Source organism: Schistocerca serialis, chromosome 9, assembly GCF_023864345.2.
Source record: "Schistocerca serialis cubense isolate TAMUIC-IGC-003099 chromosome 9, iqSchSeri2.2, whole genome shotgun sequence".
Taxonomy (NCBI): domain Eukaryota; kingdom Metazoa; phylum Arthropoda; class Insecta; order Orthoptera; family Acrididae; genus Schistocerca; species Schistocerca serialis.
In genome coordinates this window covers 310594671-310666759 of record NC_064646.1, presented here as the reverse complement: position 1 = coordinate 310666759, position 72089 = coordinate 310594671, and positions in this window count along the sequence as shown.

Genomic DNA, 72089 nt, shown 5'->3' with positions numbered 1-72089 from the left:
CCGTTTCTTTCTTTCTGGTAAGCACGTAAAAGTATACAGTGATCATCGTGCATTACAATTTCTTATGTCTTCAAAATTAAATCATGACAGGTTATAACGTTGGGCATTGTTTCTGCAAGAATTCCACTTCACAATGGTCTACATTCCCGGCAAGGAAAACATTGTTGCAGACGCACTGTCACGCGCACCGGCTGGGCTTGAGAAAAGTAACACAGAAGGCAACCTCGAGAAAAATTTCAGTATTCTTTACATTCAGAAAGTCGCCTTTGAAAACTTCATCACCACATCTTTAAAGGACATTGCTCATGAACAAGATAAAGATCCGATTTGGAAAGTCATCAAGAGCAAATGGCATGAAAAGACACACACACAGATTTGGCATTATTATCTGGTTAGAAACAACATACTGTCCAAACGCTGCACTGTTGATGACAAGCTATGGGTACTTTGCATTCCTGACGATTTTGTTAATAAGCTCATTTGGTACATTCATTTCAGCTATGCACATTTTGGCCCACGAAAATGTTATTATATTCTTCGAACGACTTGTTATTTTAACAATATGGAAAAGAGAATTCGAAGAGTCTTGTCTATTTGTAAACTTTGTCAAAAGGCGAAACCATCTACTATCTCCCATCGTGCTCCGCTGTTTCCTATCATTCCTTCTAAATTAAAAGAATTTGCTGCTGTTGATCTCTTGGGACCGCTTGTCAGAACATTTAATGGATTTTCGTATGTTCTAGTCGCTGTTGAACTTACTTCAAAATTTGTTTCTTTCACACCGTTACGTAAAGGCACTGGACGGTCTGTATCCAACACCTTTGTTAAATATTTCTTACGTGAAGTTGGACACGTTAGCAAAGTCATTTCAGATAACGGACCGCAATTCAGATCTGCTGTGCAATGTCATTTCAGATAACGGACCGCAATTCAGATCTGCTGTTTGGTCACGCATGCTTCGGAATCATAAAATCAGACCTGTTTTTATTTCATTGTACTCACCACATTGTAACCCCTCGGAACGGATTATGAAGACTTTGCAGACTTTACAGACTTTGTCACAGAAAGCATCAGCATTGGGACAGATATTTACACTTATTTCAAAACGTGCTGAATGAAATGCATCATGACTCCACTGCTTTACCACCTACTCTTGTACTGAAGAATGAAGAACCACCGAACAGAATCAGAGAGCTTGTACTTTTCCCGAATACACGTAAACTCCGACACAAAGACATAATTGATTTGGCTATTATAAATATAAAGTCTCCAGCAGACAAAAGAAGAAAACTACACGGTAAAGCAAATGCAAAGAAATTATATATTGTTCAGAAAGTTCTCATTAAAGCTCATTCATTGTCACATAAGAAGAAACACTTGAGTCACAAATTCTTTCTAGTTTACAATGGACCTTACAGAATCCGACGTATACCACATGATAATTGCGTTGAAGTTGAAACTCTGCGTACTAGGAAGAGTAAAGGTTTACACCACATTTCACATGTAAAACCGTTTATTGAAAGATAATCTGCTTTTTAACTTTGTCATTGCCATATAACTTTTCACTTTACATTGCTAGTATGCTTTGTCAGACTTAGAATGTGTTAACATGCAACAATGCCTGAAGTTAAATATCCAGTCAAGAACCAAGAGAACTTATTTAAACAGAAATTACGAATGCATTGTTATTGTGAACAGGCGACACAGTGTTATTGTGTGTGTACATTCTTGCTTGTTAGTTGCACGATTACGCAACGACTATAAGGCTCACATACTTGAACATTTACCAGTACTGCTAATGAGATTTTAGTGCAACATTTTGGTTTACTTGAAAATACATTCTGGATTTAAAGTACTTTCTGTGAGATACCAGATGACACAGTGGTTAGTTTATGTGACAGCTACACGATTTTATCACGATGCTACTAATGAGTGACAATTTGCAATGTTGCTTTTGCGGTGTATCTGTTTTATATCTGCACAGTTTTTCTGAATTCTTCTGTAAGGTAAAACATATTTTAGTAGTAACTTTTGTGGTATAGCTACAAGGAGACAGCCTTTTCCGTAGGACAACAATACGTTACAGCACTGTATTTTCTTCATCACGGCAATAAGCGTAATAACTAAGATATCTATACGCAAAGCATTTCACTTTTGTGTATCATGAGGTAAGTACATTGACTTCTGCAGAACTTAGCTTTTGGAGGACGATAACTACGACACTTCCACAGAGATTATCTTACAACAAGACACACAGTTTAGCGCTACAGTACACGTATTTGAGTGATTAATTTTGAACTTAAAACATTTATTTTTAAAGATATTTGAAGTACAACGATACAAAGGTTTTCCGTGATACATTTCATTCCATTGCTGTAATATGTAGCACCTGACGGTATAATTACATTAATCCTCAGGGTGGTACACACTTACTTTGTGTACCATGTGTTTGGCAAGTACAAGGAGCCCTAGCTAATATGGTATTTGCTTATACAATTTTACACATCGGTACCATATTTCTCTAACACACAAATTACACAGCTATCTGATCATTTAACTGGGAGATAAATATTTTTTTTACTACATCAGTGACACATGTTTACGCAATTACACAGTTGGGTAAGTTCACACTTATGGACTTGTATTTTGTCTGTACTTTGTGACTGTTCATATTTATTCGGAACCATTGTGATACTATGAGAGCTTTGAATGATGTCTTTGGTAAGGGAGCATGATTTTAGAGTACGTTTGAGGTAGATGACACTATTGAAATGAGCAGAGTATTTTTTTTTTAGGTTTTGACCTTATTGCAGAAAGCTACGACGTTTTTGAGAGTTGACTGAGGTGTTTTGATGTTATTTTTACGACGACGATGTGTATTATGCTGTTGAGGTACGTTTATGATCAATAAGCTGATGTTATACGAAGAATTTGATTATGCTATGTATTTGTTAAGATGAAATATTGAAGAAGTGTCGACGAATATGTATATGTGTAATAAGGTAAGGAGTAATGAATAGTGGTTAGGGACTCTGACTTGTGAAAAAGGATGTTGGAAACCAAGAATCGTACTTTAAGAGTTATGAAATGTGTGTATATGCGTGAATGTATCACAATGCCGGTGAAAATTTTTTGGACACTGTTATATTCATAAGATTTTGTTTCTACACATTTGCAACGCAAATTCTCGACCCGTGAAATTTTGTATATGAGACTGCCACTGTAGTGCAAACTGGTGTTGTAAATATTTCGGTAAGAAAGTTAAGTGACCTTCACGTAATGCATCATGGGCACGACGCATTATGTGGGCAGCTGCTCGACAGTCGCCTGGAAAAAAGCCGTTATTGTGTGCCTTTCAGAGGCACAGGTGGAGAAAAAAGGAGGCCATTATCCTCGCTATTGACATTCCATTGTAGAAAGCATCGCAAATACGACACGCTCATTATTTGGAAACATATCGTACTTTGTGCTACTTACTGAAATGCTTATGAATTGATGGGAAATATTCGTACATCTGCAAACCTGATTATGACAAGTGTCTTTCTATGAGAGTTGCGAGCTACTGACTTACGAAATGCCACATAGCTATTAAATGATGTTTTTATGCTTGGGTTTGCGTAGTTGCTTATTTCATTTGATATCTGGTTTCCAGCTGTCTTGCAGCATTTGTTTCATAAAATAAAATTAAATACATTTGCTAATGTGAACACTTTCTGTCAACAGATCTATTAAATAATTATTTTCTGATCCACATTCTTCGAAAAAGGAGCGCCTGGAATGGAAAGAACAATAAGAAGGGACTAATAACAGTAACTGCATATATAATTTTCTTTTCAAGTACTTGGTAATTTTTTGTAGAATTAGTTTTTGTGGTGCACCACTTTAATTACATAGACATTAAGATGTGAATATAAATTTCCCTTATCTGAATTGTTGTCTTTAGTGTACTATTTTTTCTGCTTGAGCTTTGTCATGTTTAGATATTAGTTATTGCATTTGCTGTTGCTATTTGCCAGGCATAGTGCTACTAAATTTCACTTTACAGTACTCTGTTAAGCCAGTTTTACTACTGATTTATTTTTCTTGTTGCTGCACATTGGCTCATATTAGTGGTAATTTTGTATTTTATCTGTTAATTTAGATTTACTGCTGCTTGCTTTGCAATTTGCATTTTTTATCATTGCTGTTTGTGTTAATTGTTTTTGCATTGCTGCATTACCTCGTCTCTTAGTTTAGCATCTGAGCTCAGTAGATTTAAGTTAGCGTAAAATGGGGTAGGCTATATAAGAGAACGAGTTGTGATGAATGGAAAGAAATGCATTGAGAAGCTATAAGACAATGGTTGGGCAAAAAAGTATTTAAAAGAGGATATGAACAAAAAATTAGGGTGTAGGGACAAAAGGTTTAGATAGGATTTTCTTGGAAATAAATGATGAGGTAAGATAATGGAAAATAAATAATGAGGTAAGAAATATATGAACATATAAATACAGAAAGCATGCTTGGATAGGATTTTTTGGTGGAAACAAATGTTGAAATAAGACGAAAGATCTATGGAATGAAGTTTTGGGTTGGACTGCAGTACCAAATGTTACCCTGAAAACGAACCCTGTCTTTCCTTTCGTATTATTCCGCTATGTGTTTATGTATCCTTGTGTATTTGTCTTTTTCCTGTCTTTATGTGTTTAGGTAATAAGATTTATGTTGTAGAATTTTTCAAATACTATGTTAATTTCTTTGTAAAGATGTTTAGACATTATTTATTCTGTTCTGTTTTAATGCTCATGTGTGAAATTAATGTTTCGAAAACTATTCTCATTATTTTATATATTCACTTATATCACAATTCCTGTAACACTGATGTATATGTTATTTCGATTCTTTTGTAAAGCCTGTACTACAAATGTTATCTGTATTGTTATGTCCTTTAATTATGTATTTTGTACCTTTGTAATTGTATTCTTATGTTATAAAATTGTAATTGACACCAGTTCATCATATTATTAACTTGTAAGTTCTATTTCACTGCACACGTTTCTGTTGGTCATAGTGTATGGACAATATGTGAGAAGTAGGGACTGTTAGTGTTTGCACGTGTGTTAATCATTCAGCAAGGGACTGGACAACAGCATTGCTGGTTCTAAGGACAATTCCAAAAACTTTGTGAGTGCACAAGTGGTGGTTATGGACTTGCTATATTATCCGCAAGACTCGTCAATGGTGATTGTGCACCTGCACAGTCACAACAGATGGCTGCTGGTCATCTCTACAAGGACTACAGTGGGTCTGCATCTTTTAAGACCCAACAATACCATTATTTCTACAAGGACTACAGTGGGTCTACACCTTTGCTGACTCACCAGTACCATTATTTCTACATGGACTACAGTGGGTCTGCACCTCTGGTGGCCCACCAATACCACAATCTCTACCAGGACTGCAGTGGGTCTGCACCTCTGATGGCCCACCAATACTGTAATCTCTACCAGGACTACAGTAGGTCTACTCTGTGATGACCTACCTACCAATATTCTTCAAACCTTCGAATGACTCTGCTGTGGGTTTGCTCTGTTGTGGACCATTACCTGTCTGCAGGTCAAGAGTCAGCACTGTCTTTCCGTTGGAAGGACAACACAACTTCTTCAAGACTGCATGGAAATCCACTACTTCCGACTGCATTTTCTTTTACTGCACAGACTTTGAGAAAAACACTGCAATTTTACTGTGATGAATGATCAGGACTGTCTTTATGGACTGTGAAAAAATTTTAGCTTTTGACCAACATTGTATCAATAAGTGTGTGCATTTGATATCTTTGTTATTGTAATTATGAAAATTTTTATCAAATCATTATTGGCCACTGCCCAAAACAATTTGTAAAATTTTTTGTGGGGAGCATGGGGGCTATGTAAGTAGGCTGTTTATGTTTTCTTATTGGCAACGTTATGTAGCGCTCTGTATCAAAATCACTGGCTGTGCTGTGTGCAGTCTGTGGCTAGTTTGCATTTTTGTCTGCCATTGTAGTGTTGGGCAGCTGGATGTGAACAGCGCGTAGCGTTACGCAGTTGGAGGTGAGCCGCCAGCAGTGGTGGATGTAGGGAGAGAGATGGCGGAGTTTTGAAATTTGTAAGACTGGATGTCATGAACTGCTATATATATTATGACTATTAAGGTAAATACATTGTTTGTTCTCTATTAAAATCTTTCATTTGCTAACTATGCCTATCAGTAGTTAGTGCCTTCAGTAGTTTGAATCTTTTATTTAGCTGGCAGTAGTGGCGCTCGCTGTATTGCACTAATTCGAGTAACGAAGATTTTTGTGAGGTAAGTGATTTGTGAAACGTATAGGTTAATGTTAGTCAGGTCCATTCTTTTGTAGGGATTTTTGAAAGTCAGATTGTGTTGCGCTAAAAATATTGTGTGTCAGGATAAGCACAGTCTTGTATAAGTTTTTCAAAAGGGGACGTTTCAAAATGTAGATGCATTTGGCAACGTACAATGCATGATACAACGATGTCTCAAAGAGCAAATATTGTTGCAGACACCCCAGTGTTTTACGACGAGTGCACACGATTTTTGTTTAAAGATGTTGCATTCTTTGCGTTCTCCATTGGCAGGCATGTACCATCAACGTATTCCACGGTCGTTGCTTCTACCAAATCGTTAGCTAAGTGCAATGTACTAAAATTCGAAAAACGGCAGCGTGGTTAATCCGATTTTACCACGCAAGTCGTTTGGATAGTGAAGGGATGGCGCATGAATATACTGTGTTATCACTCTAAATGTGTGGTCATAGAGAGAGCATTGTTTTTATCAAAGATCGTGAGAAAATTTCGTGGATTCAAGAAATTTATAAATGTGTGTCTATCCATAATCTGGAAACATAAGGATGTTCTGCTCTTAAGCATTTCCAGGAGAGGGATGGTTAACATGGGTTCATGAACGGTTCAGAAAACGTACAACCATCCTAAGTTGGCTTACTAATAAAATTAATTTAACTCTTTTGAAGAGATTGTTTTGTATTTATTTATTCACTTTGAGTTTTCTACCTTCTCACTTACGTGTTTCGGATGAGTATCTAACTTATGCCTTCTGCTGTACACCTCATGAAGAAGAAGAAGAATATAAAGAACCAGGGATCCTTGTGAGCAGGCGTATCATTAACCAGGGGACGCCGTGCACCAAGGCACTGGCAGGCAGAAATAGCAACGGGCAAGTGCTGTACCATGTACACTCGTGTAGTACCATTGCAGGTACAGTGGTTTACGGGTGCCACAAATGTGTGCATAGTACCGGTTGGCAGTGTTGAATTTAACTTAGGTATGTGTGGGAACTACAGCTAACTCCCACTTTCATGAAAAGGCCGAATGTAATGGTAGGAGCAGACATATGCTACACATGTTGTGAAAAGCACGAATGTCAGCACTGTGATAGACTCACACGAACACCGAGTTCTTCCTCTCCTAGTACATACGTACCCACATCAAAATGCGCGTGGCGCCTGTATATATATAATCAGTGCTTAATGGTTCCTTCTCATTACACTCTGATCAACCGCGAAGCGTTCTGCACACGCTGATGACAAATACTATGGTAAGTGTGCTCGTTCGCCAGGCACTGACAACTTGGTTCCAAGCATAACGTCACCACTTTTTGATGATGAGGCAATGGCATTTCTTTCGAATCACTTACGTGAAGGCGAACATAGGAATTTTGTTTTCTATATATATGTAATTAGTTTTTCACATTTGCTTGTGATACTTAGGTGTTTCTCTGTTTTTGCTGTAGGTGAATAGATCGATATCGACATATCACAACAAGCGTCTACCGCGTCGTATTCACACAGAGCTCATGGGATTTCAGTCCAGTTGTTTATTTTACGATCAGATAAATGCTGTCGACATGGAGTTAATGTATTTTCCACTCAGAGCTCACGGGTTTTCGATCAAGTTGTGGATGAGCTACTACAAGTAACGACGCAATTTTTTTCTAGTCCGAACTCATGGGGAATGACGCCAGTCTCTTAGAGGCAGATACGTGAGTACAAGTAGTAGTGCTTCTTCCGTCTATAGTAATAATAATTTTTTATGCCTGCATGCAGGTTGTTCTGTTTTTCTAGACGTACTTGACGATGATTTTGGAAGGGAAGTGTACATCGAGCAAAAGTGAAAAATATTAGAATATACTTCACCTAATAATAAGGGCGAAAATGAGTTGCTAAAACTACTTTACGTTGTTGAACCTCGACATAACAACCAGAAATTAATTATTGTAGGTGGGTATACATGTCTGTTACTGGTGTGTCTGTGCCATAGTAATCAATATCACTTCTTATTTCGTTGCAGAAGGAGTATTGGAAGCTCCTGGAGACAGGCTCACAACTTGCAGCAGAATTATGACTTATACTAGCAGGTAGTTGTATGTCATATTTGTGAAGTGCCTTTGGACAGTAAACCGGAAACTTCACATAGAGACCACTGCCGTCTAACGGAGAAGTTTTGGCGTATAGTACACAACACATACAACATTAAGCACGAACTCCCATGACATACCCATCTTCTTACATAATTGGAGCGGGTATGATGCTCACTTTCTTTTTGAGTATTTGGCTCCTTCCTAGTTGAAGAATGATTGTCATACCTGACAATACAGAAAAACACATCTCATCCTCCAAGAATATCGCTCCATTTCCTGGGTTCACTGTGATTTTTGAGGGCACCTTTTCATAAGCTTACAGATATGATATGTCGAGAGGATGTGCATATAACTCAAGCTGTATTTTCCGACGATACGAAGTTCCAGCTTGTAACGAAGAAGAGATTCTTTCCATACAAATACCGCGATTCGATAAGGAGACTCGATGAAACCACGTTGCTCGATATAACCTCATTCAGCAGCAAGCTCATAGGCATTGCCGCAAAGAATGCGGAATATAAGCGTGTGGTGAATGTTTGGCAGGAGTTCAGAATCTCTGTTTTACAGGCTTATACCTGGGCACACACACTCTGGATTCTTCCTTTTATTACACCATACTGGACCTTCCCTGGGACACAATATTAAAAAAGACTTGTATCAACCATGAACTGTTGGCTAATGTTGATATATTCCTTTTTTTTTCGAAAGAAGGATTCACGGTGGACTTAGCCACTGTGTCTACATGTACACCAAGGCAAATAACCCTTGAGTGAATGAGGACGAGTATGGGCGATCTGACAATTTCAGTTATAACCTTTACTTGGATGTATGCAATCTCTACAAACAAGCCAAGAAACAAACACTGTCAATTGGAGGTTTCTGATAGCTGATAGTTGATAGACAAATCGCTACACTGAAATCTTGATGTGGGTGCCGATGCTGGAATGTATACTGAAGGCATGTGGGGAATATCTCACTGATTTTTATGATGAGGACAGTGACTTTCGATTATTTTCGAAGCACTTAGTTGCGAGGAATGATTCTGTCACCAAGCTGATGATAGAACTGGGGAATAAACAGAGACAAGTTCTACATTATAAGAACTTCCAGCAGTGTCTCAGGTTGGGGATGCGACTTCTTAAAATCGTCTGCAGTGTCTCCTTAGATCATCGTCTTTGATTGAAGGAGTATTTTGATTTAAACACCAAATGGAGGGCTTTTGTGGTGGGTGATTTTGAAAAAAAAACACTGATAAATTAATGCGTAATGGTGAATGGGAGAAGCCGTAGTGATATTCATTTACTTTACCGTTATAATGGGTGATATTGTGCAAGACATTACGTCACCAAGCAAAATTTTATTCCAGCCTTAATCTCCACTGGAGAAATAGTCTCAGCGAAGATGGCTAAGGTTTGAGTGGAGTTCACAAAGCCTGTCTATATTCGTATGTGTGTTCTAGACCACTCCACATGTAGTGGTACCATTTGAAATGTGAAAAGCGAAATTCCTTATATGGGTGGAAACAGTTTCATCTACTGGGTGAAAGGCTGTGAACCATATGAAGCTATTAGGTGTAATTCCAAGAAATTAGACATATCTAGATATGTGGGTTATAATTCTTAAGGCATATCACCTCGCAACAAAAAAGTTGTCGACCTGATGAAAGACGAGGTGAACAGCTCACATACTGTTGAGTTTGTAAGGCTCAGATCGGAGATGTTAGCATATCATGTAGATGCAGGTGCACCGACAGATGGTCAGAGGATGAGCATCGTGTGGCACTACCAATAGAAGAGTATGAGGTGTGTCGGTTTTCTGATGGTTAGTCCATATGTGCAGATTGTATTGGAACACTACTCGCTTGAGTCGTGTGTGTGTGTGTGTGTGTGTGTGTGTGTGTGTGTGTGTGTGTGTGTGTGTGTGTGTGTGTGTGTGTGTACATATGTGGTTCTTTTCCCTGGTGCTGCTAGCCCTTTTAAACTGTAAATATTGTAAATAAATAAAATCATTCTCTTCCTCTGTTTGTATAACATATCTCTGCTGCAGTAAATATTATAAACTCATGAGTTGCTGTTCATTAAATAAAATCGCTATGCAATCTGTTTTTGGAAACAAAAATATTTTGTTACTTGTATAATGCATCTCGGCTGCTGTAAAGTAGTGTATACTTGATTGGTAGTTGTTATGCTGTTTTGTAAATAATATAATCCTCCATTTATGCCATCTTTTCTTGAGAAAAAATTTATTGTTTCTGATAATGAAGAATGAGTTAATTTGTTGTATCTGCTATACTATTATTTGATCCTGTCACAATATAAGTTATCTAAGAGGGGAAGGAAATAAGAACAATGACATACCACTCATTTATATACACATACAATCATTCAGTTTTACAGAAGTATCCAAATAATTGTTTTTTTTATATCCTTTGAATTCAGCATGAATCGTTTTCAAGCCGACAGCTGCAATTACATTCATGGGCATTCCTTCAGTACATTCAGCCACCATAGATTTTATAGTTACAGGCTGAACACCTACACACTCTGGTGCAGCGAGGAGTACACATATTTATGCATTTCTCCATTTGATTTATATTTACACTGTCATTGCACAAATACTCAACAAATTCAGAGTATGTCCCTCTCACACTTGGACATCAGCAGCTGAGTCTGTCTGCAGCAGTGAATAAAGCATTGTACCGATCACTTAAATTTACCACACTAGAATGTGTATGGTATATGCTTATATCTTCAGATTTTTAACTCAAAAACTGGCTTCGATAAATGATGCCTCACCCTTTAGCATACTAATTTCAATAGGAATATACGATGGAAAGTATTCAGTTGTCATCTTTCTCTCTATGAGTTCTATCATACTACACAGACTGTCCAATTCGTGTTATGAATGCGGCACCTTGGTACCAAGACACTGAATGTTCTCTACTTAAATCACAACATCAAAGTCATTGTAACGTGCTACGCTGACAGTTTCATGTTCAAACCCACTGTCAGTTATATTTTATGTATTGGTGAACAGCAGTAGCTCCAAGACTCAGGTTCTGGCTGCTGCAGCTGCTGCTGTGACAACACAATGACAGAGTGAAACAACACTAGAAAAGGTCCCTAGTTCGAGTCTCGGTCCGGTACACAGTTTTAATGTGCCAGGAAGTTTCATATCAGTCCACACTTTCCTGCAGAGTGAAAATTTCATTCCGGAAACGACACTAGGTCCAACAAGTTGGTAAAGTTATCTCGTCTGCTGCGGCTGCTGTGGTGCTGCAGGAAATGGCTGAATGCCCTCATCCAGCACTGAATCATAGTCTGTAACAACAATAGTAAAAAGAATATAATGAGGAATTCATAATTAATAATAACAAAAACCATAATTAGAGATGGATTGACATAATACATACTTACCATCTTCTTCTTCCCAGTTGATCACTACTGTTGCATCTGCTTGCAGCGCGCCGTTCTGGTCAGCAAATGATGTGGCACACACAAAAGCGTTATTATAAAAAGAAAATGCTCAAGGAGTGGGAGCTGAACTACAATGCCATTGGCTGAAATTGGTGGCTACTGGGGTATGAGGTTCTTCATACAAATAGCAGAAGTGCAGGGAGGGGGATGGCGCCCAGACACTCCCATCCCCTTCTTAACCTACGATCGTGGTTCCTGATATGGCCTAGGAGGCGAGGAAGTGTTGATGCTGCTGTCAACAAAATATAACATGCACAGTTGTCTCAGCTGTAATATGACTCCATAGTCAAGAAAGCGCTGACCTGATGTCAGCACATTCTTTGCCAGAACCCACAGCGCCCTACTACTAGTGTATTATTTAAATTTCAAATATCTTCATCATCTGCTGTTCCAAATACTGTCTTCCAACGTTTTCCATCAGTGTTTATTCATCCTCTCTTTCTCAGAATCAATGTTCTTGACAACAGGTCGATTACTCTTCCCTCAATTTCTTATAAGAGAGCTAAAACCCAATGTATTCCTCCTAAATTTTTCGCTAAAATTCCATTTTTCGCTGGTTCTTTGAGTAATTTCCAAAGGCACCTTCTAGCATGCACACCTTACTTCTCATCTTCCATACATTCAGAGTTAAACCAAGCATCCACTGATGACTAGTTAACACTGTGACAGGTTGTCTTCAGAATACAACTCCAGATTCAAAAGGATTATTCTGTAATTAACCCTCCATCCCTCCACTGCATATGGCTGCCCATGGTAGAACACCATGTGAGATAAAGCAATTTCAAATTTCTCGTCATTTCCACCCCCCCCCCCTTCCAGACGTTTTTGTGCACAAAAAAAAACCAACTGAATACTGCACAATACAAACTCTTGAATCTACCTGGCATAAACAAGAAGAAAACCTCCTAAACAAAGTAACACTGACCGCAATGGTTGAAACAAAAAAGTACACAATTAACATAAGGAAACTGAACATGTGATTTTAATGCATATGGCATACTATGTGAATCCTGAACTGGCTTCTTCGTCCTCCTATAGTTTTTTCCGTATCACCTGTGGTGCTGGATCTATGGCAAAGTGTCAGCAGCTCCGCTATCCTATTGCAAGTTCCAAATATCCATGAGTACCTAAATCAAGCATTTCAAATTTTTTTCACTTCTGGTATCTTTGTAGTGACTCAGATCTACTCTCTGCACACATAGCACACAGTGTTTCTCATACTGATCTACATCTTACTTTCTGGTTTTCCAACAGAACTGTTCTGCTGCGCATCTGTCTCTCATCCTATCTCCTCCATGACCTACTAATAAGTGATCAGGGCCCTGTTGCAACACTTTGTTTCCAAACAACAAAGGAACTACCACATGTGCCCACACTTTGTACTTCTGCACAGTAGACTGTCATGTGTCACAAAATGTGACCGAAAAGCTTCGACAGTCTTTGTCCATTGCTTATGCTTTCTGTCATTCTGACAAGCTTTTGTGTAGTGCTTGTATAGCTCCAGTTTTTCTACTTAGCCCTTCTGTCATAGTGTGCACTTCCCCAGGTTTATGCACTGCCTCATAATTAAACTCACTCACATGCCCACCATGTTAACCTACTGGAAGCCCTATATTCACATAAGGGAAGATGATCACTCACTACCTTAAATGATTCAATTTCTTGAACATGACTTGACTCTCTATTGACCACTCGAATTTTACAACTTTCCTTAATAGACAATTCAAATGGTCATAAATTTTCATGAAATCACTTATAAATTTCCTGTAATAATTGCAAAAGCATACAAACGATTGTGTGGTGGTACAAAATCACAAGCTGCTGATCTTCAATGTGGACAGGTCTTTAATCCTTCCTGGCTAAATACATATCCTAAATAACCTACTTCTATTTCAGTAAAATGGTGTTTATCAGCTCTGAATCTTAAGTGTGCTGCCTGTGGTCCTTTTAAGGCACCTTCCAATTATTTCATGTTTTCTTCCATATCCACTGAGAATACTATTATGTCATCAAGATACACCACTCATTTCTTAGGTTTCAATCTGTGAAGCACTCCATCTAAGAGTCTCTGAAACGTAGCCAGTGCATTTTTTAGCCCAAATGGCGTTATACAAAACTGAAAATGTCCCCATGGTGTGGAAAGAACTGTCTTTGGCTTGTCTTCCAGAACCACTTCAGGTTGGTGGTAGCCATTCTTCAAATCCATAGTCAAAAAGCATTTACATTAACCATATTGCTAAATATCTCTGTGATGCTCAGGTGGGGATATGCATCAGTGATACATTTTGCATTTAGGAAGCGATAACCACAACAGAATCTATATTTTCTTCATACCATCTGATGAAGTTTTGTGCATAATGACAATATTTGCACTCCAGGCTGTTCACTGTCCTGAGTGATTCCATTAGTAAACTGCTCGCCAATGAATTACTTCATTAGTGATTGTAACTACCCTGTATGGTTCCTTATATACGAGAGCATTGCTTCCTATTGGTGTAAACAGTGTCACTCGTAATGGACCCACTGGATTCAACAAATCTATCTTCCCCTTGCATGTGTTTAACTTTGTCACATAGTGGAGAATTGTTCACGGTAAGCTTACGGTTATGGTCGTAATCCGATATGCTAGTATCGCTTTCTCCCAAGACACTCAAACTGGCTACAATTAGGATGTTGGGTAGACTTGGCTCATGTATGCCAAAACTGTCTAAATTCAGGAGAACTATAAATTCTCCATCTATAATAAAAACTGCACTCCTGCAAACCATACAATGTGACTTATCTAACTCTTCGTTGCATGACAATGGTTCTACCATGCACAGCTATTCCTTTGGGAATTCCATATTACATTAACCAAGATTAATTTTCCTGTATCTCCTGATGCTTTGTGCCATGAATGAAGTTTTAGTATACGTGTACTCAGTTGAGCTGGAACTAACTTCATGCCATGTGCATCTTGCTTTATTGTTTCACAGATAGCTTTCTCATCTAATACAAATAAATTACCAGCAAGTTCAATTGTACAGCACGAAAGATCAATTATGTGCGATGTTTATTCGGAAAACTGACTCTGAGATTTGTACAGTACCCCTCACCAATTTGTGGCTACAGCTGCATATCCTCCTCCTCAGTCCCGATGCTAAAAGTGAGCAGTGTTGTCCCCAATGATTCTACCACATTGTTAGCTACACCACATAAGCTTTATCATGTAGACTGAAGTCTCTTCCTAAGTAAGAGGCCCAGACTAACACTTGATACATGTGCACCTATGTCTGCCAAGAGTTTATGCTTCTTATTCTCTACAACTCCAATCAAGAAACAATCCGTCTCTGCACTCGTCCTTGCTGTTTACTTTTTTGCATTAGTGAATGCTTCTTCTTTTGTACTTCTCCTGTTTACTGTTTCTGCGTTCATTAACCTTATGTCCAGCCTTACCACATTCAAAGCACTGTTTCTGCTAAGACTGCCTCTACACGTGACCCGTTTGTCCACATGTGCAGCATTACACATCAAAGAAGAGAACACCTCAGTCACTCTGTTTCCGAGTCACAAAATCTATATCCTCTGTATGACAGTTCTGATAAAAGAGGAAAAATCACTAGCATTCTCCTTTTTTATCCTGTATAAGATATCAGCTGAAATACCCTTCACAAATATATCCAAGTCCCTATTCCGTGCTGCCCTCAAGGAGACTCTATCGGCCTTAGGCATTAATTCATAGATCTGTCAGTTCACCTTACGAATCCTGTAGAAGAATGAGTCAGCTGATTCATCATATTTATAACTCTTTCAGCTTTTCTCTGAAACAACATAATACTATTTCGCTTACGATAGTCTTCAGTTAGTCCTTCAGCCAGCTGCTCAAACTTTTGTGACTCACGAAGGGTTTCATGGTATGTGACATACGTTTTAGTATCACCATCAACCATAACTTAGCCATTGAAGGACATACTGTATCTGATCAACTCCCTGACAGGGCTGCTTCCTTGCAATCATCCAGAAAAGCTGACTTAGCCTTAGATGCCTAGTGGCCCTAGGAGCAACAGATGGAACAGTTACACTAATTTCTACCTTTGTATCCCGTCTTTGAGATTGCATCTGCCCAGTTGCTGCATGTAATGCCTCTAGTTCCGTTTACCTTCCTGCACCAGCTCTACTCCATTCTATTTCCTCAAGTAATCCAGCAACCGCATTTTTCAGAACTTCAAATATTTCACTAAAAATTTTTGGTCGTTGTTTAACCTCTACTCTGATCTGCACTTCAGAACATGTGGGATCACGTTATACCGCCACAATATCAACAAGCAAAAATAAAAATACTGATGTAAAAAAATGGTTCAAATGGCTCTGATCACTATGGGACTTAACATCTGAGGTCATCAGTTCCCTAGAACTTAGAACTACTTAAACCTAACTAACCTAAGGACATCACAGACATCCATGCCCGAGGCAGGATTCGAACCTGCGACCGTAACGTTCGTGCAGTTCCAGACTGAAGCGCGTAGAACCGCTCGGCCACTCTGGACGGCAATACTAATCTTTTCTCCGTAACATAGCCTAGCAAGACTCACTGCACTGCCATGCTTCATGACCATATCGTCTACAGGTATCGCACTCTAATAGCACTGCCTTAGAACATGGCAACTTGTGCCCTGATGAACTACAGGATGGGCATTTCGTTGGGCATAAATATTTTTTCCTACAGTTACTTCTGAGCTGTGATAGGTGTGCAGGCTCTTGTGGCTTATACAGGGTGTTTGGAGAGGTAAGATCAATATTTCAAACAGTGATATTATAAGTAATTCTGAACGAAAAATGTTATACGAAGATAGGTCCGCAAATGCTTCGTTAGGGAGTATGGGTATTGAAAGGAACTATAGTTCTGCAAAATTGATGTGCACTACGTGAACTTATACGCAATACAACTGGGCTGTAACGTGGTGTTCTTGCAAACAATGCACTGGTACATGCCTAGTTTACGCTATGCTATCTACCACGTACTATGGTCATGTGACGTAAGTAGTACGTAATACAATCACCCGTTGTTTGCGCAGTTGCGCCGTGTAAGCCGCATAGTCCAGCGTACCGGCGACGGATCGTTTAGCTGTGTAGTGTATGGTGTTAAATCAATTCGTACAAGCGCTGCTAACAATGCCACACGTCTACAGTAATGAGGAATACGCAGATATGATGTATGTTCATGACTTCTGCAACGGTAGTGCTACCGCTGCAAGAGAAGAATACCACAGGCGCTTTCCGACTCGACGATTGACTGATCGCAGAGTGCTTACCAACGTCTTTATCGATTTGCGTGAAACACGCTCTCTTGCAAGTAGACATTTTTCGTCCGAGGGTGCACGTCAACAATCTTTGCGTGAACGGGAAGAAATTATCGCAAGTGTTGAGTCCCGGCAATGGCATACGAAGAATGTCTCTGCGTATGAATGTCCAACAGACACGTGCATGGGAAACATTAAATGTGGAAAACCTGTATCAGTTTCACATACAGCGTGTCCAAAATCTCCACGTTGGCGACAATCCCCAATGACTTCAATTCTGTCACTGGGTAATTGAGAATAGTCATGTGCTTCCGTACATACTATCCACTAACGAAGCCCAGTTTTCACGACATGGAACAAACAACACACGCAATAATCAACGATGGTCACGGGAAAATACGCACGCCACTGAAACATGCCACTGAAACATGCAAAGCAAAGCACTAAAGGAAACATACTAAATAGAGAAACTTTCTGAAGCACATCTAATTTCAAGGACAATTCCAAGTTCGTTTTGCCATAAATGTTTGGTGCGGCATGATCGGTAAACTTTTGATAGGCCTATTTATTATCAGTCATCGACTGACGGGAGACAGGTACCTACATTTTTTGGAAAATTCATTTGTGGAACTATTGGAAGACGTTCCTTTAGACAAGTCAACTGGAATGTACGTTCAACATAGTGGTGCTCCTCCACATGTCACCTTACGTGTGAGGGACTGCACCCACCCTAATCGCTGGATTGACCTTGGCGGTACTCTTAACTGGCCTCCAAGATCACCTGACCTTACACCTTTAGATTTATGTTTATGGGGATGGATGAAATCAGAGGTGCACAAAGCGAAGGTAAATACACGAGATGAAATGCTTCGTCGCATCAGGGATGCTGCTGACTTGGTTAGGAACGAACGACAGGCAATTGAACAAGCAAGAAAACATGTTAACGCTGGAGCGCAAAAGTGCATTGACGTTCATGGCGGGATATTCGAACCTGTTCTGTGAACTTCACAGCATCTGTACGAAAAGTGTTAAGGCCGTTTCTAAAAGACGTGGCACGTCTTATTCGAGTGAATACATGTAACACGCATGTTGTGCCGGCCGGTGTGGCCGTGCGGTTCTAGGCGCTTCAGTCTGGAACCGCGTGACCACTACGGTCGCAGGTTCGAATCCTGCCTCGGGCATGGATGTGTGTGATGTCCTTAGGTTAGATAGGTTTAAGTAGTTCTAAGTTCTAGGGGACTGATGACCTCAGCTGTTAAGTCCCATAGTGCTCAGAGCCATTTGAACCATTTGAACGCATGTTGTAATGCATTATGTACTAAACGCAAAGTAAATAAACATTATGTAAAAATGCGTAACATAACTGTATTTCTCTGTAACATTGTTTTCAAGAAAATCACTTTACGGTCCAGTTGTGTTGCGTATACGTCCACTTTGTGCACATCAGTTTTGCAGAATTAACGTTCCTTCCAATACCCATACCTCCCTAACGAAGCATTTGCGGATCTATGTTCATATAACATTTTTTTGTTCAGAATTACATATACTATCTCTGTGTAAAACATTGACCTTTCCTCCCCGAACACCCTGAATGACGTCACTTTCAAGTTACTGTGCAGGTTCTTCCGACAAAACACGGCCTCCCAAACTACAGAAAAAGGAAAAAGGCTAACAAAAATTTGTCACTCACTGCAGTGCGCGATGACAGATGCCGATGGCTACTGATGAACATGTGTCTTGCTACATAGCGGCTGCATGATCTATTTTCTCGGACGTTCAGCAAGAACAGATACCACACGTATAATTAAGACGAGGATAGCCAGCGATCACTTCAGCGCGGAGGCTTACCACATTTGAAATCTTACGGGAATCAACTAAATGCAACGAGTAATAATGGTAATGGGCAAGGGCACTACATCACTAAGGTAAGTTGACAATTTCAGTCTGATGGGAGGTGTCCTTGGATAGTCTGCGCAGTTCCGATGACCACTGTGCCCTGGTCAGCACATCTACCTAGTAAGCAGGCGATCTGATTTGACATCGCGGTCTGGCACAAAATTCTCAACTTTCCCCATTGATTTAAATTAATGCCTACTGTCAGTTAAAGTCATTAATCCTTTGTGCCTTGATACATAGTTGCTACACGATCAAAATGGTATCTGTTCTTTCAGGTGATGATCTCAGGGAAGCAACTTAGATGTCGCCATTACAAATGAGTCTCTCGATAATTCATTGAGGCTAAGCCATGGCACCTTTTCAGTTGACAAAATACCTGTTGAATCTAACACCAACCAGAATAGCATTGGAGAACACAATGAATAAAACACATTCGAGTCTCTAATGAATGGGATGCTAAATACTAACAAAAACCAGTAATAACGGAATCTGCTCTGCAATCGGAACGACTAACAGAAGTATTTGCCAGCTGGGATATGAACTAAAAAATAGGGTTAATAAACTAAAAGATGAAATTTGTGTAGAAATTAAATATTATCTCTAGTACGTTATAGGCAGTGAGACTAAAATTAACTCTGAGCTAGCTGTAAGAGTAAGTATCTGTAATTAATGGCTTGTAAGTCATAAGGTCAGCATTACCATGTAAAACATTGAAACAAAACGTGTAGATGAGGAAGAAATTGTAGCCACTGAAACATGCAAAGCAAAGCACTAAAGGAAACATACTAAATAGAAAAACTTTCTGAAGCATATCTAATTTCAAGGACAATTCTCTTATAATTCACATAACACTGACAGAAACTGAGGAGAAAGTACTAATTAGTACTAAGATCAAAAATGTGGTATCTAATTTAGAGGGCAATAGTGAAGTTATTCACATAAAAGTGACAGAAATTAGGGACAAGTTTCGAGACTGTTTTATAAAAATGACGAGACAGTAACCACTCACGTCACCAAAGGGAAGGTGAAACGAACCAACGTTTAGTAACTTAGCATGAATAGGAAACGCCATATGACAGCTTCAGGACTAATAACTTCGTAGGATACGTATACTCCCGCTAATTCCATTACCTAACCACTAGAGGCAAAATTCCGCATTTACTTTAACCAGTTTGAAGATATTCTTCGAAAATAGCAAAATATTAAATAAATTAAACCGAAGGATCAGAAAATGTAGTAAAAAGGAACAGGAGTGAGTTAACGGTGAACTTAAATTAAAAATTGGGGAACCCCAAAGTAGACAAGATGAAGTAATTCTCGCACCTTGCAAGCAAATCAACTCCCGATGAATGAAAACACGGAATGCAGACTACCACACATTGTAACGAAAGTGGTCCCCGAAAAGATTTAAATATCGTATTTTGACCGTGAATGCATCTAAATATTTAACCAGGAAACGTAATAATGTTAAGTTCAATGAGTCAAGATGTAGGCGAAATCATCTTACTACCAGTCTTACTCTAAATTCCCGTTCGAATTTTACAAAAAAACCGCAAAGAATATAAGTTACACAATTTGCTATTAATTCTTCAGAAAAAATGGTCATACAGATTTCAGTATCTCTCACTATCACTTACAAACCCAGTAAGCTCGTTCATGACACTGTGAGTGTTGTAATATGAAACGTTTCTGGACATAAACGTAGTTACTTTTGTCGTGCGCTGTCAATTTGAAAGTTCCCACGGTATTATCCCTTGCGCCAATGAGAAATGACTTGGTTTATTCCTATTGGTTGGAGCATGGAAACCAATGGCGGCCGCCACATTTGTGCGTCCTACCACATACAATATTTACATACATAAAATTACGTAACAGAATTACTGCACACGGATATGCTGAAGTTCATCCCCCCGAAAGATACGCAGAAAATACATTCAACGGTTACCAAAATGACAAAGAAGAAAAAAGCGGGTTTGCAAACAGAAACGGTAGAGAAATGCTATGGCAAACAATGTCAAGGGAATTTTCAGTCTACTCGCTATGAATTACGTTAATCCACAGAAATCAAACACTGAATAAAACTTTCAACAATAAGAAATGAAATTACATCTGAACTGAATGAAACCGTTTTTCGTGTCCTAACAGGAATAAAAATAGAACTTCAATTAAAGTTTCTTAACTGTGAGTCGGGGTGGTGCGCGACGTTGTCGGCTGGACGGCGATGGTGAGAGCGAGATTATCGTAGATCCGTCACTGATTATCTGCAACTGCCACATTCTTTTGCCTGGTGCAGGAACCGCTGGGCGGTAATATTAGGTCCACAACATTGTTTCCGCTGTTTTGCAATAGATGGCAGTAGCTGCAAGTGCTGGTGCTAGTGGTGGGTCGTGTCACACAATAAGTGTAGGCATTTGGAAGCATAGCGCCATTAAAACATTAGTCGATTTGTTATTGTGTCATGAAGTTATTCTCGATTGAATGTGTCGACTTACTAGTCTAGTTCTCGTCATTTGCAGGAAGTTTTAATTCCTGCTATAACTCGAAGAAATCAGCGCTTGAGGTTCATAAAATGCTAGGTAAAACCGATGGTGAGGCTTCTATTACGTTGTTTCCTGCATACACGCGCGAACTCTCCATTGCATTCACTGTTTGGCTTCCTCTTATAAAATAAATAAAATAAATAAAATATTAATTATTGTATATGTGTGATAGTGATTGGTTGTAATTAACATTTGCTTATCTGGAACGTGGACGTTTAATTATTTGGTATCAGACGCTTGACAATGGCTTTTTCGTAAATGCAATGTTATTCGTAGTTGACCGTGAAATGTGATTCGAATAATCGGACTTCGTATTTACATCGTTTCCAAAGACTGCTGCGGTAGGTGCGGACTCAAAATCTAAATCTCAATATTAGAATAATTTGCCAGCCATGTCAATACGTCGTACAGAGGTGACTGTCTACTAAGCATAAAAAAGTTTACACAGTTAGTTAAATCAGATATATTCAACGAAGAAGCCTACAGTTAAATAATTCTACTTACTTTCATAAATATAAATTCTTTACAGAATCGAGTGCCTAGTAAGATTGCAACTCGCAGTGTTCTTATATAACTTCAAATATGGCGGTGTGCCAGTTAATAAAATATACGTGCTTCCCGCACCAGTTGTTCTGCAAGACCACTCCCTTCTTAATCAAACATAAGAGTGTCCTAATTGTATTTTGTTTTATCAGCGACATAGCGCTGCAGTTCTGTGCCATAGGCTTTATTTATTTGTCAGAGATTAATTATTTAATTAAGATTTCGCGTTTCCGAGGAAACTCACGCAGGTGCGTTGACCTATACACATCGTGTCGTTATTACAGTTCATATTCATCTGCTGCACAATAATTTTTCACAGGTTAGTGTCGTCGTGGTAAATTTTTTTGGTCACAGTAACATCGCTGTATAACAACGTAATTGATACATAAGCATGTCCATTTCCTATTTCCATTATAGTCGTTGTGATCCAGTTCATTGTGATAAAAAGCATTGTTTAATACAGATCAGACGTGACCCGTCGAGTAATTGGCCCATATGCAGTTCGTTTTCGATATTCCGTGGAAGCTTGGTTGCAGAACCTCGGACGGCACATAGCTGGCGTCGATCCTTGGACAGTCCAGGTAAGCGTGTCCGTCATATTTCGAGAACGTTCCATTCCCTGAAGTTCCAACCAAAATTCTTCCACTCGTCGTGTTGTTTTCTGGACAGGCACGTTGTGACCATTTAATCCAGTTAACATCTTGAAGTTAGGTACTGTAGTAATGTCACTAGACGATGCACCAATTACGCACTTCACATTTTCAGTTTTTTTTGCTGAATATAGCTCACCTAAATGTTCGTTGTTACTTATCAAAGAAATCGTTCATCGAGTTTACAAAGGTACGATGCGTGATGAATGGCATCAACAGTTTCTTTCACATAGGATTCTGCGTAGTTGCGGACTTAGTGATGTACGTTAATGTCCGTGAACAGTAGTTCACTACGCAATTTTTTTTTAAGTTTTTCACATTTTGGCACTCGTTATCGTTCAAATTTTCACATAGTAACAGTCACATTATACATCATTTTTTTTTTAAAAAAAAGTAATCATACATATACACGTCACATATTTTCTTAGCATAAACATAATACAGTTACACATAAACATGTTTACATCATCACTACATAGCTATAAATTATTACAGTGTGTCACATTTGATTACATGAATTGCAGATATTTACGTTCTCTTTAACGGTTTTGCTGGGATTTTATCGATATTTTTTGTGATGTCATCTGAAATTAAGATAGGTTAGACACAACATTCATTACATCAGTAGGCAAGACCAGGCGTTTTCACTACTCAATAAATATTCAAAATATTAAGAGAAGGAAAACTGTTAGATTCCTCGCGTTTTGTGAGTGTGTTTATAGTGTCTGTGTGGCCTTGGCTACTGGTAGATGCTCTTCTTGCTGAGATATGTGCGTCTAAACTATTTCTCGAAGTAAAAGATCGCTTCACAGATGACGTCTGTCGGTTCGTCAGGTGTCATACCAAGTCAGTGATACCTACAGTCACATATGTTCCGTGAAAAATTAATATATCATTCACTGCTACGTAATCATAAATTTTACCTTAATATTCAGTCTTCTTGGTAGCGCCGCGGCGTCGAAAGAAAAGTTCTTCTGTCTTCAACTGCGTCACTGGTACAGCTGAAATGAAAATTTCTATACTACTTATTATCTGTGTTGTAGCAAACAGAGTTTTGCGAGTTGCTTAGCAATGCTTTCATGGATATGACTTTGACATTATTTAGCATGAAATACTCTAAGATCTCGGTGTGCGTATAGCCCAATAATTTTGTTAGTTCTAGGATGTTGTAACAGATACGCACCAGGATGCGGTATGTTAACAATAATATAAGGTCCTTCGTATAGCAGACGCCACTTAGCATTGCGTCGTTTGAGTGCTACAGATTTATGATGAGTATGAAGTAGTACAAGCATTCCTGCCTTGAATTTTTGTTTTCTTTTTATTATGTTTGTGTGATGTTTGTTTCGTATCTGTGCGTGATGTGTCACTGTAGTCAATACTTATTTTCTGTTCAGGTGTGATTTCCTTGTCTGACAACTTAGGTAATGGTTCTATGATTTTCCAGTCTAACATTCGTTTTAGTTCTTTCCACACACCAGGTCGTTGAGATAACGGTACGCTATATGTCTTGTGGTAGAAGATCTTGTGAGGCTTAACTTCAATCTTCTAGACATACGTGTTGATAACACCTAATCGTCTGGTAAAAACTTGTAAATATTTGGATAACACTTCCTGTAGTTTCATACGTTCATGTACACTGAGAGCGGTAGCTTCATTTATCTTATGATCAAGCAATGTTTTCAAGTCCATTAGCTCTGTGTCAAAAGAGTGTGTTTGCATGTCTTGAATGTCATTGTCAAGTACTAACTGAACCTTGTACCCTGTACAGCGTTTGTGATGCTTTAGAGGTCTCCTGTCCAAATCAATAATAATTACACTGCCTTTATCATTTAAAATACATTTACCTTTGGAGAAGTCTATAATGCAGTCCTTCTCGCTCATAATATCTAATCCTAATATGCAATTTGTCACAAGGTTTTGTACAACCAGGAATGGTCATTGTACGGTTCCATTACCTATTTTAATGTTTACAAAAACTTGCTTCTTAACCCTACATGACTTATTACCTAGAGCAGTAGTTATTTTACAGTTTTGGGCGGGAAACTCAGGCACAGGCTCCAATTCACACATCTTTTTATAGAAATTAAAAGACAAAACGCTCACAGCTGCACCTGTATCTAAGATAATAGTAGTTGGAATCCCACCTACTACACCAGTAGTAGAGGCTAACAATTTCATTTGTGTTTCAACGACATTGTGTACTGTCTTGCAAAAGTTCATGTGATATATTCTCATTGTGGTTGTATCTTATTAATAAAACAGGTAGTTTTTGTTTAGAATTATTAGGCAAATCAATATTTTGTTGTTCAATGGTGGTGTCAAATAACTGATTAACATTGAAGTCGCCCCCCAAGAATTCTTCAGCCATGACCCGGGGCAGAGAAGTGACTGTTTCTAGTTTGTTGGGTTAGCATTTGTATTAGGTACTGTCAGAGATTTAGGTTGTGTATCAGGTGTCACTTCTATTATATTCACATTCGGATATTACCTGTTCTGATCTCCAAACTTTTGCAGTTGTTGTTGCTGTTGCGCATTATGACTTACCTGTCGGTCGTAAGGTGTGCTCCAATTTTGTCCTGGTGCCTGCTGTGGTATAGCAGTGTTTGAATGAAAGTATTGATCGCTACGAGTCCAGCCTTGATGCTGTCTTGGCTCGTAGTTATTATTATTTCTATTTCTGTTTGTGTTTTTGTTGTTACATTTGTATCCGTTGTTACCGTTGTTGTTATTACCGCTGTGCCTTTTGTATGGATTGCCGCATGAAGTGTTATTACTGTTGTAACTGTTGTTTGTATTGGAATACGCGTGTTGATTTTGATTTCCGTATTGAGACGGCATGTGAGTTTGCTGTTTTTGCTGTACCGCGTATCCAACTGTGGGCGCGCCAGAATTGAGTTGGCAAGCCTGCATGTTTTGCATACCACTGGTATAAACATTGTGGCTGCTGTTTTGCCGCGCGAAGCGCCGATCTTCTAGTAACATGTCAACCGAATCTAAAGCCGTTAAAAAATAATCTGGATCGTCATCCGGAATATGTACGAGTTTTTCTTTAATGTTGAAAGGCAATTTGGCCTTCAACGCACGGAGTATATCACGTGTTGCGACTGGTTCGTCCAAAAAATGTCCCATGTTCAAGTATTTTTCAAAATATCTGCGTAAGTTACCATTTTTACTGTTAAAAGTTTCAGGTTCTAAAATTTGTCTTCTGAGTCGCTCCTGGACGGATTGCGACCAGAATTTGTTCAGAAAGGCACGCTCAAACTCACTGCACGTGGTACATACGTCAGCTTGACTGTATGCCCAGACAGCTGCATCGCCTTGGATGTAACCGACAATATATGAAATCTTTTTCCGGTCACTCCAAGTGCGTGGAAATCCATTACTAAAAGATTTAAGAAAAATCACCGGATGAATGGTTCGTTTTTCTGGGACAAAAGTCTGAAATTGCCTGTGTTGTATTAAGCTTTCTTCTTCCTTTGCATTATGACATGGATTTGTTCCACTGTAATTACTGTAATGTTCAGATGGCGAGTAATTACAATAATGTTGCTGTAGTTTACCATGATAATAGCTTGTGTTTGTGTTTGCACGTCGTGGTATGTGTTGTAGTCGTGGTGTGTTTTGTTCTTGTGTGTTTGTCGTGTGCGGTAGGTGTGCGTCATAATCGAATGTACACTCCTGGAAATGGGAAAAGAACACATTGACACCGGTGTGTCAGACCCACCATACTTGCTCCGGACACTGCGAGAGGGCTGTACAAGCAATGATCACACGCGCGGCACAGCGGACACACTAGGAACCGCGGTGTTGGCCGTCGAATGGCGCTAGCTGCGCAGCATTTGTGCACCGCCGCCGTCAGTGTCAGCCAGTTTGCCGTGGCATACGGAGCTCCATCGCAGTCTTTAACACTGGTAGCATGCCGCGACAGCGTGGACGTGAACCGCATGTGCAGTGGACGGACTTTGAGCGAGGGCGTATAGTGGGCATGCGGGAGGCCGGGTGGACGTACCGCCGAATTGCTCAACACTTGGGGCGTGAGGTCTCCACAGTACATCGATGTTGTCGCCAGTGGTCGGCGGAAGGTGCACGTGCCCGTCGACCAGGGACCGGACCGCAGCGACGCACGGATGCACGCCAAGACCGTAGGATCCTACGCAGTGCCGTAGGGGACCGCACCGCCACTTCCCAGCAAATTAGGGACACTGTTGCTCCTGGGGTATCGGCGAGGACCATTCGCAACCGTCTCCATGAAGCTGGGCTACGGTCCCGCACACCGTTAGGCCGTCTTCCGCTCACGCCCCAACATCGTGCAGCCCGCCTCCAGTGGTGTCGCGACAGGCGTGAATGGAGGGACGAATGGAGACGTGTCATCTTCAGCGATGAGAGTCGCTTCTGCCTTGGTGCCAATGATGGTCGTATGCGTGTTTGGCGCCATGCAGGTGAGCGCCACAATCAGGACTGCATACGACCGAGGCACACAGGGCCAACACCCAGCATCATGGTGTGGGGAGCGATCTCCTACACTGGCCGTACACCACTGGTGATCGTCGAGGGGACACTGAATAGTGCACGGTACATCCAAACCGTCATCGAACCCATCGTTCTACCATTCCTAGACCGGCAAGGGAACTTGCTGTTCCAACAGGACAATGCACGTCCGCATGTATCCCGTGTCATCCAACGTGCTCTAGAAGGTGTAAGTCAACTACCCTGGCCAGCAAGATCTCCGGATCTGTCCCCCATTGAGCATGTTTGGGACTGGATGAAGCGTCGTCTCACGCGGTCTGCACGTCCAGCACCAACGCTGGTCCAACTGAGGCGCCAGGTGGAAATGGCATGGCAAGCCGTTCCACAGGACTACATCCAGCATCTCTACGATCGTCTCCATGTGAGAATAGCAGCCTGCATTGCCGCGAAAGGTGGATATACACTGTACTAGTGCCGACATTGTGCATGCTCTGTTGCCTGTGTCTATGTGCCTGTGGTTCTGTCAGTGTGATCATGTGATGTATCTGACCCCAGGAATGTGTCAATAAAGTTTCCCCTTCCTGGGACAATGAATTCACGGTGTTCTTATTTCAATTTCCAGGAGTGTATATTGGTTTATGAACTGTACATTTAGACTGACATTTTCGTTACATTCAGACTGTGGTTGATCGGTGAATTTTCTCATGGGTGCAGTGACGGATTGTACTTCGTCACTAATCAGTTGTTTGTTATTAGTGATGTATTCCACTACGGAGTCGTACACAATTGTTGGTAAATTTTCACGTATGCATCTATCGAAATGTTTGTCTTTGCTCTCTACCCAATCATGAAATTCTTTATTAATATTTTGAAAATGAGCTGTGGCATCAGATTGTAATCTGTCAGTCAGTTGTTGTTCAACATCGCCAAATTTATTCTGCACGTCAGTAATTCGTTTTTCAAGGTTGTCATGTACTGAAGGATATGTCTGAATTTGTTCAGTAAGAGCTTCACACGTGACATTAAGGTTTTTTACTTGTGTCTGTAAAAGTGCCACGTCATTTGTAGTCTTTTCTTGTCTCGTATTAAGCTTGGAAAATTTCGTACTGAGTTCAGTCATCTGTTTGGTCAGTGTGGCGTCTATAAGTTCCACACGTTTACATAAAGTGCCATTACATGCCTTGATTGCTATGAGGTCAGATTTAATTTCGTCATTTTGTGTCTTTAACTGTTCATTTTGTGTCTTTAAGGTTGTCAGGTTTTCCGCGTTCTGCATCCTTAAGGTTGCCATATTTTCTGCGTTTTGTTTCATTAGCATTTGTAACATGTTGGCAATGTTTACTGTTTGCAAGGTCTCTGCCCCCGCCGCGTCATTAGACGTGACGTCATGTATTAACATGGGCTCTGACTGAGACTTTGAAATTTTTGTGGTGGACGGCCTATTGTCAAAATTTCCGTTAACACTTGCGTCAATATTTGATGAATCGTCACTACCGGTTGCTGTCGTAAAGCCATTTTCTAACATTTGTCTCTCGTCCGAGTCGGGTTGCGTCTCAATAGTATGTCTTTGCTGTTCCATCTTTGCGTATTGTTTTCTAGTTATGACCATGCCACACGTATGGTATGCTTCAAGAAAATAAAGTTTGACACTGGTTTTAAAATAAAATGCAGTTGAACATGAATCGCTCGTAGCAACAATGGCTGTTTGTTAATTTAAAAATGTAAACTGAATATCGGATTATTCTTAATGGCTGCTGGCCATGTTACAACGTATCGTACAGAAGTTGGCCATATTGTACACTCGTGTATTGGTATTGTTGCAGAAGTTATTGTTTAAGGAAAAGCACTGAGAATGAAATTTATCACTGAAAACTGCTACGCGCGAAAGAAATACTACAGAATCTACTGAAGAGCTAATACACTGAATTATGCGTCTGGTCAAGCCTGCCAATGCGAAGATGCTGCGTCTTACCTTATTTTGCTGCAAGCTTCGTTGCGTCTTTCCGCAAAATTTTAGAATTGGAAAATATCTTCAGATTTTTGTTATTTCTCGTACATTCACGTCCAGGTCCAGAAAGTTGATTTTTCACATGAAACAAAGAGAACAATGTAACAAATGACAAAATAACAAGTCCGACACGCAGTCGCCAATATAAAATAAATAAAATATTAATTATTGTATATGTATGATAGTGATTGGTTGTAATTAACATTTGCTTATCTGGAACGTGGACGTTTAATTATTTGGTATCAGACGCTTTACAATGGCTTTTTCGTAAATGCAATGTTACTCGTAGTTGACCGTGAAATGTGATTCGAACAATCGCACTTCGTATTTAAATCGTTTCCAAAGACTGCTGCGGTAGGTGCGGACTCAAAATCTAAATCTCAGTATTAGAATAATTTGCCAGCCATGTCAATACGTCGTACAGAGGTGACTGTCTACTAATCATAAAAAAAGTTTACACAGTTAGTTAAATCAGATATATTCAACGAATAAGCCTACAGTTAAATAATTCTACTTACTTTCATAAATATAAATTCTTTACAGAATCGAGTGCCTAGTAAGATTGCAACTCGCAGTGTTCTTATATAACTTCAAATATGGCGGTGTGCCAGTTAATAAAATATACGTGCTTCCCGCACCAGTTGTTCTGCAAGACCACTCCCTTCTTAATCAAACATAAGAGTGTCCTAATTGTATTTTGTTTTATCAGCGACATAGCGCTGCATTTCTGTGCCATAGGCTTTATTTATTTGTCAGAGATTAATTATTTAATTAAGATTTCGCGTTTCCGAGGAAACTCACGCACGGCATGCAAATGTGCCCTTATACTCTCATTATCGATGTGGTTCTCGCTGTTCGCGTAGCACTTCTCTTTCACACATCAGTGTTGTTACGCTGATTATCATAAAATTAAAATCTTTGCATTCTCAAAAAATTAAAGTAAACATATTAGTTGCAACGTTACAAAAGTAGATAGATGTATGAAGCAGCAAATCTGTCTATATCTGAAACGCAATATCCCGACATTCACTCAGTGACTCATCATCGACCAGCCCTAACCACTAAGGATAGAAACCTGAAATTTGCAGACGGTGTTGATTTTATACTATAGGCGTCGTTTGAGACGAGGTTTTTCGATATTCCTCCCCTAAAGGGATAAAATAGGGGCTGAAAGGTTTCTTGAAAATCTGTTGCTATTAAGACAGTCTTGAAACTAGACTTACGAAAACTGGTATTTGGGTTCTCGATCAGAAATAAAGAAATTCGTGTTTCAAAATTTTTGGAAATTGAACCACTAAGGGGGTAAAATAGTAGGTGGAATATTTTTTTGATAAATCATTAGTGAATAACTACGAAAGCATTTTTAAGGATACATCTATGAAAATTGGTACTTGACTTTTCAATAGTTTTGAAAATTCGAGCCCTAAGGGACGAAACAGAGGATGAAAATTTGAAAGAAAGTGTTTCGTTATTCATGGCTAATTCTACAAAAAGTGGCACTTTACTTCACGGTTAGGTACAAAGAAATATGACTTTTTTTAGGAGATCAAAGATTCTATGGAAATATCACCACAGGAACGCAAAAGGCATGATTAACAAAAACCTTGGACTCAGCTACCAGAATCGCGTGTTGGTCATAAGTACATTTGGAAAAGACCGTGCATATATGGCCTTAATTAGCATGAAAAGTTTGGAAAGTCTTGCAGTCTGTGAACAACATAAAAATTCGATGAAAGAAAAACAAAGAATAATCTGTGCAGACCAAACAGTCAACGCGAGCGAAGCGGAGGTACGCTAGGCAAGTATAAATATGTATAAAGTGATAAAAAGAGAAAACATTACCGTTCAGAATTAGCAATTCCTGGCCAAAAGCAGTCTGCCAGTTATAAAAAGAGGTCTTCATCTTAAGGAGAAATTTCTGAGAATGTATGTCATTGTAGTGAACATGGACAAAGTGAAAATGGGAACAGAAGTGAATAGAGACGATTGACATGCGGCGCTATAGAAGAATGTTAAAAGTCACATGCATTGGCAAGGTAAAAAAGGAGGTGTCTTTCTGCAAAGTGAGGGGCGAAACACGGGTGAAACACTGACAAGAGGTAGGAAGATACGAGATGTCTTCCAGCCTCGGAGAATAACTTCCATGGTATGATGTAAAGAGTAAAAACTGCAGGAGCAACCAGTCATTCGAATATTAGGATTAGTTGACAAGTCTAATAATCTAATAAATTTCCAGGAAAGAACTGAACACTTTTGAGGCGCCTTCACGTTTGCCAGCTTGTTCTAACGATTCTATAAGTACAAAGAATTTAAATAATCTACAATGTACAGTTCACTGTGGTCAGTGTCTCAACTGCAATTGAAAATGGAGAAAACAGAGTTTCGTGCAGTTATTAATTTTTTTCATTCGAAGGGATGGACTACTTCACAGGTCAGAACACAATTTGATGAAGTTCGTGTGGTCTCTGACACCATCATTGAAGGCTGCTTACTTTTCATTAATGAATTTAAAGTTGGTTGGAAAAACACCGAACCAAAATAATGCGCTCCGGGAGTTCAGTTGATGTCACCACCATGGTGAGGCAAGGCTGAGACAATAGGCAGCTCACGCAGAAGGTGTGTGAGCAGAGGGTACCGCTATTGCTCTCAGTCGACCAAAAGCGCATCCGGCCCAACATTTCAACACAGTTTTGGTTGGTAGTTTCATATTGGGGAAGGGACCAAACAGCGAGATCAACACTTCCATCGGATTACGGAAAGATGGGTAAGGAAGTCAGCCGTGCCCTTTCACAGGAACCATCCCGTCATCTGCCTGAAGCGATTTAGGGAAAGCATGTAAAACGTAAATCAGGATGGCCGAACGCGGATCAACAGAATGACGATGTTTAATCGTAATCCGCAACAATTTTCCGCAGTTTCACGACTATTGATGAAATCTGGATCCCTCATTACCTACCAGAGTCAAAACGGTAGTCAAGACAACAGACAAAGGCTGGTGAAAGAGCACCAAAGAACTAAGCCCATTTGTCAGCTGGTAAAGTGGTGGTCACTGTCTTTTTAGATTCCCGAGGAATAATTCTCATAAATTACTTGGAAAATTGCAGAACCATAACTCGGCCCTGTTATGATTCATTGATGGTTTGAAATTTGCGTTGGCTGAAAAAGAGACCAAGGTTGGCACGCTTAGAAGTGCTGTCTCATCAGCATGATGTACAATCCCACACGTCAGGGGTAACAATAAAGAAAGAGCATGAACTGGACTTTGAATTGGATCCTCATGCACCCTACTCACCTGACTTAGCCCCAAGTGACTTCTTCTTGTTCTCTAACTTGAAACTTTGGCTTGCCGGGAAGAAATTTTCAGCAAATGAGGATGTCCTATTTTGTAGTCAACGAGTATTTTGCAGAGTTTGACAGAACCTTTTTTTCGATGGGATGAAAAATCAGGAAAATCGCTGGACCAAGCGTATATTCCTCAAAGAAGGATATCTGGAGAAGTAAGATGAGTTGTTCACAGAACTACTTCTCCAGATATTCTTCTTTGAGGAATATACGCTTGGTCCAACGATTTTCCTGCTTTTTCAGCCCATCTCATCGGAAAAAGGGTTCTGTCAAACTCCGCAAAATACTCGTTGACTACAAAATAGGACTTCCTCATTTGCTGAAAATTTCTTCGCACCAATGCTAAAGTTTCAAGTTAGAGAACAAGAAGAAGTTACTTGGGGCTAAGTCAGGTGAGTAGGGTGCATGAGGATCCAATTCAAAGTCCAGTTCATGCTCTTTCTTTATTGTTACCCCGGACGTGTGGGATTGTACATCATGCTGATGAGACAGCACTTCTGTGAACATTTTTCTTGATTGTCATCAGACTTACCAAACCACCCTCGTCAACAGATGAGTGAGGACGTTGAGTGCAAGTGCTGCTCAGAGATGAAGAGGTTATCACAGGAGAGGAAGTCGTGGGAGACCGCATGAAATTAAGTCAGGCGACTGATAACCCCTCTGTTTCAGAGCTTTCTAGTTTCTATAAAAATGTATATATTTCCATTTAAAATCTTTTGCTTTCTTCAATATCTCAGTTGATGTGACATTGTAGATCGAGCAACAGAATAACGTACTTTATTTAGTAAACACAGCTGTGGTCGCATGTAAGTTGTTATTTTTTTTATTTTTAGATGCCCAGTTTTGATCTACTACAGATATCATCATCAGATCAAGATACTTCAGTGTTAGTACGAATCGCTAGCGTGGACGGCCTGCCCCATGCGATTCCTATTATCACCAATGATGATGATCTTTGTAGTAGATCGAAACCAGTGATCTAAAAATAAAAAATAACAACTTACATGCGACCACGACTGTGATTGTAAATAAATTATAATATTATTAGATAGCTCTTTTCCTGGAAAAATGTTCCAAAATATTTTAGAATAACGTACTTTCCCTATTTTCCTACAACATCGCTACGGTTTCTCCAAGCGTTCACGAAATTAAAGGGCCACGCCTTTCGCGACTCAACCTGTGTACAGAAGATGCTGGGAATGAATGTTAACTTAAAATTTCAAGTTTCAAAAATTTGCCAAACTTCGAACCCTCTACACCAGAAACCATTAGGTCTTCCAACCCCATTTTGGTCTCAAATTGTACCAAATTCAGTCTAGTTTTGAAATATTTCCAGTGGTCTCTGTCGAAAACGTGCTTCTTCATGGACAAATTAGGAAAAATTCAAAAAAGTCCGAAAATGTAGCACCTTTTAGAATATTTAAAATTATTCGGGGCTGCTGAAGTCGAGAATTTGTACTTAGCATCTCAGCCACAAACCATTAAAAAAGAAAGAAAGAAACCGAAACCCATTACTACCAGTTGATGCAATTAGGCCCTCCTTTTAATGACACGCTTACTGAGTTATTACTAAATGGTTCAAATATCTCTGAGAACTATGGGACATAACTGCCGAGGTCATCAGTCCCCTAGAACTTAGAACTGCTTAAACCTAACTAACCTAAGGACATCACACACATCCATGCCCGAGGCAGGATTCGAACCTACGACCGTAGTGGTCGCGCAGCTCCAGACCGAAGCGCCTAGAACCGCTCGGCCACTCCGGCCGGCAGCTATTACTACTAATATTATTATTATATAGGAACAATCAGCAGAGAGACGAAAATATAAAAGCTGGGCATCCAAATAAATCAATAAATTTCGATTCAGTGTTGTGAGTGTTGGAATATGGAAACGAGACAACTTACATAACACAACATTCCATCTCAGGCAATATACAGTGGACGAGAATCTGGTGGCACTTGCAATTGGTTTAATGATGTAGAGGTTTCGACATATTAAAATGTAGCGTCACATGCAGTTATGTATCTTTTTATTGTCAGAGCAAAATATGTTTTATTTACGTGCATTTCTCCAAACGGCGACTGCAGATACGCGTCTAAAATTTAACTACCAGTATGACATTTTAATTACCGCTCAGTAGCGCCTAGAAATAACCTAATTATTAAGTAAGCTAATTAAAATTGTTATGAAACTATTAAATTAATGCCTAAGGCATAATTTTTAAATTCAATACACATGACGTTTTCGTTATCACAAGGCCGGGGTCAGATGTAAGTGTTCTGTTATGTAACTGCATGTAATGAAATGCACTGGCGACTTCAACATGAAATTTAATTGTCTCTGGAATATATTGCAGGACGAAAACGTGAGACACGTGTAAGGAATAAAAAGGAAAATATTTGATATTTGAGAAGGTTACAGATTGAGAAGATTACAGAATCATGTGCTCCGTGCGTTACTGCTTAGAACAGAAGCCTCGATAACAGATAACTACAGAGTTCGAGCGAAACACCGTCAATAACGTGTAGTTGTAAAATCATCTTACACAACTTGTTCGAAGCAGATTATGTCTCACACTCGATAGTGACATGGGGGTGGGTGGGGCGGGGGGGGGGGGGCCAATACTGGAAGAGGGGAGTGTAAGGGGTCCGTAGGCCCTTACTATAAGTTTGCGACAGAACAGGTCGACAGCACAAACAATCGATAGTGTGTGTCGGGTTGCGAGAGCGAGAGCGAATGTTGAGAGAGTAGAGTGTGGTACGCGCTGTGGGCCGAGCCGGGTGGAGGTCTGTTGCTGGAATGCAAGACCGTACCGACAAAGGGAGTGGCCACCGCCGTGGTTTAACCCCTTTGTGTTAGGAATATTCGGGAAAGTGAAAAAGTATAATTACTAGTGCGATTCAGTGATATTTTTGTGCCGATATTTGTAATTACGTGTCTACCGCGCCGGCATCATTTGGATTGCAGTGTTGGATTGCAGGGTTGGTTTGTAGTGTTGGATTACAATGATTGAAATTGCGTGTGACAATAATGAATAACTAAAGGGCTTGTGCTGAGATTAGCCGTTATTAATTCTGTACGACGAAGGCAGTGGCTGTCTCCTTACTTTGTGTTTTTGTGATGAATATAGGTCATTGATTAATGAAGCTGTGTTGTCGTTCTTCTTGGCACCAGACATTTCTTTATTACAGCATTTGAGAAGGACAAAATGGAATGTAACTTCTCCGTAGCAGTCCAATCCGATTACCAGCCCCATTATGTACACGGTCACACTAATTATTATCTACACTCCTGGAAATGGAAAAAAGAACACATTGACACCGGTGTGTCAGACCCACCATACTTGCTCCGGACACTGCGAGAGGGCTGTACAAGCAATGATCACACGCACGGCACAGCGGACACACCAGGAACCGCGGTGTTGGCCGTCGAATGGCGCTAGCTGCGCAGCATTTGTGCACCGCCGCCGTCAGTGTCAGCCAGTTTGCCGTGGCATACAGAGCTCCATCGCAGTCTTTAACACTGGTAGCATGCCGCGACAGCGTGGACGTGAACCGTATGTGCAGTTGACGGACTTTGAGCGAGGGCATATAGTGGGCATGCGGGAGGCCGGGTGGACATACCGCCGAATTGCTCAACACGTGGGGCGTGAGGTCTCCACAGTACATCGATGTTGTCGCCAGTGGTCGGCGGAAGGTGCACGTGCCCGTCGACCTGGGACCGGACCGCAGCGACGCACGGATGCACGCCAAGACCGTAGGATCCTACGCAGTGCCGTAGGGGACCGCACCGCCACTTCCCAGCAAATTAGGGACACTGTTGCTCCTGGGGTATCGGCGAGGACCATTCGCAACCGTCTCCATGAAGCTGGGCTACGGTCCCGCACACCGTTAGGCCGTCTTCCGCTCACGCCCCAACATCGTGCAGCCCGCCTCCAGTGGTGTCGCGACAGGCGTGAATGGAGGGACGAATGGAGACGTGTCGTTTTCAGCGATGAGAGTCGCTTCTGTCTTGGTGCCAATGATGGTCGTATGCGTGTTTGGCGCCGTGCAGGTGAGCGCCACAATCAGGACTGCATACGACCGAGGCACACAGGGCCAACACCCGGCATCATGGTGTGGGGAGCGATCTCCTACACTGGCCGTACACCACTGGTGATCGTCGAGGGGACACTGAATAGTGCACGGTACATCCAAACCGTCATCGAACCCATCGTTCTACCATTCCTAGACCGGCAAGGGAACTTGCTGTTCCAACAGGACAATGCACGTCCGCATGTATCCCGTGCCACCCAACGTGCTCTAGAAGGTGTAAGTCAACTACCCTGGCCAGCAAGATCTCCGGATCTGTCCCCCATTGAGCATGTTTGGGACTGGATGAAGCGTCGTCTCACGCGGTCTGCACGTCCAGCACGAACGCTGGTCCAACTGAGGCGCCAGGTGGAAATGGCATGGCAAGCCGTTCCACAGGACTACATCCAGCATCTCTACGATCGTCTCCATGGGAGAATAGCAGCCTGCATTGCTGCGAAAGGTGGATATACACTGTACTAGTGCCGACATTGTGCATGCTCTGTTGCCTGTGTCTATGTGCCTGTGGTTCTGTCAGTGTGATCATGTGATGTATCTGACCCCAGGAATGTGTCAATAAAGTTTCCCCTTCCTGGGACAATGAATTCACGGTGTTCTTATTTCAATTTCCAGGAGTGTATTTGGGCTGCTATCAGATCCCGATCGAGCGGGATAAGTCAGTAAGATCTAACCGGAGTGTTACACCCTTGGCTTACCGTGAAAGGACAAGTGCAATTTTCGGACGAATCGTAAAGAACAGTAGGTAAATTTATCTTGCTTCTTCTTCTTCTTCTTCTTCGTTTCACCCAACTTTGGGGTACGTTGAATCTATCACTTCTGTGTGTTCTGTGCCTTTCTTTTCGCCCAGTACTGCTTCATTCTTTCTGATCTTGCTTTTCTTTCCTCATCAGAGATGACAATCGTTCTTTTCTTTCTATTTTGGAGCTGGAATCCCTCTTTTCTGTCTTTGCTTATCATATTTGCGGTCCTGTCTGTGAGCATTTTTTCTGTGATGTGTAGTTCTCTTAAGTCTTTCTCTGTTTGGATAAACCAATTTGGTTTGGATTTTTTATTCCTGAAGTAGTCAAACATTCTTTTTGTAAGTCTATTTGGGTTCATTCTGAGATTGTGCCCATAAAACTCAATTCTTCTTTTCCTCATTGTATCCGAAAGTTTTTCTGTGGTTTTGTAGAGTGTTTCATTTTTGGTATGAATTAGTTTGTCGTTATGAAATTTGGGGCCTAAAATTTTTCTCAATATTTTTCTTTCTTTCATCTCTAGCCTTTCAATTGGGCCATGGTTAGTGATAGATAATGTCTCAGCTGCATATAGTGCTTCTGGTTTAATGACAGTGTTGTAATGTTTTATTTTTGAATTCCACGAGAGGGACTTTTTATTATAAGTATTTTTAGTAAGCTGAAAGGCTAGTTCAACTTTGTTTCTTCTTAATTCTATTGCTTTTTTCTCAAGGGCGTTCCAGCTAATCCATTCACCAAGATATTTGAATTCTTTAACAATTTCGATCTTTTGGTCTCTTACTTTAAGATATTTCATTGGCTTTTTTATATTTGTGATTATTTTGGTTTTTTCAAAAGAAATTTTAAGGCCTATTTTCTCTGCTTGTTTCTGTAATTCGAGGATCTGTTCTTTGGCTTCTTCCCATGTTTCAGCTAGTAGAGCCATATCATCTGCAAATGCTAGGCAATTAACCTTGATGCCTTTGTTTTTTGTTCCTAGTCGGATTCCACTATTGATTTTCTTGTTCCATTCTCTTACTATTTTTTCTAGGGCACAGTTAAATAACAATGGAGAGAGTCCATCACCTTGTCGTACTCCAGTTTTTATCTCAAATAGGTCTGAGAGTTCTCCCATAAATTTAATTTTGGAGTATGTGTTGGTGATGGTTTCTCTAATTAGGTTTGTAGTTTTATTGTCTAGGTTCGATTCTTTTAATATGGAGATTAGAGATTCCCTGTCTATGGAGTCGTACGCCTTTTGAAAGTCAATGAATGTGATGACATACGCTTTTGCTCTCGAATTTTGGTAGGCCATAAGATTTTTGAGGTTTAGAATTTGTTCTGGGCAGGATCTTCCCTTCCTGAAGCCTGCCTGGTATTCTCCAAGTTGACAATCTAGCTGGGGTTCTGCTCTGTTCAAAAGGACTTTAGACAGTATTTTGTATGTTACGTCAAGGAGCGAAATCCCTCTGTAATTGTTGGGGTCTGTTCTGGATCCCCTCTTATGAATTGGGTGAATGAGGGCCATCTTCCATTCATCCGGAATTCTTTCTGTTTTCCATATTTCTTCAAATATGTTTTGGAGAGATTCTATGGCATTTCTATTGACATTTTTCCACAGTTCAGCTGTAATTTGGTTCTCTCCCGAAGCCTTATAGTTTTTGAGATTCAAAATGATTGATTGTAGTTCCTCGACGGTGGGTGGTTCTGAGTTAGGACTTGTTGAAGTTGAGTTGCTGAAATCCATTTTTTCAATTGGTTCTTTACAGTTGAGAAGGTTTCTGAAATATTCCCTCAAAATTTTGCAATTATCCCTGTTGTTGTGTGCAATATTACCATTTTTATCTTGTAATTGGAGTGTCGGTGGGCTGTACTTGGTTATTTTTTGTTTAAAAGTTCTGTAAAAGCTCCTAGTCTTGTTTTTGTTGAAGTCTTCGTTGATCTGCAAAAGGAGTTGATCTTCTTGTGCTTTTTTAATTCTTTTGAGGTTTTTACTCACTAGTTTTCTTACACTCAGGAAATTTTGCCTATTATATTCATATTTCTGAGATTGCATCTGTTGCCATGCTTTCTTTCTTTGCTCAATAAGTTTGTCACATTCCTCTGTCCACCATGCGTGTTTTTTGATTTTGGTTATAGGTGCTATTTGTTCAGCTTTGGTTAGTAGGCTTTCCTTCATTTGATCCCAATTTTGGTTCCTTATATCTTGAGTCGCGAGGGGAAACTCCTTCGAATTCATTATCTTTTCTGGATCGTATCTTCTGCTTTTGGGTTTACTGTTTCTATCTTTCCTTTTGGGGATAATTTTGAGTTTTATTTTAGAAAGATAGTGATCAGAATCCAAGATTGCTCCTCTGAGTACTTTGACATTTTGTATTTCTGTATGGTGTTTCCATTTTATCGCCACATGATCAAGTTGAAATTCACCCAAGTGTGGGTTTGGTGAGGTCCATGTCTTCTGTTTTCTGGGTAGTCTCTTAAAGGCTGTGGATTTCAGGATCAAGCCATGCGCTTGGCAGAGTTCTACTAATCTGACTCCATTTTGGTTAGTTCTATTGTGCGCTGGGTAGTTTCCAACAATATTTTTGTATTTCTTCTCTTTTCCTACTTGAGCATTGAAGTCCCCCGTAAGTATGATGTTGTGTTTGTCTGGGATCTTTTGCACCACGTCATCTAGTTGTTCCCAAAAACGTTCCACCTTTTCCTTATTTTTCCTATTGTCTTCATTTATGGGGGCATGTGCATTCACAATTGTGTATACTCTATTAGCAGATTTAAAAGTGAGTGTGGAGAGTCTTTCCGATTGTGATTGAAAGCTGATAATGGAGTCTAAAATACTTTTATCTATTATAAAGCCCGTTCCGAGGTGGGGTGTGTTTTTCATTATTCTTTTGCCTACCTTTCCTTTGTATATTCTGAAACCTCCGGAATCAAAATTGTTTTCATCTATGTATCGAGTTTCTTGTAGTGATGTTATGAGTATTCTATGATGTTTGAGGGTATCTGTAAGATGTTTTAATTTTCCTGGTTTTAAAAGAGAGTTTACATTGAAAGTAGCTATGTAACTTGTTTTTTTACATTTCAATTTGCTTGATGTCTTATCATGTCCCGATTCATCTCTGTGCAATGCTGCAGACTCCCCAGAATCCGATAGTCTGCTTGCGCACCTTGGTGCGGTGGATTGTCCACCTGGGGTAATTTGTTTCACATTACACTCTTCCATGATTGATAGTATTATGTAAGGGGTGACTCTTTGAGCCACAAATTTACAACCACGGTTGTTAGCCCTGGAGGTTTTTCCCAGCCGCCCCTAACCTGGGGAACAGATGCTCACCAAAGACCGCCCAATGTGAGACAGTCGCCTTTGGATTTCTGGTCCTGTGTTGGTCCACGGGTGGTATTTTATTTCCCACCTACCCTACATATCTGTAGAGCTTTCCCCTATCCGCCACCTGGGGACGCGCCCGGTAGGGGAACAGGTTCCCCCTCGGGTTTATCTTGCTTAACGCGAAAAAAAAATATTTTTTTTCAATTTTGGATCGAGGCAGAGCATAAACTTTCAAATCGCGACAAGAATCAGTGCATTTTTGAACAATACGAAGTAATAATATCTTACGATTGTGACTAAACTTTTTCTTGCCATTTTAGATGAGAATAATAGTGTCAATAAACTGTGTTATAATGTGCAAATGCGTAAATTCGCGCGAAAAACTGTGAAAAGTGAACACCAAAGAAAGACACGTGTGAACATTATTACGACCAAAACGAGCCAAGAATTCGTCACGAAAGTTTTAAAGAAGTGTTTAGTGATAATATTTTGACTGGAATTGCTTTTTAAATAGTGAAAATCGGACAGCTTCTTGTGGACCCATAAACTGTTATGTGGACGACAATTCGTGTGGCGACGCAATTGTTGAGTGACGTCACACAGACCCATGTAGCAGTTGTGCCAAAGAGTTTCGATCTGCGAGGTGATTTCACACGTCATCCCAACTACCTGTGCAAAGAGGAGTTCAAGTACAGACGCACTACACCGAGCGCCGTCCCGACATCTAGCAGCCGAACTACAAACTACGCCCACCTGCAGCGCCACGGAGCGGCCGACGGAGAACTACGACGCCCAGCCACAGCGGGCAGCGCGACTTCACGCGGTTCCGGCGGCAGTACAGCGCCACGCCCACTTCAAACGTCAAAACATCGCGACTCGTGGTAACGTCGGTTGGTGAGTGGAGACGACTGGTTGACATAACATTAAATTGCAATGTGCAGTTTTCGCGGTAAATAAACGTTTGTAAACTGAATTGCGTGTTAGGAAAAGTGCCCAATCGCAATAATTTCCGAAAAGTTTGCAAAAAATACTCTGAAATTGAGCATACTTATTTATGCATACTGTGCAGTCTAAATGATAATTATACAGATATGCTTATTGTTTTTGGGGGATTTTATACATATAGATTTTATGAATGGTATGATTTATCTTATTTAAAACATTTTACATAAGCTGTGTATGTGAAAATTAATATTTGAAGTGATTAGGTTTTGAGAGTTGTTATGTTCGATGCTCCTGCATATTGTATCAATTTAGGGATTAATTGAAAAATACTTCAGGTACTGTTTGATTAGTTTCATGGTAATTAGGAGTGTTTTGGGTTACTAGAGGTTATTCTATATTACCTACCTGTGCATTAAAAATAAACAAACATGTCTACTGAAGATAAGCAGGTTGGTGAGGCAGTAGTTAAAAGGAAAGGGATAGGACAGGAAGACAGAGATGATTCAGGAATCAGTGATTATGGATTGTCATTAGATAGCCCATTAGCACATTCAACCAGTTATCCCGAGACACCGGACAAACGATGAGAAATAAGCCAGTTTCAGAGGGTGCAGATATACGGTCGATGTTGGCAGCCTTGCTAAAAGAAAATAACGCATCACTAAAGGAAGATTTACGAGAATCATTAGAGAAGGGTTTACAAGAATTTAGAGAAGAGAGAAAAATATTACGAGAATCATTAGAGAATGGTTTACAAGAAATTAGAGAAGAGAGAAAAATATTACGAGAATCATTAAAGAAAGGTTTACAAGAATTTAACGCATCATTACGAGAATTTAGAGAATCATTAAAGAAAGGTTCACAAAATAGCGAAACATCATACACGAAGATGGAATACAATCTGAAGGAGGAAGTGCAGGAGTTACCCGAACAACTGAAGGTGAACATCGACGAGAGAGAGAGGAAGCAACAGGAGAATATAGATCAAGTCCAGGGAGACGTGGAGAAGATAGAAGGGAAGCTAACAAAAAAGGTAGAAGACGATATTGAAGAAACTAAAGCCGAATTGGGAGAAAGGGTCACCGAAGTGGAAACAAATTGCGATCATGGAATCGCCGAGATAACGCAGATGCAGAAACAATGTAATGATGCGGTTAAGGAGATAGGAAATAGTCAAAACCAATTGGCTGTCAATCTGGGAAATGCTATAGCCATGCAATGAGAAGAGGATAATCAGAGGGTTGCAATGGAAGGCGAGGCCTTCTCTTGGGGAATCAAGAAGAAGGAAGGGCCTAAGGTTCATGCAAAATCGAAGAAAATAAACTCTGAAATAAATAAATTCAACTACGTTTATAAGGGACCTTACAGAATTATAAAAATTGGTCATCCTAACACTGTGGAGTTGGAGTATGCACGGACAAAGAGAGTGCATGGTAAGGAACATGTGGAAAACATAAAAAGGTACTACTCACACGAGAACAGGGATAACCCAGATGAGGAAGAGGTACGAATTGAAGAAAGAGAGGTGTAGGGAGCTAGCAACTCTTTTGCTGGTATACCAAGTGGCGACTGGTACACTCCCAGCTGGGTGAGACTTTATTTCTAATTTCAAGTGTCACTCCTCTACCATCTTTCTCTATCCTTAGGTTAAGGAAGTTAGTGAGTAGCAGTTAGGATTTGTAGTGGTCATCCAAGTAATTCAGTCAGGAACCAGGTAGTAAATTTATAGTTGACTTAAAATAAGGATAAGTAGTTACTGTTGATGTAGTGTGTGAGGTGTCAAAGAATCAATAAGTTGAAAGCTCAGTTTAGTGTGAGTACATTATAAAATGAATAGTGCCAGAAGTAATAAAATGAGAACCAGATAAGAAAGCTAATGTATACAAAATGTCGTGGGAAGCTAATTGGTCAAACAAGATTTTGTGTAATCTTATAGAGTTGTTTTATGAGACACGAAAAGGTCAACTGTGGTAAGAGAATTGAAGTAGTGTATCAGCTTGTAAGTAGATGAACATATAAAGAAACAAATACATGAGGAGATAGTTGTTCGAATAAATGATGTGAAATAATGATGAACAGGGAGGCTAAGGAGCCTGAAGTAATATTTTTATGTGGTTATTGCAGCAAATATGGAGGGTTGATGCAGGTTGAAGAGATATATAGCAGTAGAAGTTGCTATTAAGTTGAGGGAGTTATGTGTAATGATGTATATTGAGTATGAGATGTTTGAAGTATTGAAGTATATGGAGGATTGATATAGGTTGAAGATATATATGTATTTGCAGTTGAAGTTGGTGTTAAGTTATGTGTAATGAAGAGTATGGAGTATGAGATGTTTGAAATATTGAAGTATGTCATTTAGCACATGAGCAACATCTGTTTGCAAGTTATTTGTAGGTATATATGTTTATCTGAAGTATGCTGATAAAACAAAGTGTAACTAATGAATAATTAGTAATTCATGTATCCAATTAGCTATCAGAGTCAATTATGGTTATATGTAGGTCAAGCTTTAGAAGCAGGATTCTGGCACTGAGTAATGAATGACAAATATCCATATAGTGGATTTGAATTAATGTGAATATAACAGGAAATATTGTACCTCTCATCTAAGCTTTCTTGATAACAATTCACATATGACAGTAATGTTTGGCAAAATAAAATGATCAGTAGTTTAAAATTTTTCATTGGGTGACCACATTAGTTGTAGTGTTGCAAATAATTATGTAAGACATGCTTAGCGGTACAATGTAGCATTTAAATTTATGGAATCTGTAATGAATAAGTTGTGAATTTCTTCCTTAACTTTTATGTGTGTTGGCCAAGTGAGTTATAAATTAGAGTGATAGTAATATGGACGGCACAAACCCCGCTGAAAGGACGGCATACCAAAGGGGTAGCTGGCATTCACCTAGTTTGTTTTCATGTCTTTGCTGTAGCAATAAGTTGTGAATTTCTTCCTTATCTTTTATAAGTGTTGGCCAAGTGAGTTATAAATTAGAGTGATAGTAGTATGGACGGCACTAACCCCGCTGAAAGGACGGCATACCAAAGGGGTAGCTGGAATTCAACTAGTTTCTTTTCTTGTCTTTGCTATAGCAAGTTATAACAAATATGTAGTTAATGACTCGTACAAGCCTTTGAAAGTGAAAAGTTTTTGGAAATTTTTGGTAAGATAAGTTTATAAAAAAAATATTTACCATGCTATGTTAAGTAAGTAGGATTGATGTTGTGTGTTATTTGGACAATGCCATATTTTTGAGATGTAATAACTTTTTGTAGAATATTATTGTAGAGGCAGCCCACTACCGGAGTCAAGGATTTTCTTGGCGATTGTAATTTCATTACTTATTTGCACTGTGTGTTTTGTGCTTATGTAGTGATGTCTAATTCCCTGGCCGATTCTTTTACGCCTGTGGCTTCAAAGAAGTTTTCGAGGGCGGGGATGTAAGGGGTCCGTAGGCCCTTACTATAAGTTTGCGACAGCACAGGTCGACAGGACAAACAATCGATAGTGTGTGTCGGGTTGCGAGAGCGAGAGCGAATGTTGAGAGAGTAGAGTGTGGTACGCGCTGTGGGCCGAGCCGAGTGGAGGTCTGTTGCTGGAATGCAAGACCGTACCGACAAAGGGAGTGGCCATCGCCGTGGTTTAACCCCTTTGTGTTAGGAATATTCGGGAAAGTGAAAAAGTATAATTACTAGTGTGATTCAGTGATACTTTTGTGCCGATATTTGTAATTACGCGTCTACCGCGCCGGCATCATTTGGATTGCAGTGTTGGATTGCAGTGTTGGATTGTAGTGTTGGATTACAATGATTGAAATTGCGTGTGACGATAATGAATTACTAAAGGGCCTGTGCTGAGATTAGCCGTTATTAATTCTGTACGACGAAGGCAGTGGCTGTCTCCTTACTTGGTGTTTTTGTGATGAATCTAGGTCATTGATTAATGAAACTGTGTTGTCGTTCTTCTCGGCACCAGACATTTCTTTATTACAGCATTTGAGAAGGACAAAATGGAATGTAACATCTCCGTAGCAGTCCAATCCGATTGCCAGCCCCATTAGGTACACGGTCACACTAATTATTATCTATTTGGGCTGCTATCAGATCCCGATCGAGCGGGATAAGTCAGTAAGATCTAACCGGAGTGTTACAGGAGGTACTCGCAAATACGTCACGTCGTCAAGGATACAGTGCTTGTGGTCACACTGCAAATCCTGACAAATATGTGCAGAATCGACAGAACTGTTAGATAATGTAAGACTACGTCCTGCATTGCATGACTAAATCAAATTCTGCCGAAATGTCGAAACTGATAATAAGAACTATAAGATTAAACGAAACAAAAGAAAAATTCGGAGTAGGTATTAAAATCCATGGAGAAGAAATAAAAACTTTGAGGTTTGCCGATGACATTGTAATTCTGTCAGACAGTAAAGGACTTGGAAGAGCAGTTGAACGGAATGGATAGTGTCTTGAAGGGAGGATATAAGATCAACATCAACAAAGCAAAACGAGGATAATGGAATGTAGTCAAATTAAGTCGGGTGATGCTGAAGAAATTAGATTAGGAAATGAAACACTTAAAGTAGTAAAGGAGTTTTGCTATTTGGGGAGCAAAATAACTGATGATGGTCGAAGTAGAGAGGATATAAAATGTAGACTGGCAATGGCAAGGAAAGTGTTTCTGAAGTAGAGAAATTTGTTAACATCGAGTATAGATTTAAGTGTCAGGAAGTCGTTTCTGAAAGTATTTGTGTGGAGTGTAGCCATGTATGGAACTGAAACATGGGCAATAAATAGTTGGACAAGAAGAGAATAGAAGCTTTCGAAATGTGGTGCTACAGAAGAATGCTGAAGATTATATTGGTAGATCACATAACTAATGAGGAGGTATCGAATAGAATTGGGGAGAAGAGGAGTTTGTGGCACAACTGGACAAGAAGAACGGACTTGTTGGTACGACATGTTCTGAGGCATCAAGTGATCACAAATTTAGCATTGGAGGGCAGCGTGTAGGGTAAAAATCGTAGAGGGAGACCAAGAGATGAATACACTAAGCAGATTCAGAAGGATGTAGGCTGCAATAGGTACTGGGAGATGAAGCAGCTTGCACAGGATAGAGTAGTATGGAGAACTGCATCAAACCAGTCTCAGGACTGAAGACCAAAACAACAACAACAAGATTAAACGCTGTGGGATAGACCGGAACTCGAACGCAGATCATTGCCGTTTAAGCGCGGTGCTCTTACCGAGTCAGTTATTCATATAAGACTCATAACAGGCACGTTACGGCTGCAATTTTAAGAGTACATCTCCTGTACTTTGGTTCAAATGGCTCTGAGCACTATGGGACTTAACTGCTGAGGTCATCAGTCCTGTACTATCCAAACTTCGTTACAGTAGAACTGGTGCTGACGTGTATCTACAAGGCTCTCGCTGTAAGATCATTCCGCCGGCCGGGATGGCAGAGCGGTTCTAGGCGCTACAGTCTGGAACCGCGCGACCGCTACGGTCGCCGGTTCGAATCCTACCTCGGGCATGGATGTGTGTGGTGTCCTTAGGTTAGTTAGGTTTAAGTAGTTCTAAGGTCTAGGGGACTGATGACCTCAGCAGTTAAGTCCAATATTGCTCAGAGCCATTTGAACCATTTTTTTTTAACATCGTTCCCACCAAAAGATGGAACTATTTAATCGAGTCCCAATCTGGCACATACGCTGTCCGATCAGAAGTATCCGGATACCACTATGAAGTGCCAAGGAGACCACCAGATGTCCCGAGAGGCTGACCCGCCGGTATAAAAGGAAGCGGTGAGTGCTGTGCTGCCAGTAGAGAAGTAATGACAGCGGATTGGGTCAGTTAGCTCAGTGACTGGGAATGTATGGTAGCCATTGAATGTCAGCCGAGTAACAAATCCACCAGCGACGTTTCAACCCTTTTACAGGTGCCCGAGTTGACGATTGGTTACGCGATTGTGAAATGTGAACCAGGATGAACAACCACAGCTAAACCAAGTTCAGGGAAACCTCATATACACATATCAAAGAGAGTTTTGCATCACCTCAGTTCCCAGAACTGCTGAAGATAGACGTTGAATGTGGATATTGTATCACAGACACAGTCCCTTTTACTGTTCAGAGATTTCACTAAAACCTCTCAAAGATGTAAAAAACTATGCATGAGGGGGTCGGACAGCCGGTCAGTTCCAGTAATTCCACCAGGAAGGAGATATACGACTCGTATTGTCTGTACTTTAACCATTCCTAGACGGTCAATACCGTGGTTTGATCGCATCCACATTGTTACTTTGTGCCAGGAACGGCTCTCAATAAGGGAAGTGTCCAGGCGTCTCTGAGTAAACCAAAGCTATGTTGTTCGGACAGGGGGGGACATACAGAGAGACAGGAACTGTCGATGACATGCCTCGCTCAGGCCGCCGAAAGACTATTACTTCAGTGGATGACCGCTACCTACAGATTATGGCTCGGAGGAACCCTGACAGTTACGCCACCATGTTGAATAATGCTTTTCGTCCAGCCACAGGACGTCGTGTACGACTCAGACTGTGCGCAGTAGGCTGCATGATGCGCAGCTTCACTCTCGACGTCCATGGCGAGGTCCGTCTTTGCAACCACGACACCATGCAGCACGGTACGGGCCCAACAACCTGACGAATGGACCACTCGTGATTGACATCACGTTCTCTCCACCGAGGAGTGTCGCATATGCCTTCAACCAAACGATTGTCATAGACGTGTTTGGAGGCAACCTGGTAATGCTGAACGCCTTGTACACTGTCCAGCAAGTGCAGCAAGGTAGAGGTTTCCTGTTGTTTTGGGGTGGCATTATGTGGGGCCGACGTACGCCGCTGGTGGTCACAGAAGACGCCGTAATGGCTGTACGATACGTGAATGACATCCTGCAACCGATAGTGCAACCATTTCGGCAGCATATTGGGAGGCTTTCGTCTTCAAGGACGACAATTCGCGCCCCCATCGTGCACATCTTATGAATGACTTCCTTCAGGATAACGACATCGCACGACTAGAGTGGCCAGCATGTTCTCCAGATGTGAACTCTATCGAAGCCGGCCAGTGTGGCCTAGTGGTTCTAGGCGCTTCAGTCTGGAACTGCGCGACCGCAACGGTCGCAGGTTCGAATCCTGCCTCGGGCATGGATGTGTGTGATGTCCTTATGTTAGGTTTAAGTAGTTCTAAGTTCTAGGGGACTGATGACCCCAGATGTTAAGTCCCATAGTGCTCAGAGCCAACTTTATCGAACATGCCTGGGATAGATTGCAAAGGGCTGTTTATGGACGAACTGACCCACCATCCACTCTGAGGGATCTACGCCAAATCGCGGTTGAGGAGTGGGACAATCTGCACCAACAGTGCCTTGATGAACTTGTGAATAGTATGTCACGACAAATACAGGCATGCATCGTGCAACAGGAAGTGCTACTGGATATTACAGGCTCCGGTGTGTACAGCAGTCTGGACCACTGCCACTGATTATCTCGCTATATGGTGTTACAGCATGCAATGTGTCGTTTTCATGAGCATGAGCCTGTTGATGTCTATTCCAATTTTTGTGTACAGATTCCAGAACTATCGGAACTGAGGTGATGAAAAACTTTTTTTGATGAGTGTACTAACGGACAGGGAAGATCAAGTGCTGAAGCGACTGGTTGTACAAAATCACGGGAAATCACTGGAAGGAATCACTCGTCAGTTCCAAAGTGCTACCAGCAGCTAGCACAATGTCTGTGCATAGGGGTTTAAATAGAATGGGGTAAATTCGTCTAGCAGCTTCGTATGTGGCACACATTTCTGTAGTCGGCGCTAAGCTGCGTTTTTTTTTTGTGTGAGTGTGTGTGTGTGTGTGTGTGTGTGTGTGTGTGTGTGTGTGTGTGTAAAGAGCGACGCCATTGGACAGACGTTGATGTCAACTGGTGACTGGGAGTGATCAGTCACGCTGTATCACGTAGCGATCCGACGACAAGGTTTGGCTCTGGCGAGAGTATGGTTTACCTTTACCTGCCATCACGTTTGGTGTCAACACTGAAGTATGCAGATGGCAGGCCTGCGATAAGGGTTTCTTTTTCGTCGTTAGTGTACGTTTCTCCTACCGCGCTTAAGGAATCGCGAAATGATATGAACACATTTTACAGCATAGTGCACAGGGTATAGTATGGAAACAATCCGAAGAATATGATTGTTTTCATCAGTACGAAAATACACCCTGCTATAAAGCAGCATTTCTGAAGAAATGGTTTGCGGTCAATAATGTTAGCAAAATGGAAAGCTATGACCTGAGTGCAGACCGGAACACATGGAACCCCATTAGGATTAGTTATGCTGAAGGGACAAAGAAACTGGTACACCTGCTTAATATCGTGTAGGGCTCTCCGCGAGCACACAGAACTGCAGCAACACGACGTGGCATGGACTCCACTAGTGTCTGAAGTAGTGCTGTAGGAAACCGACACCACGAATACTGCAGGGCTGTCTATAAATCCGTGAGAGTACGAGGAGGTGGAGATCCCTTCAGAACAGCATGTTTCAAGGCAGCCCAGATATGCTCAATAATGTTCATTTCTGGGGAGTAGGGTGCCTAGGAAACCTGCTTTCTCCATTCGCTAGATAACAATTCAAGCAAATCGTATTAATAGAGTTTTATTTCAGGAAGATAAATGACAATACTTAACTTTGACAATTTGCATTGGTGTCGGTACTGCAATATCATCCAAATAGTCTGAACAGTTTAGCGCTAAAGGAGTCAGTTGTTCCAAATACCGTTGGAAAATAGCGGATGCAGAAGTACTGCCAAAAGGCAAACGCAAATATTTAAACGAGCATTAATGAGTGTTAATTACACACACTTTTTGAGATTCTCCATCGAGCTGTATTTGAAGATATGCTCCACGAAAATCAATTTTAGAAAAGCAAAGACCAGCGCATAATCTGCCCATGAAATCGTCTGGCCGTGGCAATGGATAAGTATCAATCACAGTTTGTGGGTTGACTGTAGACACACAGAGGGGAATACGACGTGAAAGTTTTGGGAGCTAAACCAGTGTACTTGCCCACTTACTGACTTGTATGGACGCAATAGCTCCGCTATCTTGCAATTTTTTAAGTTCAGCAGCGACTTTGTCCCGTAATGCAATGGGAACAATTCTGGCCCAGCAAAATTTCGGCTGAACTTTGTCTTTCAGAGGAATATGTGTAACAAAATTGTTTGACTTGCCTAAACCTTCAGAAAAGAGTTCTGGGAACTCTTTTCCATAGTGCAAGAGAGAAATGCAATAAACAGACAAGGCATGTAATAAAAATAAGTAGAAAAGCAAAGAAAATTTCTGCACCGCCCACCTGTAAACATTGGGTAGCAAGGACACTATAAGAGACTGTTAAGGCGCGTAAACACCCCTGCAAAGAAAACACAAAACAAAATTTCTGGCATCTAGGCTCGGTTGTCCCTATGGAATCCGTTGACCTCGTCGCCAATGTTGCTTCCTGCCCACTCGTCTAGTATGGGTCCCTAGGAAACCTGCTTTCTCAGATCGCTAGACAACAATACAAAGCAAATCATATTAATAGATTCTTATTACAATAAGAAAAATGACAATACTTAACTTTGACAATTTACAATGGTGTGACAAGCAAATGGCGACAGACAAATAAGAAGTCTCTTCAGTATACACATTTACAATACAGTGAAACAATACATTTCATAAGTCTCTGCTACAGCGTTTCTTACAACGGCTAGACTTCAACAGGGCAGCGGCCAGGCGGCGTGGCGCTTATGTCCTCTTCGTATAGATGGCGCTACCGTCTCGGTGTCGTCCTAGAGAGGGGTCGGTCAGCGTATTATTGGCTGACACCGTCTCACAGCCCTCTCTGCTCTGATGTTCTAGATTGACGTGCCGGCGTTTGACGTTACGCCGGAACAGTTTGGTGGCCAGTGGAAGTGTTTAAATTCAAAAGAGTATTCACGCAGCCACTCTGTAGCAATTCTGGACGTGTGGGGTGTCGCTTTGTCCTGCTGGAAATGACCAAGTCCATAGGAATGCACACTGGGCATAAAAGGATGCAGGTGATCAGACAGGATGCCTACGTACGTGTCACCTGACAGAGTCTTATCTTGACGTATCAGGGGTCTCATATCACTCCAACTGCACACGCACCACACCATTACAGAGCCTCCACCAGCTTGAACAGTCTCCTGCTCACATGCAGGGTCCATGGCTACATGAGCTTTTTACGTACCTGTACACGTCCATCCTCTTGATACAATCTGAAACGAGACCCGTCCGACCAGGATACACGTTTCCAGTGTAACCTCCCCACAGTAAAATATTATAAATAATATTCACATTTAGTGTAACCTCCCAACAGAAAAGTTCCGAAACCTCCCAACAGTAAAAAATATAACATTGACATTTAGCGTAACCCCCCAATAAATAAATTGCGTAACCTATCAATAATATAATGTGACTAATCTCTCAATAAAAAAATTGTGGCTCAGTTATAACCTTTCAATAATTGACTGTGAATTTAAACTGGTAAATGTTGGACGTCAGCAGTGCTGCGTCATGGCCCTGAAAGATCATTCTGAATAAATAGAAAATTCTTACCTCAATAAGGTCGCCGGATAACGCGTATATATCTGCTCCTATAAGAAATTTTTCTGGCACAGGTCAATGCAATGTTGGCCGATAGGTTTGTCATGTATAAAAAGAAACAACTGATTTTTCTTTACAATAATTACGATGACCAAGGATTGGAGAAATTAGTAAAATCTTTAAATTGAGTTGAATGATTGTCAATAGTTAATTTTTATAAGAAAGAGATTTCTTTTTAAAATCATTTACATGGGACTTGATATAACAATACTACATATGCGCGACGCTGTTTTTACCTTATACTACAACGCTCAGGCCATTGCTCCCACGATCGGCCCAGCCAACTCCATACACACGACTGCAAGCTACTACTTACTCCTACTGCTACACAGTTCTTACTGTGACAACACTGCTCTCTTGTCTGAGATTCTGTTATACCTTACATATCGCACGCAGTGTGTGAGCAATCCATCGAAATTACATCTGCTCGAGTGCGCTAGCAACAAATTCCTTAATCATGGACGTCTTACACCAGTCATCAACAGCCCAATGTCGGTGTTGACGGCCCAGGAGAGTCGTAAAGTTTTCTCTCGTGCGGTCATCAAGTATACAAGAGCGGGCATGGTTTGCACGCTGATAATTGTTGATGGGCCAGCATTGAACTCTGCTGCAATTTGCGGAAGGGATGCACTTTTGTCACGTTGTTCCCCTTCTAGCAGGAGCGTTTTCCGGCCACAGAGATGTCAGAGATTTGATGTTTTACCGGATTCCTGATATTCACAATATACTCGTGGAATGGTCGTATGGGAAAGTCTCCACTTAATAGCTACTTCGGAGATGGTGTAGCCCATCGCCAACTTCAACGCCGTATTTGAATGCGCATGCCTATACCAGTTTGGCGATTCAGTGTAGTTACAGGTTACCGTGTTTTTAAATGAGAGATAGTTTTTGAGTGAAAATTTCGATATATCGCTACTTCTTTTAAAGAAAACGACGAAATCAATGCCAGCCTGAAGTTGCAGTTTCGACTTTTACATGCAGACACTGTCACTCATTATAGCCAGCTTGTGGTATTAAACCGAATCTGTTACCCTGAAGACTGCAAATCGGCTTGTCTGTCACAGAACGCTCGCTCTAATTTTATCAAAATCGGCCTTTTTGAACTTTCATTTCTCTGTCAAAACTTAACATGCCACGCTGATTTTAGTGAAATCTAATGTCAAAGTTTACACAGAAAAATTGGAATTCCCACATTCGTCTTTCTCATTCTTTAGCGTCCACTTTATGCTACTCCTCAGGCAAGTTCACATCTATTCAGAATTTGTAATGACCGCGTCCGAACATCGTGAAAGCTGAGGTCCGAACTGAATCTAGACTTGACAAAGCAATCTCTCAGCCCACATAATAGGCGCGAATGTATTTTCCATTTTCTGAGAAACATCACTGCCAATGATCTGTAACCATAACCCCACGCTATCCCGCGTCTGTTACATTGCACCAATCACTACTTGATAGTTTAATGAGAGGTTTATTAAGCGAACAAATTTAGAAAACCATGTAATATCAAAATTACTCTCTTTTTTCACAAGTGAATTACGTAAGATCTTTCTTGTTTCCCAATACCATAAAATGGCGAATTAATAGGCATAACAATATCCATCTATTACCTTACATTGCATGTTTTTAAAAATTTTCTAAAAGATATGAAAAGCCAAACTGATCGATACCTAACACGTCCTCAATTTTCTTTTCCATTCTTCTGTACCTTATTCTTGTCAGCAACACAAATGCGTGAACTGTTAATCTCATTGTGCGAAAATTCTCGCACTTGTCTGATGCTGCAGTCTTCGGAATTGTGTGGATGATATTTTTCCGAAGGTCAGATGGTACGTCGCCAGACTCATATATTCTACACACCAACGTGAATAGTCGTTTTGTTGCCACTTCCCCCAATGATTTTAGAAATTCTGACGGAATGTTATCTATCCTTGTACCTTATTTGATCTTAAGTCCTCCAAAGCTCTCTTACATTCTGATTCTAATAATGGATGTCCCGTCACTTCTTAATCGATTTCTTTTCCTTCCTCTATCACATCAGACAAATCTTCCCCCTTATTGAGGCCTTCAATGTACTCTTTCTACACACCAGCTGTCTCCTCTGTATTTAACAGTGGAATTCCCGGTGCTCTCATACCACTGTTGGTTTTAATATCAGCGAAGGCTATTATGACTTTCATATATGCTAAGTCAGTTCTTCTGACAATCATTTATTTTGTGATTTCTTCACCATTTACGTGCAGCCATTCCGTCTTAGCTTCCCTGCACTTCGTGCTTCATTCCTCACCCACTTGTATTTCTGTATTCGCGAATTTTCCTGAACATTTTTGTACTTCCTTCTTTCATCGATCAACTGAAGCATTTCTTCTATTATCTATGGTTCCTTAGCAGTTAGCTTCTTTGTACCTATGTTTTTCTTTCCAAATCCTCTGACTGCCCTTTTTAGAGATGTCCATTCCTTTTCAACTGTGCTGCCTAATGAGCTATTCCTTATTGCTGTATTTATAGCCTTAGAGAACTTCAAGCACATCTTGTCATTCCTTAGTACTTCTGTATCCCATTTCTTTCCGCATTGATTCATCCTGACTAATCTCTTGAACTTAAGCCCTACTCTGCATCACTACTATACTGTGATCTATGACTGCTCCCATGGCTTATAATCCAGCATCTGATTTCGGAATCTCTGTCTGACCATGATGTAATCTAGCTGAAGTATTCCCGTATCACCTGGCCTTTTCCCTGTATATCTCCTCTTCTTGTGATTCTTGAACAGAGAATTCGCTATTACTATCTGAAATTGGTCAAAGAACACAATCATTTATCCTCCTCTCTCATTCCTTGTCCCAAGTCCATATTCTCCTGTAACCTTTCCTTCTGCTCCTTCCCTTACAACTGCTTTCCAATCCCCCGTGAAGATAGGATTTTCATCTCCCTTTACGTACTGTATTACCCTTTCAATATCCACATATACTTTCTCTCTCTCTTCATCTTCAGCTACTCTGCCGTCTTTGACAAAGCCGTTGGCGGAATGAGAGTTACTTTGTATGTTGGATGTCTTCGGCAGCCATTGCTAATCGTTAATGAAAATCTAAGCGGTGGCGGGTTTAGAATCGGAGACAGAGGACGCTTTGATTACTAATCAAAGTCGCTACTCCTTTTTTATTTCTGTTAATCTCAATTTGTTCGCTATTGTTCGTTGCATTTGTTCGGGGAGCACGTCTCATGACACCGACTGAAGTTTGTCATTGATCCCTTCACCCATTTTTTTTATTTTTTATTTATTATCGAGGGCAGCTAACACACTGACTGAACACGCTGAGCCGGCTGTTCCTATACAATGGGTTAGATATAGGGAAAGACGGGAAATATATATAATACATGCAAGAGCCAAGAGGGAACATTAAGAATGGAAGACAAAGAACGAAGTGCTCTGATCAAAAAAGGGTGTAATGTGTAACGTCTCGTGGAAAGCCCTACAAAAGTTCAACTAAACATCTATCAGACGTTTAAGTGTGAAGTGTAAACAAAGCACAAAATTGAGTGTCTTTCTGTCGATAAAGTCAATAGCTAATACAACAGAAAAAAATGAAACCTGTAACTCGTTAATATGATTTTTTTGTGTTATAATGTTAACAAAATATGTATTTTAGTTTCAGAGAGCAACTATACAATGCAAAGACATTCTTTGTAACCACGGACGTCTTATCTAATTCAGGTGAAAAAAGACTTAATTCAAAGATCGAATACTACTTTTGTCTCTGCTGTTGAAGAATTAAGTCGCTTACCTGTTCTGACGCACGTATTTTCTGTTACAATATATGGCAAAAAGTCAATTTCTCCTGTTCTTATTTAAAACCTCTCCCTCCCCGTGGAAGTAGTTACGTGAAAAATAATTATTTAGATTGAGTTGTGTATCAGATTGACCATTTGCATTTCTTTCGTCGTAATGACGCACAGGCGACCATTACGTGGACTTTCATTGAAATATTAAATATTGGGCCTCACCCTCAACTTAACACAAAAAATCCTCTGAATACTGATAATAAGTTTCAATCATAAATATTTGCAAAGTTCATTTTATCAGAATTTTTGTGGAATTGCATAAACAGATTTAATTGCTGTAGGCAACAATGCTTAGGTTTACTTCGCGATATGTTTGAATTCGCAGCTACATTTGCTTCTCTCAAAGAAACGCTTAACCCAGAATGAAGCTAGTGTGATATCAATGAAATTATTTATCGTTAGTAGAAATCTTTACACTATTTGGATGGTTATAGCGCCTCTCTCTTCTCAAGATTTAATTTAACGAGAAAGAAAATTAATAATTTCATGGTACTTCTGATTATCTTTGAGCTAGCCACGAGTTTAGATAACGTAATTAAACCATTAGAACATTAGAAGCAGAACTGTACCCATTTCTACTACCATTTGTGCCTGCGTAGCAACCTTGATTATCGTCGGCGCATATGCAAGCCGCATTTACGATCGTGTAGAATATATGCGACGCCAACAGTGTATTAAATAACCTTTACCTTTTCCCAAACATCCGCGACCAAATCTTACATTAAAATTAAAACATTTTAATATCTCTACTGTTCAATCTATAAATCGAATAAGCAGTGACAGAAATAAAAGAAAAGTTCAAGAGTGGAATTAAAATTCAAGGTGAAGGGATATCATTCGTTGATTACATTGCTATCCTCATTGAAAGAGAAGAAGAATTACAAGATCTGTTGAATGTAATGAACACAGTCTAATGTGTACAGAATATGGATTAATTTAAAGAAAACTGAAGGAAGATGAAAGTAATGAGAAGTAGTAGAAATGAGCACAGCCGAGAGAGGTTTACTAGTGTCAAATATAGACCTTAATTTCAGGAAGAAATTTCTAGAAATGCGAGTTTGGAGTAAAGCATTGTATGGCAGTGAAACATGGACTGTTAGAAAAGCAGAACAGAAGACAGCTGAAGCATTTGAGACGTAGTGGTACAGAAGAATGTCGAAAATTTGATGGACTAGTAAGGTATGCAATGAGGAAGTACTCTGCAGAATCGGTAAGGGAAGGAATATACGGAAAACACTGACTACAAGAAGGGGTAGGGTGGTAGGGCATCTGTTAAGACGGACTTCAAGGAACAGCTTTCATGATACTATGGGGAGCTGTAGAAGGTAAAAACTATAGAGGTAGACAGAGATTGGAATACATCTACCAAATAATTGACGACGTAGGCTGCAAGTGCTCTGAGATGAAGAGGTTGGCACAGGAGAGGAATTCGTGACGGGCCACTTAAAACCAGTCAGAAGACCGATGACATACAAAAAAAAAAGAAAAAAAAAGATACTGACACTTTTCGGTCACAGCCATTACTTTGATCGGTCATAAGCGAACATTTGTCGTGGTAGAATCATCGTCTGTATGAAGCCATCTTCTCTCATCTGACCTCTACGAGCGCGATGCAAAAGCGTTATGCCTCTCAGTGTCCACAAGGTGCTGGCTGGTCTTGGATGGTGGAGCATGCTTAAGTCAGCAAACGCCCTGATGTCAGGCCGACGTGCAGCGTCGCCTCAACCAGCAGGCGGCGAGGTTATATGGTCAGCACTCCAGCGGTATAGTGGCGCACCAGGCAGTCGGTGGGCCCTCCGTTACGACATCCTAAAAATCAGTCCATTTGTTGACCAGATGCCTGGCTCATTTTGGGATGCGCCAAGGTGTGCAGAGTCGAACCATGGTGCTTTGTGAGGAAGGCGCCCACAGTGTCTGACACTACTTGCCTAAAATGGGCAATATTTTCAGTGCGAGTACGTCAACTTGATCGGCCAGTGTAACTGAAACAAGCAGTTTTCCCTTCCAGTAGAATCACAGTGTGAGGCACAGACATTGGGCAATCACATCGTGATCATCGCAGTATCTCAGATCCTCCCCTGGCTCAATACTTCTCATGTGCTGTCACGGTGTCGAAACTTCGCTTTCCAAGGGCCATACAACGACGTGTACAGTGTCAGCATGACATCAGTCTGCTGAGTCGGTCACAGGACACTTCCACTATGTTCATAAATACGGGGTGGAGCATTGATAAGGACCGGGCCAAATATCTCACGAAATAAGCATTAAACGAAAAAACTACAAAGAACGAAACTCGTTTAGGTTGAAGGCGGAAACCAGATGGCGCTATGGTTGGCCCGTTAGATGGCGCTGCCATAGGTCAAACGGATATCAGCTGCATTGTTTTAAATAGCAACCCCCATTTTTTATTACATATTCGTGTAGTACATACAGAAATATGAATGTTTTAGTTGGACCACTTTTTTCGCTTTGTGATACATGCCGCTGTAATAGTCACAAACGTATAAGTACGTGGTATCATGTAACATTCCGCCAGTGTGGACGGTATTTTCTTCGTGATTCATTAACCGTGTTAAAATGGACCGTTTACCAATTGCGGAAAAGGTCGATATCGTGTTGATGTATTGCTATTGTGATCAAAAAGCCCAACGGGCGTGTGCTATGTATGCTGCTCGGTATCCTGGACGACATCATCCAAGTGTCCGGACCGTTCACCGGATAGTTACGTCATTTAAGGGAACAGGAAGTGTTCAGCCACATGTGAAACGCCAACCACGACCTGCAACAAATGATGATGCTCAAGCAGTTGTTTTAGCTGCTGTCGCAGCTAATCCGCGCATCAGTAGCAGACAAATTGTACGAGTATCGGGAATCTCAAAAACGTCGGTGTTGAGAATGCTACATCAACATCGATTGCACCCTTACGAATTTCTATGCCCAGGAATTGCATGGTTACGACTTTGAACGTCGTCTACAGTTCTGCCACTGGGCACAAGAGAAATTACAGGACGATGACAGATTTTTTGCACGCTTTCTATTTAGCGGCGATGCGTCATTCACAAACAGCGGTAACGTAAACCGGCATAATATTCATTACTGGACAACGGAAAATCCACGATCACTGCGACAAGTGGAACATCGGCGACCTTCTCGGGTTAATGTATGGTGCGGCATTATTGGAGGAAGCATAATTGGCCCCCATTTTATCGATGTCACTCAAAATGGTGCAATGTATATTAATTTCCCACGTAATGATCTACCGATGTTACTACAAGATGTTTCACTGCATGACAGAATGGCGATGTTCTTCCAACATGGATTCCCTGCACATAGCTTGCGTGCTGTTGAAGCGATACTGAATAGCATATTCGATGATAGGCGGATTGGTCGTCGAAGCACCATACCATGGTCCGCACTTTCGCCGGATCTGATGTCCCCAGATTTTTTTCTGTGGGGAAAGTTGAAGGATATTTGCTATCATGATCCGCCGACAACGCATAACAACATGCGTCAGCGCATTGTCAATACATTTGCGAACATTACGGAAGGCGAACTACTCGCTGTTGAGAGGAATGCCATTACACGTATTGCCAAATGCATTGAGGTTGACGGACATCGTTCTGAGCATTTATTGCATTAATGTGTTATTTACAGGTAATCACGCTGTATCAAAGGTATATGTATCACATTGGAGTAACCGAAATGAAATGTTCAAACGTACCTACGTTCTGTATTTTAATTTAAAAAACCTACCTCTTACCAACTCTTCGTCTAAAATTGTGAGCCATTTGTTTGTGACTATTACAGCGCCGTCTATCACAAAGCGAATATGTAATAATAGTGGGGGTTCCTATTTAAAACAACGCAGTTGATATCCGTTTGACGTATGGCAGCGCCATCTAGCGGGCCAACCATAGCGCCATCTGGTTTCCTCTTTCAAGCTAGACAAGTTTCGTTCTGTATAGTTCTTTCGTTTGACGCTTATTTCGTGAGATATTCGGCCCGGTCACGATCTATGGACCGCCCCGTATATGGCGTAACATTGGATACCTTTGATCAGAAACGTCAGCTTTTCAACAGAACAATCATGTCAGTCCACTTAATATCTGTATGGAAAGCACGGATAAACCTACATTTATAAGATCGAACAGTTAAGTGAACTGTACCTATCGCTGCAATTGATGAAGACACGTTCCTACAGCTGCATTAAGTAAATTATTTCCTTTAATTGGTTGCTGGCTATAATTTTGAAATGCACACAAATGAGCTATAGTAATACGAGAAGGTGAAACCCCACTTCTTATGGGTGTTGGAAGAAAATTAGATCCAATTCCGCATAATAACAGATCCGCATCCACCTAAGTTTTGCCTTTGACTGGTATTTGATAGTCGTGCATAATGTGTGTAATGTGAACTGCTTTAATATGGAACGTTTCATTGCATTCGCAAACACGTTGCTCACACTGGAGCTGTGACTTCTGCTGACAGTAATTCTTAGTTACAGAAGGTTTAAAGGAACAAATGAGATGCTGCACACTTCAGCGACTTGTACATTATCGATCCCTTTTGTACCAGCATATTTCTTTTGTGCAGTATTGACGGTATCGTTCTTTCTGCTTTGATACTCTGTACATAACAAGGACTGTCTGACTTCTGAAGCGTATTTAAATCTTTCTGTGCAGCGGTGTAGTTTAGTTGATCACTGGGCTCGGTGTATACAATTTGTAGTCATTTCGACGCAAACAGTTTACAACGAAATTTATTATTCTGCTTTGTATACTCGCAGTTGCAGTCGTTTAATTTGGGAGGTAGAGGTGCGTTTGTTAAAGAGACTTATCGTTAGCAGCGCACCTCAAGTTTCTCGTTAGCGACGAGGCCATCCAGTTAATCTCGTCGCGCACGACGACTCAGAAAAGAGATCGTTTGCTCTTTTAAAGAAGCGCTGGTCGCCTCCGTTCGTAAACGTCTGTTGCAAAATACTCGTGTTGGTTGTATAACTGTTGTGGACTGGTTCCAGTGAATCTCGACTCATCTGCCTCACCAATATTCCCGCAGTTATTGTGTTACACAATGACGAAAAAAATCGCAACACCAAGAGTAATTAATATAGAGTAATGAAATTTCGGGAATAAACTTATCTGTTTAACGTATTTAAGTGATTAAGATTGCATCATAGGTTAACGTAAGCGCGAGATGAGCGATTGCAAACGTCAAATGCTGTGATACGTTAAGACCAGGGGTACCCGCCAGAATTCTGAATACAAGTTTGCAAACGTGGATGCATTGTGTTTTACAGGTGCCGGACGTCAGTTTGTGGGATCGAGTTCCATGCCTCTTGCACTTGGTCCGTCAATGCAGGGCCGGTTAATGCTGTTTGTGGTTGACATTAGAATCATCGCCCGATGACGTCCCATATGTGCTTGATTGAAGACAGATCAGGCGATCTAGCGCGCCAAGGCAACATATCGACAGCGTGTAGAGCGCATTGGGTTAAAACAGCGGTATGTGATTAAGCGTTATCCTATTGCAAAGCAATCCTGGAACGCTATTCATGATTTGCAGCGCAACAGGTCGAGTCATCAGACTGACGCAAAAATTTGCATTCAGCGAGCATGGGATAAACACGTACGTGCACCTCCGTTCATACAGCCGACCACAGCTCCAGGTGTAGCTCCAGTGTGTCTAGTACTCAGACAGGTTTGCCTGAGGCTCTCGACTGGTCTCCTTCCAACGAACACATGGCCATCACTACACAACAGACCTACAACCTGCCACTTCCCACTTGACACTACTTACGTTACAGATGGTGGTGGTTTGGGTTCAAATGGCTCTGAGCACTATGGGACTTACATCTGAGGTCATCAGTGCCCTAGAACTTAGAACTACTTAAACCTAACTAACCTAAGGACATCACACACATCCATGCCCGAGGCAGGATTCGAACCTGCGACCGTAGCGGTCACGCGGTTCCAGACTGAAGCGCCTAGAACCGCACGGCCACACCGGCCGGCGGTGGTTTGGGCTCAGTGAAATTCTCACTACAGGGCTCTGAGTTAACTTGAAGTAACCAATTTGCAACAGTTCGTTGTCTCACTACGCTCAAATAGATACTGCAGATGCAGTATGATGCGCCAGAGCCACACGGCGAAGACGATGGCCTTCCCTGGCCATGCGACCGCCCGGAGCCCGCTCTTCTTGCGACAGTACTTTCTCGTGACCACCGCAGTCACGTACAGTGGCTATATTCCTGCCAAGTCTTTTGTCATAGCCCTATTGCACGACCTTGTTCACTCTCAATGAGTTGTTGATAATGGCGTCTTTGTTGCCTTAAATGCATTCTTGACTAACATCAACTCATCACGTCCACTGCCAAAGCGTGTATTTTAAGCAAAACCTGATTGGCATACTATTAGCGGCACCACTAGCGCCACTCTTATGCCACTGGCACGAAACCTGAATAAACATCGTCTTCCAGATGTAGAAACACCCCTATCAAGATTCGTTTATGTCGCTCAAACCCTTATTGGTGTTGCGATTTTTTACCGTCTATGTATATACACTCCTGGAAATTGAAATAAGAACACCGTGAATTCATTGTCCCAGGAAGGGGAAACTTTATTGACACATTCCTGGGGTCAGATACATCACATGATCACACTGACAGAACCACAGGCACATAGACACAGGCAACAGAGCATGCACAATGTCGGCTCTAGTACAGTGTATATCCACCTTTCGCAGCAATGCAGGCTGCTATTCTCCCATGGAGATGATCGTAGAGATGCTGGATGTAGTCCTGTGGAACGGCTTGCCATGCCATTTCCACCTGGCGCCTCAGTTGGACCAGCGTTCGTGCTGGACGTGCAGACCGCGTGAGACGACGCTTCATCCAGTCCCAAACATGCTCAATGGGGGACAGATCCGGAGATCTTGCTGGCCAGGGTAGTTGACTTACACCTTCTAGAGCACGTTGGGTGGCACGGGATACATGCGGACGTGCATTGTCCTGTTGGAACAGCAAGTTCCCTTGCCGGTCTAGGAATGGTAGAACGATGGGTTCGATGACGGTTTGGATGTACCGTGCACTATTCAGTGTCCCCTCGACGATCACCAGTGGTGTACGGCCAGTGTAGGAGATCGCTCCCCACACCATGATGCCGGGTGTTGGCCCTGTGTGCCTCGGTCGTATGCAGTCCTGATTGTGGCGCTCACCTGCACGGCGCCAAACACGCATACGACCATCATTGGCACCAAGGCAGAAGCGACTCTCATCGCTGAAGACGACACGTCTCCATTCGTCCCTCCATTCACGCCTGTCGCGACACCACTGGAGGCGGGCTGCACGATGTTGGGGCGTGAGCGGAAGACGGCCTAACGGTGTGCGGGACCGTAGCCCAGCTTCATGGAGACGGTTGCGAATGGTCCTCGCCGATACCCCAGGAGCAACAGTGTCCCTAATTTGCTGGGAAGTGGCGGTGCGGTCCCCTACGGCACTGCGTAGGATCCTACGGTCTTGGCGTGCATCCGTGCGTCGCTGCGGTCCGGTCCCAGGTCGACGAGCACGTGCACCTTCCGCCGATCACTGGCGACAACATCGATGTACTGTGGAGACCTCACGCCCCACGTGTTGAGCAATTCGGCGGTACGTCCACCCGGCCTCCCGCATGCCCACTATACGCCCTCGCTCAAAGTCCGTCAACTGCACATGCGGTTCACGTCCACGCTGTCGCGGCATGCTACCAGTGTTAAATACTGCGATGGAGCTCCGTATGCCACGGCAAACTGGCTGACACTGACGGCGGCGGTGCACAAATGCTGCGCAGCTAGCGCCATTCGACGGCCAACACCGCGGTTCCTGGTGTGTCCGCTGTGCCGTGCGTGTGATCATTGCTTGTACAGCCCTCTCGCAGTGTCCGGAGCAAGTATGGTGGGTCTGACACACCGGTGTCAATGTGTTCTTTTTTCCATTTCCAGGAGTGTATATACACGTTTCATCACTCAGGGTGCGCTGACTTCAGAGTATAAATATTAATTACTCGAGAAGCAGTGGTGAGGGAAAATATGTTATTATTACAGTAAATTCTGTGTATTATATTACTATATGTGCCTCTGGAGGAGAGAGGGGGGTCGCCAATAAAGCGTAGTGTTGTTCCCTGGCCCGTGAGAAGGGGTCGGGGCATCAATAAAGTGCCGTGATCCGGATACCAGTTACGTTCGTTACGTCACTGTCGGCAAGGCGAAGTGATAACACGGCTATAGCAGGAACTAATTCGTAACGTGACTAGGTAGAGTTAATTTCAAATTCAAATTAGCGTACGTTGTTACCTCGCAGTGTGAGGGGGCAAAACTGAGCTCGAAAAGCGATTACGGAAAATACGTTCATCGGCAACCAAGTGAAATTGATGTTAACGTCATTAATTTTACTGGCGATGAGAACAAGGAAGATTTTTAGTGTCGTGGGAGCAGGGGGCGGGAAGTGTAAGCAATTTCTCACAACAAAAGGTTCAGTAATTCAATGGTGTGCACATTACGGAGACAGAGACAGGGTGCCGCACAAAACTAGATTTAGAGGCTAGCAAAGAAAATGTCGGAAAAAACTATTCCACCTGTGGGATTTGCTTGTAAAAGGTGCCTGAATAGACGATTCGTGTATTTTTCATGCACACTACACTGTGTATGTTGAAGAACGACAACTTCCGACGCGCATTGCCAAACAACAGTGCCAGGTAAAATTTCAGTGGTATGACTGCACAGTTTCAGTTCGTTTCTACTCCAAGGCTATAACAAGAAAACGTCACGTCAGACCGTCGTGTACAAATAGACACAATAAAATTAAAAACACATATAGACCATGAGAGATGAAATTCTGGCTATTAATTAAGGAGTACCAACCCTCTCCTATTTATTCCATTGACAATGTTTCGTAAGAAGATAGTTCCTTGCCTAATGATGATGTACCATCTAAAGCTGAATCCTACAGAACGGTTCTGGAATCTTCCAAAGAATCCAACATACTAACAAACACATATCCTTTGTCGTATCGCATAATAACATTAACAGACCAGAATACATACACTGACGAAAAAGTCGCAACACTAAAAGCAATTAATGTAGAGTAAAGAAATTTCGGAATTTCTAGGTGACGTGTTTAAGTGATTAACACTACAGGATCACAGGTTAATATAAGCGCGAGATAAGCCTTGAAAATGTGATATATTGGTACATTAATAACCGGTGTAACCGCCAGAATGTTGAATGAAAGCATCCAAACGTGCATGCATTGTGTTGCATAGGTGCCAGATGTCAGTTTGTGGGATGGCGTTCGATGCCGTTGCACTTGGTCGTCCAATACAGGGACTGTTAATGATGGTTGTGGATGTCGATGGAGCTGTTGCCCAATGACGTCCCTTACGTGCTCGAGAGGCGACAGATCTGGTGATCGAACAAGCCAAGGCAACATGTTGACATTCTGAAGATCATGTTGGGTTACAACAGCGGGATGTGGGCGAGCGTTATCCTGTTGAAAAACACCTTCGGGAATGCCGTTCATGAATGGCAGCACAACAGGTCGAATCACCAGACTGACGTACAAATTTGCAGTCATGATGCGTGGGATAACCAAGAGAGTTCTCCTGCCTGTCATATGAAATCACACCCCAGACCATAACGCCAGGTGTAGCTCTAGTGTGTCCAGAACGCAGACAGGTTGGATGCAGGCTCTCAACTGGCCTAACCAGCACACCACCATCAGTGGCACCGAGGTAGAACCAGCTTTCATCAGAAAACGCAACACAATTTCTCCCTGTCCTCCAGTGAGATCTCGCTTGACACCAATGAAGTCGGAAATGGCGTTGCTTTGGGGTCAGTACAATGCACGCTACAGAGCGTCTGGCTGAAAGCTGTCCTTGAAGTAACAAATGTAACAGTTCGTTGTGCCACTGTGGCGCCGACTGCTTCTGAAATTACTGCTGAAAATGAAGTACGGTGCCCCACAGCCGTAAGCCGTACACGATGATCTTCTCTCTCGATACTGTCTCGGGCTCGGGGTCGTCTCCTCGCGACTGAACATTCCTGCCAAGTCTTTGTGCAGTTCACAGAAGGAATATTCAGCTTCTCATAGCCCTATTACACTACCACGTTCAAACTCAGTGAGGTGTTGTTAATGGTGTGTTTGTCGCTTTAAAGGCATTTTTGTCTAACACCAGTTCATCGTGTCCCATTTCAAAGTAGCCAACGCTCACTACCATTACAGTGTGAATTTAAAGCAAACCTGATTTGCATCCACATAGTGGCGCATATTAATTTTTTCCAACACTTATTTCTACTTAAGTTTCCATGTATCGTACTTCAGTGAAGACCAGGGATGATACAACTTTCCAGAACTCTGTATCGTTGTAACTACCAAATATGAAACACTGCGTATTACATGAAACCGAATTACACAAAAATACGTAAATAACGTCACAAAATTTTAAAGATTCTTTTCACAGGCACTTGTAAAACGTTATCAGAGAGAAATTTACGGTCATCTTGCATCGGTGATATGGAGAATTCTGTGGCATAAAATAATAGTCAATTTGTTAAGTAAGGGAGATGTATGTGTGCCTGGAGGGGCGGTGGCGGCAGCGGATGGGATGGTGATGAAAATTATTACACATTAAAGAAAAAATTTCGTTTGTTTCGTTCATAATAATAATTGCGCTGCGCATGTTGCAACTTCTAGAGTGAATATTCAGCGAGATTATTTTTCCACCATGTACAAACTCTGGGGATTAGTTGATGAGGGGATAAGGAACAAAACGGTCTAATGAACTTATGTCCGAAAATGCATGTTTTCTATGCTAGAGACCGTTTATTCACTCATACTTTTGTTACAGAGACAGTTACAGAGACAGCCACAGTTATAGTATGCATGGTTTCCAGCTAGAGGGTAGTACTGAGCAGTTGTATCACTGGTTTTTTTCACCAGGCAACTTCGATTCCGTGATTTGTGTCATCCATCCTATTCCTAGATGAGACCACCTTTACGTGGAGTGGTATCTTCAACGTTCGTAACAGTCATCTGTGAGATAGTATGCTGAAGCCCCACAGCGAATCATCAGCATCGGTGCAGCAGGAATGTGTGGACCGGGATAAATGTCAACCGTATTTTGGGACCACTGTTCTTCTACGTTGCCTAACAGGCCGGAACTCTTGGCGTTTGTTGCTAGTGAGTTTGCCTCCCCTGCCGGGAGAAGTGCCATTGATGATTCGAGGGGTTATGTTGTTGCTACGTAATGGTGCTCCAGCCCACTTCACCGTTAACGCCCGGACACATCTCAATCGTCTCTTCCCTGGATGATGGGTCGGACGAGGGAGTACAGTTGCATGACCTACTCGTTCACCGGATCTCAAACCGCGTGATTTGTGGTTATGGTGCAATCTCAGATGTATGCAGAGTCCATTCCAGATCTGGACACTAGAGCAGAAAATTCATGCTACACTTGACACTGTTCAGATGCAACCTGGCCTATGTAAACGCCTGAGATAGAAGATGCTATTGCGCATACAAGCATGCGCTGTGGCACATGGAAACAGTTTTCGACATATAATGTAACTGTGGCTGCATGGTACAGCGCGTATTAGACCGCAGTCTCTGTAATAATGTATGACTGAATAAATGGTCCCTAACATGGAAACCGTGCTTTTCCCGACATAAGTTCATTAGACCATTTATGTTCTGTATCATGTCATTGATCAATCCCTAGGGTGGAAAAAATCATCTTCTATAGTAAGTAATGTACGCTGCACTCATGACAATCCTCCAGTGACAAATGCCAAATACAGAGAGACGACAAAACAGATGTCAGTGTTGACAAGTGAATATCGTCATGCTGAACCTATCCACTATTCTCTAACGTTTACTGTTAGTTGTGCGTAAGCATCAGTTCCGAAATATGCGGTAATGTGTCGAGGATTTACGTTAGTGTGCAAGAAAAATTGGTCCGGACAGGCATCTGGAAAACTTAGTTATCCTCCAAGACAATCACAAACCACTGCGATTTCACTGTAAAACTTCGTTGGTGACACCCAACAGTAACCGCTTTTGGCGTCTCAGTAATCCCAGTTACTATAATTTCCAGTTTTAAAATAACAACAGGTGTACAATAGATCACGTCTGTGAACTACACATGTGTACGGATTGCAGTATGAGCATTATCTTGATGAAGAAACCGTGACGTAGGTGCCTTACGACGTGAAACCTTGCTTGATACCATTGAGTGCGAATTACTGAGGCGGCACAACTGTTGGCTGTGGTCGTGCAGTGCCGTCCAAACCGTTGTGGGACTTACGCCCATGTCACGTGCCACGGATTACGTACAAATTGAATGTGAAGCCGCTCTATGACGGCATTCTATAGATGTGTTGTAATTTCAGTGCGTCTGTTCCCAATACGCTCAGGACGAAGAGTCTCTGTTTCTCTGTAAGGAAATGTATGGTCAAAGATAGCGTGGATGCATTTCCTCGTTGTTCTTTCCTTGTCGAAAGAAACAACCGTATCAGCGAGATTAATTTGTCATGGATGCTGAATTCACAACCTTATAATTAAACGACGACTAGTTAGGAACACTCACGGTTCAGAAGAAGAAAAATCGGATACAACTTACGCATTTTCTAATTCTCCTCTCCTTGTCGAAACACGTCACCATGTCAGCGACCTCAAACGATTTGTGGTGCAGGTTGAATTGAGAACTTTACAATCGAACGACGACTTGTTAGGAATATTAGCGATACAGAAGCAAAGCAACAACGTTTGAACATCATGAGAAATGTACCTCAAAAGAGCAACTCATAAACAACGAACTGAGCTAGCTGCCTTTCTCAGCAAAACATTTGCCTCTGATAGGGACCTATTTTTTTTTTTTACCTTTGTAGGTAAAGTCATAAAACACCTTTTATAGCTTTAGTTTCGGTACTGACAAGTACAACACTTCACAACTACGCGTAACTGAAGGGTTAAATAAGCGAGCGGCGCTGCTGGCTCATTTTTCAACGTGCATCTCAACTACAAGTGAGACTGTTCGTCATTCTGTCCCTGGAGCCGGTGCACGGTCGCCTGGTGGCAGATGCTCGCATACAAGAGCCACTCAACAAGCGTCCGGAGTTTAATTAAATCTTCCCGCTGGGCGGGACGCGAACGGAGTCAGATATGAAGGAGCATCCGCGCGCCGCTCTGAACTTTGCTCCATTGTAATCTGCAGACTTCCTTCGGAGCCCTCTGCCATCGTTTCTAGATCTCTCATGCCTTGCGTGAATTTACTGTGTGTAAAACTGTCACCTTATCCAGTTTCCGCCCTTACGAAGAAAATGTTCGGTATGTAGAGATTAGCAACAGCTTTCCAAAGCGGATTCCTTGTGGGAAACTCGTGTGGTGTGTCTTATCAGTCACGGACATAATAACGTTTAATCACACAGAACTACATTATTAAGGGAGAGTAGTTTAGGGTTTATAACAACAGTTAATCATAAACAAAATGTTGCAAAGTCTTTACCCAGTTACATCGGTTAAGCCGTAGCTAAAACAAATTATAAGAAAGGTTGAGATGGAGGATATACCATGTCTCTACGTATGAATTAAAGGTGTGCGAACATTAGTTTCGTCCGATTTAGAAGGCAAAATTGTAGACTGTTCTCGGCTAGTTGACCGCAGGTGTGGTTTCTTTGCAGATGTTAAGTGTTCCACATAGACAGATAAGCTACTAGCACGTTCTGTGTATCACTGTGTCTTTGTTCATGCTCGTTTACTTTGAAGGGCAGATGCCTCAAAATCAAAACCGCCTGCTATCTAGATTGATAATGTAAATAAATACAAAAGTTGTAGTGTGCAAGCAGACAATCTCATTCGGATTTGCGATGTGTTTAGCTCTCACAGGCTGATTTCTTCTAGTTCTACCGTTAAGTTTAACTGAGCGGAATGTTCATGTTTTACGATATACCTGGACGAGTGAGAAAAAGCTCAGAAGAACTACCGATCTTCAAACAAAAATAACTTTTCTGGCAGTTATCAGGTGTATTGTGTTCACTGGGCAAAACTGTTTGGTGACACTCAATGAGAGTAGGTTGCTATTGAAGCCCCAATACTCAGCTAAGAGTAAATTCTGATGTACATTTCATTTCCATTATCGTGTTTATGAAATATACACCACGTAGTACAGAACCGGTCTTCCACGATATGACATATTGTACACGATTGGAAGAGTGAGTAGATGTAAGCAACTACAACTTCTTAGTTGCGGAAAGACGTCAGGACCAGATGAGAAACCTATGAGACTGTGTAAAGATTATGTTTTACTCCCCTTCTAGCAGCAATTTACCGTAAGTAGCTAGACCAAAGAAGGATACCCGTTTTCGGAAAGTGTCGCAGGACAGCTGCTCATAATTATAGGTCTGTATCGCCGATGTAAATCTGCTCACCTACGTTTGTGGAGGACGCAAATCACCCCTATAAAAATCAACATTGATTCCGCGAAGGGGTGAGAAGCTCAGTTCTCTTTGTTTCTCCATGAAACCCACTGTCCTGTAAACACTGGCACCCAGGTTGATACCACGTTCTTTGACTTCGCAAGGCACTTGACACCGTCCCTCATTGCCGATTAGAGGAAAACGTGCTAGCTTTCTGAGTATCGGCCCTATGAGACTGGATTCAAAAGTTCTTTGCTTATAAAGTTGAACACGCTGCTCTTAACGAAACAAAATAGACAGACGTACAGGTATTATCAGAAATACCCCAAGGTAGTGTGATAAGACCGTTTGTTACTATCAATAACGTGAATAAATGATGTAATATAAAATGTCGAAAACTCTGTAAGGCTGTCCGCAGATGATGCAACGCTGGAAGACTAGAGATTTGCAAAAATGCCTGCATGGTTTTGACAGATGGTACTGGCAGTTGCTGTTGTCCGTGAGCGTAAATAATTGTAGCATTTTGCGAGTACATAGGATGAGAAATCCAGTACTGTACAACTACATTATTGGCGACAAATTGCTGAAAACAGTATCTATCCTAATTTATCTAGAATTATCTACCCACAGCGACATTAAGTGGAATGACCAAGTGAAACAATTAGCAGGAAAAGCAAATGTCGGACTGAAGTTCATAGGACGAATATTAAGCAAATGTAACTCACCAATGCAAAGTAGCTTACAAAAGATATTCTTGAATATTTCTGATCATTCTGGAACCCTCACTAGGTAGAACCAACAGAAGGCAATAGAGAGGACCCAACGGAGAAGACGGCGCATCGACAAGCGATCGTTATGTCGACGCGGGAACGTTACAGAAACGCATAACTAAATTCAGTGGCAGATGGTACAAGAGGGGTAGTGTGAAGCAAGGACAGCTTCCCTACTTAGGTTTAGTACGTTCCGGGAAGAGTCAGGTAACATATTACTTCCTCCAAGATCGCGAAATGAGTACAACGAGAAAATTAGGGAAATTGGAGCTAATACAGACGTTTACTCACAGTCATTGTTCCCACACGCCATTCGCAAATGGAACAGCGTCAGGGGGTGAGGGATGTCAGTCAGTGGTACCAGAACTACCCTGCGCCAAACACTTCGTGACATTAGTCCCATAACCGTCTGGACGGCATTGCGCGACTACAGCAACAGCTGTGCCGCCTCAATAATTCGCACGCACTAGGATTCTGAAAAAAGTAGGGGTAAACTATAGGGAGAGACGGGTCATATACAATATGTACAACAACCAAGAGTGGACGATCAAGAACGAAATGCTCGTATTAAGAAGGGTATAAGACAACGCTGTAGCCTTTCGCCCCTACTCTTCAATCTGTACATCGAGGAAGCAATGATGGAAATAA